Source organism: Rhipicephalus microplus, chromosome X (assembly GCF_043290135.1).
Source record: "Rhipicephalus microplus isolate Deutch F79 chromosome X, USDA_Rmic, whole genome shotgun sequence".
NCBI classification, from domain to species: domain Eukaryota; kingdom Metazoa; phylum Arthropoda; class Arachnida; order Ixodida; family Ixodidae; genus Rhipicephalus; species Rhipicephalus microplus.
In genome coordinates this window covers 346,423,704-346,495,792 of record NC_134710.1, presented here as the reverse complement: position 1 = coordinate 346,495,792, position 72,089 = coordinate 346,423,704, and positions in this window count along the sequence as shown.

Genomic DNA, 72,089 nt, shown 5'->3' with positions numbered 1-72,089 from the left:
TATTGTCAAGACCTGCGCATTTATTTTTTAGATTCAAGAGAACTGAGCATACTTCGTCAGTGGTTACGGGCAAAAGAAAAAATGAAGAAGCGACCCGAGAAACGGAACATTTTGGTATGCCCGATTGTGTAGTAGGAATGCTAGAAAAAAATCGCTGAAAGCATTTGCAATAGAAGTTGGCTGTTGCAAAGAAATATTATTATATATTATTTCAGATATAGGCGAGTTTCCAGATGATTCGTTTAAAAAGTTATTCAAAAGGTTCCATTGTTTTTTAGGGTCCCCCTGATGTTTGGTCAACTCATTTTCATAATAACGCTTTTTTGCTTCTCGGAGTAAAATTTTCAAATTGTTGCAATATTTCCTGTATCGGCGGGCAAGCGAAGTATTAAAAGGCTGTCTTTTTGTTTTTTTGTAAAGGTTATCTTTTTTACGAACACTTGTCAATAAGCCGTTTGTCATCCATGGATTGTGGGGAAATTTATACCGTTTTTTGCATTTAACAGTTGATGTACTAGATGTTACGGCCTTTAAAAATAAAGCGCAGAATTTCTGTAGCATAGCCTCTACGTCGGAGCAGGAATTATCAAGAATATCGGACTTAACAAGTGACCAGTCAGTTGTAGCTATAGCATCGATAAACTTGTCATGATTCAGCACAGATGTGTAAAAACAGCTATCGACACTGGAGCGCCTAGCAATAAATGTTATGTAAATGGGGAAGTGATCTGTAATGTATGTGTCAACCACGCCAGCCTCGCGGGCGGGAGAAAAATTGCATAAGACATGATCTAAAAGAGATTGGGAACCCTGGTGGCCACATCTTGTTGGAGCAGTGATAAGTGATTCGTAGCCGAAGCCACTGAAGCAGTTCGTGTAAGCCGAGTAGACACTGGATTCCATATCTAATAAGTTTATGTTGATGTCCCCTACCAGTACAACTTGCTTATTCTCAAAAGATAGCTTGTGAAGTAATCTATCAAGATTTGACAGAAATTCTAGAACAGGAGATGAAGGAGAGCGATACACACTGCCAATGATTAATTTTTTTCCGTTGTTTAGGGGTGACTTGCCACATTCGATCCACACAGATTCGCACAGTGGTACGGTGAAAGACAGATCAAACCTGCGCGTGTACGAAACCCCAGTGGAAACAAAAATTGCAGCCCCACCATGCGCGTCATAAGATCGGTGACAATACTCTGCTTGATACTGTGGAAAAGAATACATGTTACGGTCTGCGTCGCACAACCACGTTTCCGAAAGGCAGATAAACGAAAACTGGTGGTGCAGTAGAGAAAGAAAAGTGGTAATCGCATCATAGTTCTTTCGGATGCTGCGAGCATTAAAATGAATTAGCGAATATTTCTGTAACGTAAGCGAATGTTTGAGGTTGCTAACGGTAATCGAAGACATAAAAAAAGAAAAACTTAGTGGTCGATACAGAATATGTAAGGCGTCGTTTAAATGAAAATCGAAAGGTCAGAGGCGGTATTTATTCGAAAGACCCTGGTATATTCAGACTTGCGTGCTAGGATGCGACAGTTCTCTGTCCAGAGAAATTTCCACTGGTGCTCTTTCTTGAGAGCCAGTGCCCTAGCAAATAGCTTTTTATTCTCAGCAGTAAGGTGGTCATTCGTATAAATAGCCTGGTCAGATGATTCCGAAAAGCCAATGCTGCCGGTGCGAAGCCGAGCCTTGCGAGCTTTGCGAATGAAGTCATTTTTTTTTGTCATGACTGCAAAACCGAGCAATGATGTTGTTCACTGCTGATTTCGTGGGAACACGATGCACTGTGTCTATGTCAGCAGGTGTTACAGTACATCCTATTGCATCGCCCATGCGCTTTAGAATGGCAGTACAGTCCTCGCCTTTAGTCGTTGGTACACCTTTAATTTCTATATTGGTTTGACGAGAATATTGCTCAAGTTCAGCCAAACGGGTTTCGAGAGACTCGTTATGGGCCCTTAGCGCTTTATTTTCTGCAATGAGCGCATTCTGCTTCACACACATGTTATCGTACTGAGCACTGAGGAACTTAACGCTCTCGCATAGTTTTGCATGCTCTTCAAGGCCTTTGTCATCCAGTGTTTTCCTAGCCTCCGCCTTGAACTCTTTAACTGCAGTTTCTAATTGCTCTTTAAACGCAGATTCAAGCGCTTCAATTTTTTTTAGCAAGTTCAGCACAGGTAGGCATTGTATACAGGTCAAAAACAGCGTTGAGCAGCAGTCACGGTAATTTTTACAGCACAGAATAGTTACATAAAATTCGCACACCAACCTGGAAATACAGAGTGAGGCGATTCAGAGCGTGCACATTCCGCCGTGACTGCTGCTGCTGCAATGGATTCCAGGCAGTCCAGAGTGGTCCTTATAGCCCCGATTTGGATGTGCAGAGCAGGATGCGCAACCGCTGCTTGCGTATCCCTTGAACACTGTAGCTGGCGACACGCGGGCGTGACGGAGCGATGTTGCGAGGGGTACCAGGGCGATACTCAGCAGTAGTGTCTGCCAAGCAAGGAACTTCGGGCGCCTGGAAATACAGAGTGAGGCGATTCAGAGCGTGCACATTCCGCCGTGACTGCTGCTGCTGCAATGGATTCCAGGCAGTCCAGAGTGGTCCTTATAGCCCCGATTTGGATGTGCAGAGCAGGATGCGCAACCGCTGCTTGCGTATCCCTTGAACACTGTAGCTGGCGACACGCGGGCGTGACGGAGCGATGTTGCGAGGGGTACCAGGGCGATACTCAGCAGTAGTGTCTGCCAAGCAAGGAACTTCGGGCGCCTGGAAATACAGAGTGAGGCGATTCAGAGCGTGCACATTCCGCCGTGACTGCTGCTGCTGCAATGGATTCCAGGCAGTCCAGAGTGGTCCTTATAGCCCCGATTTGGATGTGCAGAGCAGGATGCGCAACCGCTGCTTGCGTATCCCTTGAACACTGTAGCTGGCGACACGCGGGCGTGACGGAGCGATGTTGCGAGGGGTACCAGGGCGATACTCAGCAGTAGTGTCTGCCAAGCAAGGAACTTCGGGCGCCTGGAAATACAGAGTGAGGCGATTCAGAGCGTGCACATTCCGCCGTGACTGCTGCTGCTGCAATGGATTCCAGGCAGTCCAGAGTGGTCCTTATAGCCCCGATTTGGATGTGCAGAGCAGGATGCGCAACCGCTGCTTGCGTATCCCTTGAACACTGTAGCTGGCGACACGCGGGCGTGACGGAGCGATGTTGCGAGGGGTACCAGGGCGATACTCAGCAGTAGTGTCTGCCAAGCAAGGAACTTCGGGCGCCTGGAAATACAGAGTGAGGCGATTCAGAGCGCGCACATTCCGCCGTGACTGCTGCTGCTGCAATCATTTGGTCAGATACCTAATGTGCCCAATGGGAATTTTTGTAATTTGACGTAATCCTGTGCTCAGCTTTTTCCACGCATTAAGGTCTTCCTCCACGCTACAAAAACTTCTTTACCCAACAGTGTTGTGCCTGTAGCACTGATATTTTTTATGCACTGTTGCATTTTACAGCGCTGCATACATATATAACATATTTTCAATGCGTGCTAGCTTGTACAGACAGCATTTTTGGCTAAACTATTAACAATACTAACCAGAACGTACAATTTTGAACACCCTAATTAGTTGCTCACGCAAGCAATTAACAAAACTGATCACTTTCCACACTGCACCTCATCGTAACGTTAACTATTATCAGTTTGCTTTTAAAAATCCCTAAACCTACAAAAACGACATGCGCACAACGAATAATTGTTACGGTGCAAAACACAACTGCGTAACCTATATGGTTGTTCTTTCAATGTCGGCAGTTACAGTTGCATTTGTCCAATTTGCAACAGCAGCATAAAAAAGAAAAAAAATTGGGGTGCCCTCAAGCTTTGCTTTAAGAGTTGAATGCGATGGTGATATCCCTTCACTGATGCGTACATAAACCAGCTAGTTCATACCTTTATTGTATAATGTTACTTGGGAAGTTAAAACTGTGGATTTCTACAGTACGTGTGATCAATAAATTTGAAAGTGGCTTGAGTCAGTGAAGCTTTCGCATATGGCTGCATTTTAGTATAATATGTAGAAACTTTAAACCACGAGAAATTAATGAAGAGAAATATTCTCAATTTGCTCTTGTCTCACTACATAGTTCCAACGAGCTACGCGCAGTAACTTGTGTGCCTTTTGTAATGAGTAGCAGGATTTAAACCATGAAGTCGCTATAATAATCACATGTTTGACGTCCGGTGGCATTGAACATTTGTACCGTACAGTATTACTGATTGATTTGTGGGGTTTAACGTCCAAAAACAACCATATATGATTATGAGAGACGCCGTAGTGGAGGGCTCCGGAAATTTCGACCACCTGGCGTTCTTTAACGTTCACCCAAGTCTAAGCACATGGGCCTACAACATTTCCGCCTCCATCGGAAACGCAGCCGCCACAGCCGGGATTCCAACCCGCGACCTGCGGGTCAGCAGCCGAGTACCTTAGCCACTAGACCACCGTGCCGGGGTGATTTATATTGCTGCAATGATTCATGTTCTATTGTGAAGGCCGTACACAGGACGCGTGTGTTTGTTAAGAATAAATGTTAATTTAGTACATTTCCTAGCAGAGAAAATTATTTCTCTGTGTTTGCTAGCAGAAACATGTCTCTTTGGTAAATACATGTTTGCTATACAAGGGGCATTGGTTGGATCCCCTCTCGAATGCAGAAATTTTAATACTAATTTAATTTTTATTTTGCTCAATTTTGCAGTCATGGAGAATTTTCTCTCACAAGTAATGATGCCGACAACAACGTCGATGCCAGAATTTCTGCGAAACAAGCCCTTTAACGCTATCTCTTTCAGACACTAGACCAAAAGTTGCACATGTTCAGAAAGTTTAACGAAAAGCATTATCGCTGAATTCTCTTACTACAAAAAAAATTTACCAAATGCAGTAGAACCCCTTTGTAAGGAACACGGACGTAAGAGACAACTCGTTATCAGTGACACCATAGTGCCCAACGTTGAAATTGGCATTGATCAGAAAATGAGGACTAGGCACTGTGCTTATCAGAGACACCTCAAGTAAAAAACAAAACACTATATACTACCAGAAGCATGTCTCCCATAGAAGGCTTCAGCTGTAGTACATAATTCTTACGAAGCCGAGCCCGTATCTTTCATATGAATGACTCGTCCACTAACCTTGGCTTCGATCTCCTTGAAGTTGGTGATACTGCAGAAGTACTCCCGGGAGTGAAGGCATACGCTGGGCTTAATCCACTGCCCAGGCCTGCAATGCGCCATGCTGTTAGTAGATGCCGGAGCCATCCTTCTTGATTTCTACACAGCGCAGTGTCTTAGAATCATATTGCTGGGTGCTGTTGAACCAAACAGAGAAAATACGAGGAACCATGTGGTCTCAGCACTTGTGTATGTGCCAGCAATGTGCATATTTACACTTCGAATACAAAAGTCCTGCAGCACTCTCTGAATTACCTGGAATTACATGCGCCCGTCTTTGTAAATTACGAAATGTGTAATAAACATTGGCTGCAAAACGATTTAACATGTTACAATGTCTGCTTCGAGAACGCATTGACATCTTTTCGCCAATAATAGATCTGAGTACAAGAATATTTATAATGTTACAATGTCTGCTTCGAGAACGCGTTGACATCTTTTCGCCAATAATAGATCTGAGTACAAGAATATTTATAATGTTACAATGTCTGCTTCGAGAACGCGTTGACATCTTTTCGCCAATAATAGATCTGAGTAAAAAAATATTTAGAATGTTAAGATGTCTGCTTCGAGAACGCGTTGACATCTTTTCACCAATAATAGATCTGAGTACAAGAATATTTAGAATGTTACAATGTCTGCTTCGAGAACGCGTTGACATCTTTTCGCCAATAATAGATTTGAGTAAAAGAATATTTAGAATGTTACAATGTCTGCTTCGAGAACGCGTTGACATCTTTTCGCCAATAATAGATATGAGTACAAGAATATTTAGAATGTTACAATGTCTGCTTCGAGAACGCGTTGCCATCTTTTCGGCAATAATAGATTTGAGTACAAGAATATTTAGAATGTTACAATCTCTGCTTCGAGAACGCGTTGACATCTTTCCGCCAATAGTAGATCTGAGTACAAGAATATTCAGAATGTTACAATGTCTGCTTCGAGAACGCAGCCGAAATAAAGCAATCTCCTACACATGAGGTTTGGAGAGACTGCGCACACGAAGCTATCTGCCACTTCGGCTGCTTGCCAAGTTTTGATGTCTAAAAACCACCGATGAAGAATAAAAGAAGATCCACTGGCTTTAAATGTGCACAGCTGTTAACGTTCACAGCTGTGTGAGAAAAACTGCACTTTCAAACTGGACTCAAGTCCACTATATGGGATGCCGCTGCTCAAACATGTGCTTTTCAAGGTCTTCATGCGTTCCCCAGCTGCTATTCTTTGTTACGCTACATTCAGAATCTGTACAGCAATTTAACAGCTGCCAGGAAAAGATGCAGCTTGCACTGTTTGGTTAAAAGGAGTAGAGGGTAGGCAGGCACCCAATCCGAACACTAGAAAAACATTCTACATGCAAGGCATATTTTGGTCGAGCCTATGTCTCGTGGTGTCCGCGCTCACACTACGCATGGGTAACTCTCCTCTTTCCCTCTCTCCGCTGCTTTCCAGCCACCTGCTTGCGCTCGCTTTTCCGATCTCCTCTAGGCATCCCTCCTTGCGATGTTAACACCGCCAATTTGCATGCTTGTCCCCTCCCCTTCTCTGTCCCCTGCTACACTCCCCCTACTCTCGTCTCGCAACATGTAGGCAGCATCTCTCATGTAGGCAGCATCTCTCGATGTAGGCAGCATCTCTCAGCAAGTTTCTTGATTGAGAAAACTAACTGCTCATGCTGCACAACCATTCACTGGCCACCATGTATATATAGGCACTGAATCTCGACCTCCAAGGTAGTGCTGGTGGAAGATTTGTCATGTACGTTGCTGAACAATGAAAATCAACAGCGTGTGCGTAACCTAAAAGTGGACTGCGTGTGCCCGTGTCCAATTGGAGTCTTCCGTCTCTCGCTGCACATGAGCAGCGATTGGCATGTTCAAATAGGAAACACCACGGTCCATCAGTGCGTGCTTTGCGCCTCCCCAGGTTTTTCACCTGCGCAACGCCGTGAAGAGCGCCAGCATCAATGTAGCTGCCAGCGCCTACTGCTTCGCACCAACACATGATTCCCATAGTGGGAAACAGCGTAATTTTTTTACCTCCCCCCATCCCATCTTTGTGAACAGTGATTTGACATTGCTTATGCCATGCATGTGCTATTCGAACTCACCACACATGAAATCAAAGCGTCTGAATATGTCTTTATGTACCACTACAATACATTGCGCTAAAAACAAGAATAATATTTTTACTGACCGAATCAAGCTATACTAGTTGTTACGTAGTCATAGTGGAAGAGCGTACATTGATTTATGAAGAAGTAAAAGTGCTTTTTTAGCAAGTTTGAAGCAGTCTGAAGATCAGAGCAAAAACGCCAGCCTTATTTCATAGTACTTGTAAAGCAGCATTTGCTTAATGCTACATTTAGCAAACACTAGGCTAAACAATGCAATATCCTTGTTAAGCTATATACACATATTCATGTGGTATCTTTTGTTCTAGTATATATATATATATATAGTGGGAGTAATAATTCAATGGGCCAGTTAGTCTTCGTGAAGGTATGGATATGGCACAACGGGAGCGTTGTCAACAAGGATAAATATATTTATTTCCCAACAGTTTCGGGAGGGGTCCTCCCTTCATCAGGGGATGAGTTATACTGACATGAACTTCCAAACTTCGTTGCTGCCGCGCCGCTCTCGCCTTGAAAGATGTTTGCGAGAGTGAGAGGGAACTAAAAAAGGAAAGAAAAAAAGAAAAAAAAGTAAAAAAGAACCACTGTCAACACTGAGTATGTATGTATATTGTGGGCATTTAGTATACCAATCCTCTTCATCTGTACATTATCATCATTATCATGTGTTGCTCATGCATCCTCATCGTTGTCACGTAGCATTATCATCTTGGTTCGTTTATCTCAGCTGTCGGCTGGCGGTTCCTCGGGCCTAATAAAGGTCTTCCAAACCAAGACTCCATACGTGGTGGAGCGTGCTGTTGGATCCCCCGCCATCCTCTCGACCACTCTACCCCCTGGAGCTACGTTCAGGTCGCCGCTTGGGCCAGGTGTCCGGAAATATGTCGCACCAAGAAGAGGTCGGTGCTGCAGCCGTTCCCACTCCGCCACCGCGTGCCGCGCCTTTTCACGTCATTAACAGCCTCCAGCGTGAGCCCCATCCCTTCGCTGGTATGCGCGGGGAAGATGTGGAGGAATGGCTGGACGATTTCGAACGGGTCGGCGCTGCTAACCGGTGGGATAACACCTACAAACTCGCTTACGTGTCATTCTACCTCACGGGTGTCGCGAAGACGTGGTTCCTCAACCACTTCATGGACATCCCAGACTGGTCAGCCTTCAAAGATCAGCTTCGCCATGTCTTTGGCACACCGGCTGTCCGTTCAGCTCTCGCAAAGAAAGCTCTTGCGACTCGGAAACAGCACATCGGGGAGTCGTATACATCCTACATCGAGGATGTCCTTTCACTTTGCCGACGGGTTGACACCCCAATGACAGAGTCAGACAAGGTACGCCAGCTTCTTAAGGGCATTGGACCCGTCGCATTCAATGCCCTTGCAATCCAGAATCGGGCTACCGTTGCTGACGTTGAGACAACCTGTCAGCGCCTCGAAGAACTTGAGTCGATGCGCCTACAACCGGACAGTGACGCGGCCCGTATTACGACTGATCCAAACCTACGAGAAACGATAAGGGTGATAATACGCGAAGAATTAGAATCAATGGGATTCACACTACCTTCAGTATGTACCATTCAGCCTTCTTCAACGTCATTGCGGGATGTCATAAGGGAGGAGCTTACGTCCATGACCCATATGGCCCACCTGCAGCCCACTGTCGATCGTACTCTCCCATCGTTCTCGCATGCCGTCACCGCACCATCAGGCACCGTCAGATCGACGTCGCCACCACGAACGTACGCGTCGGTTGCTGCCGCACCTCCCAGAAGCTTTCCCACGAGCTTTGCATCACCACCGCCTGAGCCATCATCTGTCCCTCTCACTGCTCTCTCTCCCGGTGCATCTAACACAAGCTACCACCCTCCTTATAGATCGACTCACCCTACGTGCTATTATTGCGGCTATCGTGGTCACATTTCACGCTTTTGCCGCAAGCGCCAGCAAGATGAGCGCCGAGGGTACGACATACGTGAACGAGACTATATCACACGAGCCTTGTACTAGGGCCGTCGTTATTCGTCACCGCCGCGTCGGTCTCCATCTCCGCCAGCATCCGGTGAACTGCGCAGTAGTCTTCGATCAACCAGACGCCGTTCACCATCGCCCTACCGTCGCTTTTCTTCTCCTCTTCAGCCTGCTTCCCTCGCTTCTGATCGGCGTCCGGAAAACTAAGCAATGCAGTTTTTGGAGGACAAACTGCATTCCTACACAGTACTCCAATTCCTCCAGCGCGCCCTTACAATATGATTGCAGTCTCAGTTGAGGGAGTAAACGTTGATGCTTTGGTGGACACTGGGGCTGGGTTTTCTATTATTCGTGCTGATTTGTGTGCCCGTCTTCGAAAAGTCACGACGCCTTATGATGGACCATTACTGGTTACAGCCCAGGGAACGATGATTCGCCCTTCCGCTCTCTGTACTGCCCGTGTGCTAATCGACGACATTCTTCATCACATACAATTCGCTGTGCTATCCCCGTGCTCCCACGAACTCATTTTAGGCTGGGACTTTCTTTCGTCTGCTTCCGCGGCTATTTGTTGTGCACAACGTGTCGTCCATCTTACTGACACAGACCACTTGCTTAGTGACGAAACCTACAGGCCACTTCGACTCATCGCTGCTGTAGACATCGAGTTACCCCCGAACGAACATCAATTAGTCACAGTTTTGTCCAACGACGTCGACTCTGGTGACATTTTGGTAACTCCATCGCCCCGTTGCCTTAATAAAGGCATAGCTCTCGCATCAGGTGTGGCTCACTTCAACGATGGATCAGCTGTCTTCGCTGCTACGAACACCACACCAGATAAAATTTTACTGCCGCGGGGCACTACTGTCGCCTGCGTTGCCGATCTGGAGCCTGTGTGCGTCGTGCCTCTTACCCCTGCCTCCTCTAAAGGCCATCCTGGAGATCATGCTGCTTCCTCGGCCTTTACAGCAGCCATCAACAAGGACTTGACAGACTCGCAGAAGCAGCAGCTGCTTGATTTGTTGCAAAAGCATGCAAACTCTTTTGACGTTCATTCATCCAGCCTGGGTCAGACAACTGCTACAGCACATCGTATTCAGACCGACGGAACATCCATTGTGCATCGTCGTCCGTACCGCGTCTCCCTAGCCTAACGAAAAATCATTGAGGAAAACGTAGACGATATGCTGCAACGGGAGATAATCCGACCCTCAACCAGTCCTTGGTCGTCTCCAGTGGTTCTGGTGCGTAAAAAAGACGGTTCCGTACGATTTTGCGTCGATTACCGAGCACTCAATAAGATCACTAGGAAGGACGTATACCCCATGCCACGTATCGACGACGCCCTCGATTCTTTACAAGGTGCTGAATTCTTTTCAAGCCTCGACTTGCGTTCCGGCTATTGGCAAATCCCCATGCACGAAGAGGACAAAGAAAAAACTGCGTTTGCAACCCCGGACGGCCTATACGAATTCAATGTTATGCCATTTGGTCTATGCAAAGCGCCCGCAACTTTTGAGCGCTTGATTGACACCGTACTGCGTGGCCTGAAATGGAAGACTTGCCTATGTTACCTCGATGACATTGTTGTATTTTCATCGACGTTTCCTCAACATCTGCAACGCTTGGACGAGGTCCTGACTTGCCTTGCGGGCGCTGGTCTTCAAATTAACACCAAGAAGTGTCATTTCGCCAGCAGATCTATCAAGGTCCTCGGTCATGTTGTGAGCAAGGACGGAATTCGTCCAGACCCTGAGAAAACTGCTTCGGTGCTTCGATTCCCTCGCCCTGACAAGCCGAAAGATTTGCGAAGTTTCCTTGGTCTCGCCTCTTACTTTCGGCGATTCATACAAAACTTTGCCTCCATAGCCCCACCACTACATAAGCTACTTGCTTCTGGTACGCCCTTTCAGTGGTCTCAGGAATGTGAACCAGCTTTCGACAAATTGAAGAGTGCCCTCACGACCGATCCTGTACTTTCTCACTTTCACGTTGGTGCACCGACCTTCCTCCATACAGACGCTAGCGGCCATGGTTTAGGAGCCGTGCTCCTCCAGCGCGACAACTCTTCGCGAGAGCGAGTCGTTGCGTACGCCAGCCGCGTCATCTCCGCAGCCGAGAGGAACTACACGATCACCGAGAAGGAGTGCCTCGCCATCGTTTGGTCAGTACAGAAATTTCGTCCCTATCTTCATGGCCGCCATTTCACCATCGTGACCGACCACCATGCTTTATGTTGGCTTTCGACACTCAAGAACTTGTCGGGACGCCTCGGCCGCTGGATTCTACGCCTACAAGAATATGATTTTGACATCGTATACAAGTGTGGCAGAAAGCATAGCGACGCCGATGCTCTCTCTCGCTGCCCACTACCAGCGGCTCCCCTCAGCGTTTCCGCAATCACTTTGCACAACACGCCCTCGGAGACCACGTCTACGGCGGTTTCCTCTCTCGCCTCTATGGACCAGCTGCCTTCGGACGACCCGCACGATTTTTCTTCTCGACAGCTGGCTGACCCATACTGTCGACGTATTATAGGCTACCTCACTGGCAGTTCCCATCCACCTAATGCGAGGCTCCATCGCCAACTCTCGCAGTTTAAGCTGGACAACTCGGTGCTGTACCGCAAAATTTACCATCCTGACGGTCAGCGCTGGGTTCCCGTTCTACCCCGATCGCTTCGGTCCGAAGTCCTCAGAGCACTTCATGACCATCCGACGGCAGGTCACCTTGGTTATCACAAAACCTACGATCGCCTTCGAAGTCGGTTTTATTGGCCAGGTATTACCACTAGTGTAGCTCGGTACGTTGGGTCCTGCACTACCTGTCAATGTAGAAAACTACCCACATCTGCTCCAGCCGGTACACTACAGCCTCTTCCGTGCCCAGCCACACCCTTCGAAGTTGTAGGCATCGATCTTTATGGCCCCCTTCCAGTCAGTGCATGCTGGAAACCGATGGATAGTAACAGCCGTTGACCATTTGACGCGCTACGCCGAGACGGCATCCGTCACTACCGGTTCAGCTTCGGAAATTGCCGATTTCATCCTCCGAGCCATTATACTGCGTCATGGTGCTCCACGTGTATTGCTCAGTGACCGTGGAAGGGCCTTCCTTTCACAACTAGTGAACGAACTTCTTCGCGCTTCTGGCACAACTCACAAGACTGCCTCTAGTTATCATCCCCAAACTAACGGCCTCACTGAGCGATTTCACCGCACTCTTTCTGACATGATCGCCGCCTACATTCAACCAGACCACAAGAACTAGGGTGTAGTCCTACCATTCGTCACTTTTGCCTACAATACGGCTATTCAGCGGACAACCGGCTACTCACCATTTTACCTAGTTTATGGACGCTCCCCTACTTCTCTCCTGGACGTCTCTTTCTTTACCTGCCATGTGAATTCATCTCCATCCTCTTCAGAGGAATACATTTTACGGCTCGCCGAGAGCCGCCAATGTGCTCGTATAAACACTGAAGCCCGACAGCAAGACAGAAAGCTGGTTTATGATGAATCCCATCGTGCTGTATCCTTTCAACCTGGAGACGAAGTGCTTCTTTTGACGCCTATTCGCACACCTGGTTTGTGCGACAAATTCCAGCCACGGTTTATCGGGCCGTACACAGTTCTTGAAGAAACTTCACCAGTGAATTATCGCGTGACGCCACTTGTAGCCCCAGCTGATCGCCGTTATCGAACTACTGAGGTCGTCCATGTCTCCCGTATGAAGCCCTTCATGCGACGTTCTTTGTCCCCTTGACTTGCCGCGGCCAGGCTGGCCGCTTTCACGTGGGGGGAATTAGTGTGGGCATTTAGTATACCAATCCTCTTCATCTGTACATTATCATCATTATCATGTGTTGCTCATGCATCCTCATCGTTGTCACGTAGCATCATCATCTTGGTTCGTTTATCTCAGCTGTCGGCTGGCGGTTCTAATAAAGGTCTTCCACCAAACCAAGACTCCATAATATATATATATATATATATATATATATATATATATATATATATATATATATATATATATATATATATATATATATATATATATATATATATATATATATATATATATATATATATATATATATATTGTGAGCATCATTACTCGTTCCATCTTTTCATCTGTACATACTCATCATCACCACTCCAGTTTAGGTTGTGGGGCACATACTCGAGACAATAAAGAAGAGTCTTGAGGGTACTGGACGCCATCTTACAAGTGGTGGAGAGTGCTGCCTGATTCCCGCATCCTCTCGCGCTCTTGCACAACCCCAGCGTCTTCTAGAACACATCCCTGGAGCTCCGTTCAGGCCGCCGCTTAAACGTCCTGGGTGCGGTAATGTCGCAAGCCGACCAGCCCAGCGCAGCAGCTGCGCCACCGCTGCCACTGCCAAGAAACCCTTCTCACCTGGTCACCAGCCCTCAAAAGGATCCTCCGCTGTTCACAGGGCTTCCGGGTGAGGACGTGGAAGACTGGCTCGAGGAGTATGACCGCGTGAGTACCATCAACAACTGGGATGAGCTTGCGAAACTCACCCACGTTGCTTTCTACTTGAGCCGCGTCGCAAAACGTGGTTTGTAAACCACGCTACCGATTTTTTGACATGGCCCGCCTTAATGTGCCAGCTCCGCCAGATTTTCGCCAACCCGTCAGTGCGCTCGGATATTGCCAAAAAAAGCTTGGTGCACGTTTTCAACGCCCCGGCGAGTCTTACACTTCTTACATTGAAGATGTTCTCGTCCTTTGCCGCCGCATCGACAACCATATGGCGGAAAACGACCGCGTGCGCCACCTGCTGAAAGGCATTGCGACGGTCGCTTTTGATGCGCTTATGGTGCAGAATCCCCAGACCGTCGCCGATGTTGTAGCTACCTGTCAGCGCCTCGAGGAGCTTCAAACCACTCGGGTGCAACCTGATATGCCTGATCTCAACTCGAGTCACGACACCACAGAGCTGCGTTCATTGATCCGCTCTATCATTCGTGAGGAACTTCATGCACAGGCTTCACCTCGCCACCTTGATATTCGAACGACGCCACCTGCTACTAGTTTACGCGACGTCGTGAGGGAGGAACTGGCCTTGATCACAGGCGCACCAGTTCCGTGCTCAGATCCCGTGCCCATGCCAAGTTATGCTCACGGTGCTGCCACGACGCCTGCGCCCAATTAAAGCCTGGCCTCGATGACTGTCACACCTGTTCCGAGTTCTTATCCTGTAGCCATGGCAACTTATGCTCAGGTTGCTGCTAGGACACCTGCACCCCACCACAGCCCAATGCAGCTAACAGTGCCCGACGTGCATGGCTCGCTCAACTCGCTCACACCGTGACCATCTTCCCAGCCTTACAACACCTGGCGCACTACACGACCGACTTGCTTTTATTGTGGCATCCGTGGTCATATTTCAAGGTATTGCCGACGCCGTCAACAAGACGAAAGACGAAGCTACGGTGACTATGAACGGGACGACTTCTACCCAACTGGACCACCCTATCACCGACAATATCAGAACAGCACACGCCGGTCGCCATCTCCGCAGAACTTTGCCTCAGTTGGCAGTTCCCGTTTCTCCCGTCGTCGCTCACCTTCACCGATGCGGCGTTCCTCTTCTCCCCTTCGACCTTCTACTTCGATTCCCAACCGCCAACTAAAAAACTAAACAGTGCAGCTTCGGGAGGGAAAGCTGCATCTTTTGAACTGCGTCAAAGTCCTCCAGACCGCCCATCAAATGTTTTATTGGTGTTTGTTGAAGGTATACAGACAAAGACACTAGTAGACACAGGCGCATCACTTTCCGCAATTCGTGCATACTTTTGTGCCCGCTTGAAAAAAGTTAGGACGCCATACGATGGCCCTCCCCTTCGTTGCGCAGATGGAGTCCCTATTCAGCCTTCAAGTGTTTGTACAGTCCGCGTTTTAATAGATGGCATCCTTCACCACATTCAGTTTCTTGTACTTCCTTTGTGCACTCATACAGTCATTTTAGGATGGGACTTCCTTTCTTCGGCATCAGCTTTCATATCGTGTCGTCAGCGAGTAATTCATATGTCAGCTATTGAGAGTTCATCTGATGTCGATCCATACAGCTTCCGTTTCGTTGCTGCCGCGGATTGTTTCATTTCGCCAGGAGATGAACGAATTCTCACGATCGCTTCGGATACTATAGTTAACGGTGACGTGTTCATTGCTCCATCAGTTCCCTCCAAACCTGCGGGGCTTACCATTGCACCCGGCCTTGTGCGGTTTAACGACGGTAAGGCATTGGTCACCGCCTTGAACCCAACTTCATCGCCATTGATGCTGCCCCAGGGCACTGCTGTGAACTGCTTCGCTGACAGCGAGCCTTTTCACTGGTTCCTCTTCACGCAGAATCACCGCTTTTGCCTGCTACAACCGATACCAAGGCAACCACTGCTGCTTTAAATGCTACCATAAGTCCTCACCTCACTGCTGAGCAAAAGAGAGACCTCTTAGACCTTCTCCAAAAGCACAGCTTTTCGTACAACGTACATTCCAAAGTTTTGTGCCGCACATCTGTTGCAGAGCACAGCATCGAAGCCGAAGGCAGCTCCATTGTGCGCCGCCACCCATACCGTCTGTCTTCGGCGGAACGGCAAATGATTGAGGAAAACGTCGCCGACATGCTCAAACGGGACATTACTCGACCTTCATCCAGCTCTTGGTCGTCTCCTGTGGTGTTGGTCCGGAAAAAGAATGGCTCTGTCCGCTTTTGTGTTGATTACATAGTGCTAAATCAGATAACGAAAAAAGATGTATATCCGTCCCACGCATAGATGATGCCCTGGACTCCTTACAAGACGCAGAATATTTCTCCAGCCTTGACCTTCGATCCGGGTGTTGGCAAATACCTATGCGCGAAGAAGACAAGGAGAAAACAGCGTTTGCAACGCCTGATGGGCTTTACGATTCAACGTCATGCCTTTTGGCTTATGCAATACTCCAGCAACATTCAAGCGCATGATAGATACTGTGTTACGCGGTCTAAAGTAGAAAACCTGCTTATGCTATTTGGACGACATCGTAATTTATTCTTCTACTTTTCCTCAGCACCTTAAGCGTTTGGACGAAGTTCTTACGTGCATTTCGAACGCTGGGCTTCAGCTCAATACAAAGAAGTGCCACTTCGCCAGCACGAGTATCAAAAAATTGAGTCACCTTGTCAACAAAGATGGCGTTCGACCCGACCCCGACAAGGTTGCTGCCGTAATTAATTTTCCACGTCTGGGCAATCAAAAACAATTGCGAAGTGTCGTGGGCCGGGCGTCTTACTTCCGCCGCTTTATCAGTCACTTTGCTGCCATCGCAGGGCCGTTACACAAGCTTCTGACGCCAAGAACGGCTTTCACTTGGACTGACGAGTACGAGTGTGCTTTCCAAGCGCTTAAACGTGCTTTGACATCAGACCCCATCCTCCGTCACTTCGATGAGAGCGCACCCACTTTCCTTCACACAGATGCCAGCGGCCACGGAATCGGTGCCGTCCTTCTCCAGCGTGACGACACTTCACGTGAGCGAGTAGTTGTGTATGCCAGCCGCGCACTAAAACCTGCAGAGCAGAACTACTCGATAACAGAGCAGGAATGTCTTGCTGTTGTTTGGGCCATCCAGAAGTTTCGACCTCATCTGTATGGATGCCACTTCACTGTCATTACCGACCACCATGCCCTATTCTGGTTGTCCTCGCTGAAGAATTTGTCTGGGCGACTGGGTCGCTGGACACTCCGTTTGCAAGAGTACACTTTTGACGTTGTGTACAGGTCTGCAAACAGCATCAGGATGCCGACGCTTTCTCTCGCTGCCCTTTGCCACTTTTATCTACAACCACGCATCCTCGATGACCCTCAGGTGATCAAGCGGCTTCCTCTGCACTCACGTTATCACCCCTGGCAGTTGCTGGGCCACTATCTTTAAACTGCAGCACTCAGTTTGCCGCGTGCCAACGTGACGACCCATACTGTAACCGCATCATCGGGTATTTGAATGACTCGCCTTCTCCACCTAATGCCAGACTATGTCGTCAGCTACGGCAGTTCAAGCTAGACAACAATTTCCTGCAGTGCTATACTTACAATGCGGATGGGCATCGGAGGGTACCAGTACTTCCCCGTTCACTGCGAAAACAAGTTCTCGAAGCACTCCACGACGATCCAACAGCTGGACACTTGGAATTTCAGAAGACCTACAACCGCGTTAGGAGCCGTTTCTTCTGGCCTGGTCTTTCTACCTTTGTGGCTAATTGTGTCGCTTCTTGTGCACTGTGTCAACGTCGGAAACGACCAACTTCTGCTCCTGCTGGATTATTACAACCCATTCCATGTCCCGATACACCTTTTGTCGTTGTCGGAATAGACCTCGTCGGGCCACTTCCCGTAACGGCAGCGGGCCACCGCTGGCTCGTCACAGCCGTCGACCACCTCACACGATACGCGGAGACCGCTCCTCTACGCACTAGCTCCGCCTCAGACGTTGCCGCCTTCTTTTTAGAAGCCATTGTGTTGCGTCATGGTGCACCTCGCACGTTGTTGAGTGACCGGGGCAAGGCCTTCATGTCGACAATTCTTGACGAAATTCTAAAAACTTGTGGCACAGTTCATAAGACCACATCCGCTTACCACCCGCAGACAAATGACCTGACAGAACGATTCCACCGGACTCTAATCGACATGATATCCATGTACATCGGACCGAACCACGATAACTGGGACAAAATCTTGCCGTTCGTAACGTTTGCACACAACACCGCTGTTCAACGAACCACCGGGTATTCACCTTTCTTCCTCGTCTATGGTCGTGCGCCGACATTCACTATTGACGCCTCTTTCTTCAATGTAACGACAAAAACGTCCATGACTACGCCAAAAAAATTCGTCTTCAGGCTCGCTGACGCACGGCAACGTGCTCAACTCAACACGGAGACCAGTAAACTAGACCGCAAGCAACGATATGACAGCTTTCGTCGAGATGTCACCTTCCGTCCTGGAGATGAAGTACTACTTTGGACGCCTGTTCGTACACCCGGATTGTGTGAAAAGTTTCAGTCACGTTTTCTTGGACCTTACGTTGTTAGTGAACGAACATCTCCTGTCAATTACCTTGTCACTCCCGTAGAGGGTTCCTCGGACCATCGTTACCATGCATCCGAGATAGTTCACGTTTCACGCCTTAAACCTTTTGTTCGCCGTACCTTTCCCGCCTAAGTCTCGGTCGGGTCGGCCGATCAAGTGCGCGGGGAAAATGAGTGTGAGCATCATTACTCGTTCCATCTTTTCATCTGTACATACTCATCATCACCACTCCAGTTTAGGTTGTGGGGCACATATCGAGACAATAAAGAAGAGTCTTGAGGGTACTGGACGCCATCTTACAATATATATATATATATATATATATATATATATATATATATATATATATATATATATATATATATATATATGCAGGCATGGTGGTTGAGTGGCCGTAGCGTTGCATATAGTCCAATAGATCGTCCGTGAGCGGTCACAACGTGGATTATTTCGACGTTTCAGCCTAGAGTCTGGCCAGACTCTAGGCCGAAACGTCGAAATAATCCACGTTGTGACCGCTCATGGAGGATCTACTAGAATATATATATATATATATATATATATATATATATATATATATATATATATATATATATATATATATATATATATATATATATATGTGTGTGTGTGTGTGTGTGTGTGTGTGTGTGTGTGTGTGTGTGTGTGTGTGTGTGTGTGTGTGTGTGTGTGTGTGTGTGTGTGTGTGTGTGTGTGTGTGTGTGTGTGTGTGTGTGTGTGTGTGTGTGTGTGTGTGTGTGTGTGTGTGTGTTGTCTCCCAGGGGCCGCATTCATCCTAGGCTGTACTCAATGTCTGGTGAAATATGCCGGTATCTTGGACGTTTTTTTGCGGTTAAAGAAGGGAGGCATTTTTTCTTGTATTCTTTCGTGACGTCACTTTAAAAACTATTACCTAAAGCTAGTTAAATGTGTAAATTATTCGTGCGTAATGCGTTAAACCTACAAAAAGTTTACTGAGCAGGTGTTTAACGAGTCAATGAGCCTAGATTTGTTATTTAAATACATATTACAAGTATTTTAAATACAGGGGGCGCCATGGGCGCTGCGGCTGCGACAGGTAAACACTGCGAGATGGTAGCCGCCTGCGATGTGTTAGGTGGTGAAAACTCCGATGAAATCGTGGCCATGGCCTAGGCCACTCCCAGGGAGGACTGGAGTGTCGTCGCTGCTTCATGTGATTGCTGGATGCTTAGTTGAACTTGGTGGTTGGAGCTAGCGCGGCCGTCCACCGCGCCGCAGCTTCATCTGAGTGTGTGTGCCATAAAGTTTCTCAGTATGATGTGCGGATTACAATTTTTGGACGTACTGCATTTTCTAGATTGCAATGCCAAGCGTGGTGTTGTCAAAGGTGAAAGTGTTCTTGCTGCCGAGTTTTCCTTGTCGCGAAGGACAAGGTCGACGATGAAATAAATGCTTTCGCACAGTTCACGTGTGACTGACCGGACGCACATGCATGAAACCCCAGTGCGTCGGCGAAGTGTTCATACGGTGGATTGTAACAACTTTATTGTAATGTTCTTACGAAGCCTGTGATCTACGAAGGCCAGAGCTACTGCATTGCCGTCAGTTTTGTAAAGTGCGAACACGTACGGCCATTCTCAAACCGTTGCTACGTGAATGCTCCCGTGCTGTCCCAGGCCGTGCGTGTGATTGAGCAAGGCAGACAAGCTGTTTTGTAGTTACATGGGCTAACGCCGTCGGCACTTGCCCTTGGGCATTGTTTATCAAGTGCTGATCGCCTAGAACATTGCGGTGGCACTTCAGTATTTTTAAAGAAAGCGGCCTGCCGGTTACCTCGTCAGGAGATGGTACACTGAGCGACATAAAAAAAGTTGCCCGAGACTACGTTGCAGTGCACCTTTCTGTCATCAAAACTTTGATAAACCATGGAAATCAACATTCTTGACACCTTTGCCGAAGAAATCAATGCAGCCAGCTGCATTCGAGTTTTTTGTGTCTTTTTGCGTGTCGCCGATTAAGAGCACTAATTCGCAAAACACTTTATCATAATAAATATAGTCAATCCTGCAAGAGTCATCGAAGATCCAATAGTAGAAGGCCTGTGGACGGGACCACCACCAGCAGCAAGTCGGGCTGATGGGGAGGCGCAAATGTTAAAACAATACATGCGTGAACAAAAAAGTACCGATAACTGCTAAGGGGCTTGAACCACCGACCTCACCAGTTGATGTGTTGCTTTAACCAACTACGCCATAGCTGCCGATCAGTTTGAGATGGCAAACAAGCCAATTTTGTATTGTTGTCACGCTAAACCTAATTTTTTTGTTCACTTTTTGTTCGGACGTAATTTTAACTGCTTTTATCGTTTTGTCTAGACGTACCGCTAGACACTCCCGACTATTCAAACAAAGCGCCTAACCGGAAAATTCATGACATCACTTCCGTGCGGCACAGCAGCCGTTTCTGTGTGTGGGTGGCTCGTGCGCCGCAGCAGTCTCTGCCATTTATTTTTTGTGTATTTAAATACCCAAATCAATTGCGCTTTTAAATTTAGTACACTGCCACAAATAGTGGTTTCAAAATATTTTGTTTTAAATATTTTCGCATAGATTCACTGCAAAATTTTGTCTTTAGCATCTCATTTGAGATTATCGCCACTGATATTGCTAATGTTGCCCACATTACTTTTGGCATCGCCATTGCCGTACGAATCAAGCTACACCGCCTGTTGAGAGGTCCGTTATATGACACGTTGTAGCTTTCTGAATTCCATCAGCTAGCCGACACCCGGAGATGGACGTCTACAAACCCACTCAGGACGACTTGATTCGTGCTGAACAAAAGCTACAAGCAAGGCTAGATCGGCTCGGCGTCGTCAGTGATTCAGGTGGGACAAAAAGCTTCGTCAACGAAGTCGTGGACAAGGTAAACGACGTCGTTGATGTGGTCGCCTCCTCCCATGATGACATGATGTCGACAGAGTCCGAAGCTGGTCCTTTTTTGTGTTACTTAGACGCCGAAAAGAAGTTGTGCACCAGGAAGCGTATCGATATCGCCGCGCTTCGACGGAGACTCAGAACCCGCCCCGGAAACAGCGACAGCGCTTCGCCTCCGATAGAAGAATACTCGGAATCGATCCGACGAATCGAACCTGTTGTTTTGGGCAAAGATGCCGATTGCAAGGCATGCAGCGAAGAACAATACTGCGCCGTGTTCGTGAGTGAATTGACTGACGTGTACATGGACGTCGAGTCGTGGACTGCATCGTCAAGCGACGCGCGTTACGCGAAGCACCCCATGTTGTTGCACCGTGCACTGCTCAAAGCAGCGCGTATCGCACTTTCTCGCCTTGTCGAGAAACAAGTGCGCGACGGCCTGGAAAAAAACGAGACGAGACTTTAGAAAGAGTTGGCGCGTTGCGCCACTCTCGCGGTGAAGATGGACGTGGACGGGGCCCGCAACTGCCTTCATGTCCAGGACTTGCTAGCCAAGCGTGAGAAGCTAGCCGTGCGCGTGAGGGCGCTGCTGGAGCGAGAAAAACGGCTTCGTCGCGTCCGCGAGAATGCGGAGCAGAGCCAGCGCCTTCTCGCCAACGTGACTGCAGAGTCTAAGTCTTGCGCGACTCGCTCGCTTCGAGAGTGCGACTGTGCAAATCTGTGGTAGCGGCGGCCATCGACGCCCAGACGCGCCAAGAAAACGCCACCGACGCAGCTGTCACTACCACCCCGCTGTGCTTAGACAACGATCCGGTGGAAACCGGCGTCTGCCGGCTCTGCTCCAAACTTGTCGCCGCCATGGCCGCGAAAGTCGACCAGCTCGATTAAATGGCGCTTCGGAGGCAGTGCGCGAATGAGCTCGTCGACAGGCTCGAAGACGACATGGTCGCCCGTTGTCAGAGCAGCACGTGCAAGTGGTTCGATGACATGCGCGCCTATATCCTTGAGAAGAAAAATAAGAACTCGTTATTGAAGCACGCGTTGCTCATTGAATTCCACGAGAACCCGCAACGCTTCGTTGCTCGAATGAAAAGCGCTATGCTGCTTAAAAAGCGCGCAACCTTACCTCTTATCACGCCAAAGGAAGACAACGCGCAGCATCCCTGAATGCTTTTGTGCTAGAAGATAAGTACCATTGACTTCTGAAAGCTTACAATATTGCCTTCACGTTATGACAAACTTATCTGCCGAAAGCTTCTTTGGTTCTAGAGAATGCTCCACCAATGTCTCAAGTTTCACTTTCAAACTTCCCGCCGAAATCTCATATATTAACGTGACCGGTTGCAATGCGGTTCTCTAGTATTTTGTTCATATTGACTTCACGATATTTTACGCAACTTAGTATGTCAAGTGACAATGCACTTCGTTTTTATTCATTAGGAAATACGTAGGCCTGAATTGACCTCGTCAAAATTCATGGTGTCATGGTGACTGGTAAAGGAAATTTGCCATGGAGGCGCCACCAGCAATTTCTTTGTGTTTTGCGCGTTTACACTTTTACATAGCGTCTTCTCGCAGTAATCGGATGTTTTTGGTTGGCTCTTCACGCCGAACTTGAAAAGGCCACTCCGGCTTGATGATTGTGATCATCCTGCATTGCTGGCACTCGCCCACTTAGGGGGATCGGCCTAGAACATCACAGCAGAACCTTTAAGTTAGTTGGTTATGTATTTATTAGCACCCAATGAAGTTTCAGTAAAACACAAAAAACAAATAGAAAATATTGTATGAAAATGCTACACGAGCTAGCAGTCAGGCAATCAGATAGTCTCGGAGCCCAAAGTAATAAAACAATAGACCAACAAGGTAATATACTTTGTTTGTTTGCACTATGTACGCACACACAGCAGAGCAAACATACTTGTGGTTATAACCTAATGTAATCGCTACAAAGGATAAAATTACTGCCACGTTTCTTTATAAACCTTCAGTTTTCAAAATGGTATCGATTCATTGATGTGTGGGGCTTAACGTCCCAAAACCACCATATCATTATGAGAGACGCCGTAGTGGATGGCGTAGTTTGAAATTTCGACCACGTGGGGTTCTTTAACGTGCACCCAAATATGAGCACACGGGCTTACAGAATGGTATCAAATGGCCGAAGGGAACGATGTTCGACATTGGTTTTATCAAGTTCGCATGGCCTTTCTGAAGGGTATCCATGAGCTTTGTTGCCGCAACAGCAGTACTGTTCACAAAAACCGTGGTTTGTGCGGCCTGCTACTTTCACGGAATTAATACCGGGCAATTATTTATAACAAATTTGTTTCAATAGGTGCAACTTCAACCTCGAATATTTTTGTCTCCTTAATTCTCACTTTCGCTACGCGTGCTTTTCTGCACGGGGTGAAGTGACTGATCTGATGTGATGCGAGAACGCTGGAACAGCTGCACGCATCGCCTGCTCGACTACCATTAGTTACAATTACCGTATCTTCTTTTCAGTGACTCTGCCGCTCTCTGGAACCAAGCAAATCATGTAGCAGTAGTTCAGCACATCACGGCTGCTATCAGAATGAGAGACGTCCGAATAAACGACGCAGAAGAACAGCATAAGGACGAAATCATTCTCGTCACCGTTGTGCTGCAGACTGCTGGAAAAAACCTACCCACCTGATGTGAGCATTGATTGATTTGTGGAGTTTAACGTCCCAAAACCACCTTATGATTATGAGAGACACCGTAGGGGAGGGCTCCAGAAATTTCGACCTCCTGGCGTTCTTTAACGTGCACCCAAGTCTGAGCACACGGGCCGACAACATTTCCGCCTACATCGGAAATCCAGCCGCCACAGCCGGGATCCGATCCCGCGACCTGCAGCCGAGTACCTTAGCCACTAGACCATCACGGCGGGGCGCCTGGTGTGAACAAAAGTCACCAATTCTTTTGTGTACATTCCCGAAAAGCCCTAACGCAGTACACAAAATCTTTTTCGCGAAAATGCTCGGCTTTATCTAACATGCGTTATCGAACTTTCCGCTCAATAGTGAGAGGCAGGTGCAGGCCATCACGCTTTGTCTCCGTAAACATGAATTCATAGAACGTAATCGCTGCGGTCTTCTCTACGAATTGCCGGGTTTTTTTTTTTTTTTTGGGGGGGGGGGGGGGGGGGTACCAGAGCGCCTCTTCACGGTGGGCGTCGTGGCGCCATGCACACGAGCTCTGTCGAAATAACCGCACGTCGGCTCGCTAAAAATGTTTCTTACCTTTCACAGTATAATACAAACAGAACCTCTACGCTTGCAAAGAAAAAAAAAGCCGCGGCTTAACAGCCTGAATTACTTGAATCGTCGAACACTTGGCACAGTCGGCTTCACACATGCCGTTTTGTACGTCACAGAAAGATTCCAGCAGATGGGGTGCATCGTTCGAATGAAGCGACCACACAGCTTTACGACAATCGTAGAAAACAAATGGCATTCAATATACGGCTATTTCGAATGCCACAGCTTTATTTGCACGCTAACTTAAATATACTTCAAAAACAAAAGCTACGACTTCCAGCAAGTTATCCGCAGCGCATGTCTTTTCTAGGCAGCCGCTATATCGCCAGTCAAAGCGCGTTTGGGCTCGCCAACCCAGCTGGCGGGCTGCTGCAGGCGAAGCTAATGGGTATATAAGAAAGAAGTGAAACAGTGTCGGTTTCTTTCTAAAAAAACAGGGACAGCGAAAAAATATTCCTTGACAATGAACTGACAGAATGCGTGCTTTTATTCTAATGTTACAAAGACAAATAGCTAAGTCATCGATAGCAACAAGCGCACAGCGTAGGCGCACATCTTCACGCAATAGTAGCTTGTGTACAACAAGCGATTAAAAAAAGAAAAAAAAAACTCGGCAAATCCCACGAACCTGGAAATCGACGTTATGCGAAGCATGTGGAGGGAAGGAGACCGTGTTCCAATTTTTTTATTGAATGACACGTCATGAAATGACGCAAGATATATGTACAAAATTTGCACGCCCAGACATATCTAGAAGAGTTGCATATGTTTGTAAACAACCAGTTGTTTGCACTTGCGCAACGATGCCAACTGGAAGATGCGTATTACAACACCAGAAGCTGCTATGAAGCGCTGATGTTCGCGAGGGTGCTGGCCCTGGACACTGCTACATAAATCAACTTAAGCGCATGGCAACTAACCACAATTGACGTTAACCCGACGTGACGGCTGCATCAAAGGAGTACGTATGCAATGTTCATAAAATTGGGTAGGCAGCACTGCAACTACTCTTGACATTTTACGAAGATAAGTGTCTATTTGAAAAGTAGTTCCGAGACCTTGCGTAGCTCTGTGGTAAAATGCTTCATTGCCACGCAGAATGCTTGGGTTTGATTCCAGCTGGGACCCTGACATTTATTATTTGAATTCGTTGTCTCGACGCTACCGATGTCGGGTACTTCTTAATGCTTGCGCGTTGAAATTGTTCATGTGTGTTCTCGTCGTTCCTGGGTAGTTACGAAGTGTCAATCACCTGTGGCACATACCGGCATACCAGCGGCATATACCCGCCCGTGGGTATGTGCCACTGTCTGGCGGGAAGTGTTTGATGACGTACGTGACACGATTGTGACATTATTCATGTCCGAAGTTGACCAGCGCGTCATGTTTGTCAAACCGTTTTACCCTCCCATGCTAATTTTGGTCCACGCCAAATACCATGAGAGCACCCAAACGTAAGCAGATAGATTGATAGATAGATAGATAGATAGATAGATAGATAGTATGATAGATAGATAGATAGATAGATAGATAGATAGATAGATAGATAGATAGATAGATAGATAGATAGATAGATAGATAGATAGATAGATAGATAGATAGATAGATAGACACGCTCAAAGTTCGCTAAGGAATGCTTCGCATTTCAGACAACGCATTTTGTACTATCTAGAAGGAACTAGTTAAATACGTATGTACACAGCATGCAGATGAACGTGTATTGCACCCGGTGGACTGGTGATCACAGTTAAACCCCATCTGAATCAAATTTCTAAACATTGATTCGCGTCCTTCTGCGGCTAGTGTAAGATAGTCAATCCCATCAGGCTTGATCGCGATCAAAAGTGCCCGTATGACAGCGTTTCAGGTTATCACTCTCGAAATGCTGAAATGGCATAACTTACGCTGCACAATACACGAACGGTCTATGGGTTGCCACTTGCCGCGCTTGATTTTTACCGGCCACACGAGTCGCCTTTTCAAATATTTCGGAAACCTGAGCAATATATAGTAGTTTAGCGAGTGGTTTGTGCACTGTGGCACACGACACCCGGACATTTTGTCTGAGAAAACACCGCGCACCTCTCTCACTCAACCAGCCGGGACGAGACTGCGGAGCCGAATGGCGGCCGCCGATCGAAATGCAGCACTCACTCCTATAAAGGGAGACTCCACCCTCCAAGGGGGCGCGAGCATCGAGGAACCGTTCAAATCCTTAGAGAGAGAAAAGACTTTATTGAACACAATGGGGCCCGCCATTTGATCTCAGTGGCTTTAGGCAGCGGATCATAGTCCCTGGACCCGAGCGGCATCCTCGGCCTGCCGGACGGTCCAGAGTTGGTCCTAAAAACAATTTTTTTGTCTGTGTGTCGAAGTACCCCAAGAAAAAAATATCGTCTTTAAAACAACTGTAGCGGCAACCGTGCTCCTCCGGGTCTGCCTCCTCTCTTCGCAGCTGCAGCAGTACCCCTACAGCGTCTAGCAAGAAACCACGGACACAGGCACACTCTCTCCTAGCACACAGGGTAGGGAAAGCCTGTGCTGCGCCTCCCTGTCGCTGGTGTAGTCGTGGAAGCAAACTAAAACACTTGACGGAAGACAGACACGATGGCCCTTGCACTACCCAGGTTATCAGGCACGGGGGAGAGCAGGAGCCTGCACAGGCTCCCTGTGTCCACGGGCTTCTCCTCCTAGTGGGTAGGGGGGAGTGATTTTTAAATAAAAAGAAGAGAAAAGTGAGCCCCGTAACTGTCGCTCCGGGGGAGGACACCTCAACAGTAGCTCACAAGGGTAGGGGTAAGGAAGGATTAAAAGGTATGGAGAGAGGGGGGAGGAGAGAGCGTGGCGCAGGGACAGTGACATGTCCAGATATCAGGAGAAGACAGGAAAGATGGACACGGTCGCACAAGTACGAGGACGGGCCACCACTCAGCGAGAGCTCTTGTCGGCGTCAGGAGATGGCATAGGGCGAGCCCAGTCGGCCAGAGGTAAGTGTGGTCGCACGCGCCGTCATACCCTGGTATCCACTGAAATGCAATCAAGTGGTTCATTTCTCTCGCTTCTGCGTGTTCTTTTAAGGTCTCACATAACAGGGAAGCGCTTAGAAAGAGTTTTATAGGACTTTGCAGCGACGCTAGAGCGGCCCGTGAATCGCTAAAATAATCATTTTTAATCATTTTCGCGCCTCTAATACCACCCTCTTAATATGGCCATTTTATACTCTCCATGCCTTGTCGGAGGGGAGAGGGGGGCACTTGCCTAGTGTGCCACCCCTGTTACGTTCTGTGTCACGAGTACTAGACTTTACCGAGGAATGATTAATAATGGTTTAGCGAACGCTTCATACAATTTATAGCACAATGGGTGTCACGCAATTGTGGTTGCAGTAGTTGCCCCATTATCGTTTGAAATAGGCTCTAAAAAGGCTGCTCTTTCAGCTTTCGCTTTAAATGTTCTCCGCGTTCTGCGCAAGCCTGGCGGTTTCTCTTTTATTTGTTCGGGAGAGCTGCTTGCAACTTTCACACATGTATAATGGAGCGCTTACTATACTACGAATCGTTTCTACTTTTTCTAAACACAGCCGCATGCGTACGGCTTTTTCCATCGTAGAGTTCACACAATATAAATCATTGCGCCACCTTTTTTGTTTCTCTAAACAGCGTATGCCTTTTTTTTCGCATTTCAGCTGAGTAGAAAATTCGGCAAAATATTGCTTACTCATGATGTGTAAATGCGCGGAAAGGGCAATGACACAGGATAGACATTACAGCAGACTAGAAACAAGCAAATGAAACACACTATATATATTCTCTCTCCGCGCGAGCAGCGTTCTTTTTGGGCAGACCCACTAGAAAGCATTTGAGAGTTCGACCCAATTCAGTGTTCGGCAGCTTCTCTACAATATATATTGTAGAGAAGCTGCCGAACACTGAAATGGGTCAAACTCTCAAGTGCTTTCTAGTGGGTCTGGCCAAAAAGAACGCTGCTCGCGCGGAGAGTCCGTGCTTGGCCGTTACTGTCGCCATTAGAGGTTTTTAGTCTGACGTTTTTACGCTCCGCTTAGCAGCTAAGCGGAGCGGGAACGCGAGTGCGCATGCGCCCTCCGCTAAGGCCTTAAGCGGGTTACCGGAGCGGGGAATACGGTCCGCTTACGAGCAGCCTAAGCGGAGCGCGCGGTGCGTCGCTGCCGTTTTTGCAAGCGGAAGGGGGACAACGCGCGCGCCCTCTCTCGTGCGTGCAGCAACTTTGCTCATTTCAAGATGTCTTCCTCCGGGGATGGCACGCTTTCCGCGAGGGCTGCAGCTTCGCCCTCACCTGCCCAGCGCAAGCCGCGAAAACACAGTTTCAACGGTGAAAAATAAAAACGCCGCCACCACCCGCATAAAATGCGCAAACAACACACAGTCCCCAACGTCCCCAACAAATGGGACGAGGACGACAAGTTGACAAACTTGGTGTTCTACCTTGCGGGCGTTGCAAGTTTGTGGTACACCAACCACGCGTCCGAGTTCGCAACCTGGTCCGATTTCAAGACTGCTATAACCAACGTTTTTGGCCGCCCTGCCGTTCGCAAGCTGCAAGCCGAGCAGCGCTTGCGCGATCGCACTCAGCAGGCCGGTGAATCATTTACCAGTTACATTGAAGATGTCCTGGACCTGTGCAAGAAATCCAACGACAGCATGTCCTTATCAGACAAGATCCGGAACGTCATGAAGGGCATTGACGATGATGCCTTCACGATGCTGCTAGCCAAAAACCCAGGCAAAGTAGCTGAGGTCATCACGCTGTGCCAGAGCTACGAGGAGTTCCGCCGGCAGCGTTCGATGACCCGTCGCTCTACACCACGAGAAGCAGGGCTCGCTGGCTTGGAGGCGAGATGTGATCAGGTGGCGCTGCTGGCAGACCTAAAGTCCTTCATCCGTGAGAAAATCGCGCGCCAGTTCTCTCTCCTTCCTTTTGCCCACCCACCGGCTGTTCAACAATCGGCAACTACTATTCTTCCACCCATCCGCTGAGCGATTGAGCAGGAAATAGCGGAGGTCATGCCAGCGTACCACCCACAACAACTTCCGGCCCCTGCGCGCCCAAGTTACGCCCAAGTGGTCGCAAGGCCGCCTCCAGTCGTTCAAGCGCCTGCACCACTCAATTACGCCGAAGCTGCCGCACGACCTCCGTTCTTTGCAGCGAGTATGCCGGCTGCGTATGTTGGCGCAAGCCTTCAGCCTCATTTTCAGCCCACCATACAGCCTTTCCAGCCACTGTTCCGGGCGAGACCCACCCCGGCAAACCGATGGCGCACACCCGACAACCGGCCCATCTGCTTTGCTTGCGGTTACGCCGGTCACGTAGCCCATTATTGCTCTCGACTACAGCCGGCTCCCATTTCTTCTCCTGTTGCTGGCCACCTTAGCCGTTCGTATAACGACGAACTGCCGTCTGTGCCACTGTCGTCTCGCCCAGGTCCGTCTGCTCTAAGGTCACCACGACGTCGGTCTCTGTCCCCCATGCGGCCAAGTTCTGCTCGTGAGCGGGAAAACTAGTCGTCGCAGTCCCAGAGGCAAGGACTGCGACGCTATCGCATTGTGAAAGCCCTCAGAGCCGCCCATCTAATGTCATTGACGTGCTTGTGGACGGTGTTCACGCATCTGCTCTTATTGACACAGGAGCTGCAGTATCCGTTATGGACGAAACATTTTGCCGCTTGCTTCGTAAAGTGACGACGCCAATTTCTGGATTGTCCCTTCGTACCGCCGGTTTGCATCGTATCCATCCTACAGCAGGGTGCACAGCTCGCGTTGTCGTTCAGGACGTTCTGTATGTCGCCCAATTCATCATCATTCCTGCATGCTCTCATGACGTCATCCTGGAATGGGATTTTCTCTCCCGCAACGATGACGTCATTTATTTTGCCGCCGCTGAAATTGAACTCTCGCCCTTCTCGCATTTGACGCCAGAAAACGGTACCTCGACACTGAGAAAGATTCTCGTGAAAGACGATACTATAGTGCCTCCAAGCTCGACGATGGGTGTATCGGTCTACTGCACCGGCCTCTCCGATACAATTGCACTCGTTTCGCCATCCGACCGTGCTTCCAGAAGGAATGGGTTGCTAGTAACTTTCGCAACCGTGAAAATCACCCAGGGCAACGCCGCTATTTTTGTGACCAACCCATCCCCGTACACTGTTACCTTGGTTTGAGGGGAATGTCTCGGCAAAGTGGCACCAGTCGACGACGCACAAGTCCTGGACGTACCCGAAGACTCGCGTTTTCCCGATTCTCGTACCATCAGTACTGTTTCTACTTCTGACCTATCATCCCCTGATGTATTTGGCCCATACACTAATGACAACCTTACGTCAGTACAGCGTTCCCAGCTTCTAGACCTGTTGCAAGAATACCGTTCCTCTTTCGATGTCGGGCGAAGTTTTCTCGGTCGCGCGTCCACTGTTACGCATCGTATCGACACTGGTGCCCATCCACCATTACGGCAACGTCCATACCGCGTGTCGCCTGCTGAACGCCGGGAAATTAACGAGCAGGTTGACGATATGCTCCGACGCGACGTCATTCGGCCCTCGGACGGTCCATGGGCGTCTCCCGTTGTTCTTGTTGTGAAGAAAGATGGTTCTGTGCGCTTCTGTGTGGACTACACATGGCTCAATAAGATCACTCGCAAGGATGTCTACCCACTGCCACGCATCGACGACGCATTTGACAGCCTTCACGGAGCCCAATTTTTTTCTTCTCTCGATCTGTGCTCGGTGTACTGGCAAGTACCCCTGGCTGTTGACGCTCGACCAAAGACTGCCTTCATCACACCCGACGGCTTGTACGAATTCAACGTCATGCCGTTTGGTCTGTGTAATGCATCTACGACATTTGAGCGCATGATGGACACCGTTCTGCGCAACTTGAAATGGCACACGTGCTTGTGTTACCTCGATGACGTTGCTGTCTTCGCTCCAGATTTCTCCACGCATCTCTAAATGTCTAAAGAAGTTTTCGCACGTGTGAGCAATGCCGGCTTGCAACTAAATCTGAAGAAGTGCCGCTTTGCAGCACGCCAACTCACCATCCTAGGGTACGTCGTGTCCAAGGATGGCATTCTTCCTGACCCAGCCAAGCTTCGGGCCATGGCCGAATTCCCAAAACCTGCGTCCGTGAAAGAACTGCGGAGTTTCGTGGGCCTGTGCTCATACTTCCGACGCTTCATACGAAACTTTGCCACGATTATATCACCGCTGACGAAGCTCCTTGGAAGTAACGGGCCTCTCAATTCGTGGTCGTCAGAGTGCGACAACGCGTTCTTGAAGCTCCGCCATTTGTTGACGTCTCCTCCCATTCTCCGCCACTACGACCCTACGGCCCCAACAGAGGTGCACACGGACGCCAGTAGTGTAGGCCTAGACGCTGTCCTGGCACAGCGCAAACCCGTGTTCCCTGATTATGTCGTGGCATATGGAAGCCGTACGCTCACGAGAGCCCAGACAAACTACACCGTCATGGAAAAAGAGTGCCTGGCGATCGTCTGGGCTCTTACAAAGTTTCGACCTTATTTGTATGGTCGCCTATTCGATGTCGTCACCGACCATCATGCACTATGCTGGCTGTCATCATTGAAGGAGCCCTCAGGCCGCCTCGCCCATTGGGGTCTTCGCTTACAAGAGTACGACATCTGCATGCTCTACCGCAACGGACGCCAGCATGCTGACGCTGACGCCCTCTCGCGCTCCCCTCTGCCTGAAGCTGACGTGCTCTGCTCAATATCCTCGGTTGCTGTTTCTGCCATTGATGTTGACATCATCGCTACCAAACAGCGAAAGGATAATTGGATCGCCCAACTGATCGACTTGCTCTCTGATCCGCCCGCAACGCCATCCACGAGTGCCTTGCGTCGTCGAGCTCACCATTTCGCCATTTGTGACGGCCTCCTACACCGACGCAATAATGACGCCGATGGCCGGCAGTGGCTACTCGTGATACCCCGCAGTCTGCGGTTGGAGATATGTGAATCCTTCCATTCTGATCCACAGTGCGCGCACTCTGGGGTATTCAAAACCTACCATCGCATCAGACAACGCTACTTCTGGCGCGGGATGTACCGCTACGTCCAGCAGTTCGTTCGCTCCTGTCTCGCTTGCCAACGCCGCAAACCGTCCGCACACATGTCACCAGCCGGTCTGCAACCGTTACCTTGCCCTGACCGTCCGTTTGGGCACATAGGTATCGATTTCTATGGACCACTCCCTCTGGCGTCCACTGGCAACCGCTGGGCCATCGTCGCCGTAGATCATTTAATGCGATACGCCGAAACCGCCGCTCTCCCTGCGGCTACTGCGCGTGATGTTGCGTCCTTCCTACTGCATCGATTCATACTGCGCCACGGTCCACCCCAGGAGCTTCTCAGCGATCGCGGCCGTGTCGTCTTGTCAGAAGTCGTCGAAGCCATTCTCACTGAGTGTCATGCTGTCCACCGCAAAACTACTGCTTACCACCCGCAGACGAATGGTCTGACCGAACGCTTTAACCGCACCCTCGGCGACATGCTGTCGATGTACGTCGCCACCAACCACACGAATTCGGATACCATACTGCCCTTTGTCACCTACGCCTACAAAACCGCCCCTTAGAGCACGACTGGTTTTTCACCTTTCTTCTTGCTGTACGGAAGGCACCCGTCACACACCATCGACACGATACTCCCGTACACACCGAATCCATCTGAGTGTACACCTATTTCCGAGACCGCCAGGCTTGCTGAAGAGTGTCACGAGCTTCCCAAGACTTTTACGACGCGTGAGCAAGAGCGGCAGAAGAGCATTCGTGATGGCTCCGCCACTTCTGAGCCCACGTTCTTTCCTGGTTCCCTTGTATGGCTCTCAATCCCGACCTCTGTAGCTGACTTTTCTTCCAAACTACTTCCGAAATATGAAAGTCCCTACCGTGTGATCGAGCGCACATCTCCGGTCAACTATCTTATCGAGCCAATTGAACAATCTTCGGAAATTCGCCGCCGCGGGCACGAGATAGTCAACGTGGAGCGCCTGAAGGCTTACTATCACCCGCTCGTAGTGACATGCTGTTAGGTTGCCAGGCGGCGGTCTCTTCGACCCCGGGGTAATTGTAGAGAAGCCGCCGAACACTGAAATGGGTCGAACTCTCAAGTGCTTTCTAGTGAGTCTGCCCAAAAAGAACGCCGCTCGCGCGGACAGTCCGTGCTTAGCCGTTACTGTCGCCATTGTGTAGACTCGCTGTGTGCCGTCTAATAAACGCCATAACAATATATATATATATATATATATATATATATATATATATATATATATATATATATATATATGTACTCCCGACTGTTCAAACAAAGCGCCTAACCGAAAATGCATGACGTCACTTCCGTGCGGCGCAGCAGTCTCTGCCTTGCATAAACTACTCGGGAGATCCACAGAACATCTACCAGTTTGGAGATCCACAAATATCACTGCCATCGTCATCAATAGCAAGTTCGTGGCGGCCTTGGTGCATGTGTAGCGCGTGTGAACATCGTTGCGTCTCCTAATTGCTCAGTATCACGCCTGTACACTCGCGATTCTCCAAGATGTTTGGTTTCGCGATGATAATTAAAAATTAATAGTCCCGGTAAGTGTATGTAAGTACATCAATCCAAGGATACGGGCAATTTTGATCCTCACAAGTGGTACCGGGTGCTCTGGAAGGATAACGCATACAGCGGCCACTATCACGCTCAAGTGATTAAGCTTTACGGTAAGTCCGCGCCTCTTGTATTCCCAATACGAAAACAAAGACGAAGAAGCAGTCGTTTTGAAGTTATTTACTGGTCATATTTTCTTAGGCACCGAGGATGATGCAAGGAATGACACAGAAAAACGACCATCCATTCCGCAGACCCGATTGAGACACCTTTAATAGCTGCAGTTCGATTGAAGTGGACAACGAGTCGTTTAAAAAGTAAGTTGCAATTGGTCACACTGCAGCTGATATGCTACTTGCAGCGTAATTATTACCGAAAGCCAAGTTTGGCTATCGTTGACATTGCGGCTGATGTGCTACTGCGGCGCAATTATCATCGGCAGCCAATTTTGCTCTGCACGTGGTACCATGTCACACATGAAGCACCAGTGCTCTGATATACTCCCCGCCCCCTTAGCGAATATATCAGAGCATCGCTGCTCCACTACTGCGCTGGTGCCGGAACGTCGTATTGAAGGAGGTAATGAAGTTGCAGTATGCTGAAGAGCTATTTTTATTTTATTCTATCGTGGTATGAGCGCAGCTTATTCACATTTTTTGTACAATTTACTGGTTTAAAATTATTTTTGCTTGTGCGGATATACGCCCTGTTTGTGCTTGCAAATCAGCAGTGAAATTTGTGTGTTGGGTTGTCCGCAGTTGTAAGAAACACGACGTCAAGCTGCTGTTAAGCAGAAGACAAAGCACGTCAGCAACTGTTTTAAGAAGCAGCAGGGAGGCCTGCTGTTTGCGGATACTGAAAAAAAAGCAGAGAAAGAGCTTCTGAAAGAAGTGAATATATATACTGAGGGCTCAAAATACAAAAGTATTAGAAAGAATAAGCCTTCTGTAAAATGCCCTTCGCAGCAAAAATTTCCAAACAGGTTTATCATATCTTCATAAGCTGTTGTAACGAACTGTTCCTAGGGTTGTATGCAGCAGCAAGTTGCCCTATTCTTATAGCGTGCAATTTTGCTGAAAAGCAGAAAGCAATGTAAGCTCATAGGTAGCAGGGATGCATGCACGTTTTTATATTCACTTGTAAATGTGCTTTTACAACTTTCACAGTGTGGTGGATATTAAAAAGAACACCACTTGGTCAAAATTTCTTGAGCCCTCCACTACGACATCTCCTATAATCATACAATGGTTTTGAGACGTGACATGCAACGTATCATTACACTTTATTTGCATATCTCAACTGCATGCTATGTTTATCATATATATTATTTGACCATGCACACCTAGGACGCTACCGTGACAATTAAGGGTGCAATATACTTTATTTCTGCACACTCTACTTTTTCATTGCAGCAAAGAACCTTGTCCTTTGCGGGTGTTGCAGCCGCAAGCATCAAAAACAGAAATGACTTGCACCTTTGTCACCACTATGTGCTGCCACGCTGGAACCACCACAGCGACCACGGACAGCCCTGAAGTAGCCCACTCAAGTGTGAGGGAGGCTGCACCGCTTATCAATTATGTGCCCACTGACAGAGAGGTATCATAAAACTCTAGTATGCTTTGTCTTGAAGATATATTGCTTTGCTTTAATGAGAAAATGTGCATTGACAAACTGATGTGTGCACATCATCTTGACTTGTTTTATAGGTGCATCGGAGCAAAGGAATTGCCATTCCCAAGAGGTTGTACAATCACCTCATGGGCTTGAAAAGACAGACCCGTTTTGTTTGTGAGGCGGCCGTTGCCAATTTTTATACAGCAGGCCTAGTCGGTAGAAGTGTAGCTGGCGCAGCCTACAATTGTTCTAAAGGGGAGGCGAAATCTCCCTTGGAGAAAGAAACATATGCTGTGTTTTCAGGTAGGTGAAATTTTGCAACCTGACCAAAATTCATGGAAGTTGGTGGCTCCATTTTTGCACGTAATCAGCCGAGGTTTCACTGCTAACTTGTGTTATAGTTAATTACTAAAGCTTCAAGTGTAGCTTTTGCCTACTGGAGCTGGGTACTTTTATGCAAGAATCCACAAACTAATTTTAGACAATATTAGAGAGGCAGACTGGTAGCACTCCTACTTATTTCCTTGTCATATTGACTCCTCTATTTAGAATGCACATATTTGTCGCTTGATAAGTGCCCGTAACTTGCTTTGTTTTTGATCATGCAGATTTCTTCAACCATTTTTTGGAGCACACCGTTCTGATTGGAGAGGTTGAGCAAATGAAGAATCTCCTCAATAAAACTTTGGCAAACAAAATTAATGACTTTATCAAATCGAAAGATTAACCAAGAAATGGCACATCAAATAAAATATTTTGTTTCATTTCTGTGTTCATATTTGTGTCCTGCTTGCTTTGATGTAACGGTGCACCTGTCAGTCGGCTAAGCACCGATTCACTTGTGGGCATATCAGAGTAGAATGCTACACTTATAGGCTGGTACACCAGTACTGGTACACTGATAGACTGATACACTCATAAACTGATACAATCATAGACTGATACACTGATAAACTGATACACTCATAGACTGATACACCTATAGGCTTATAAAACTGTCAATAACCTGATACCCTATCAGTTTTTCTATCAGAATTTTCGCTAGGGCTCCTTAATGCCTAATCTACTATGGAAGCCTCTGGGAAAGTGTTCTCGAATCCCGGCAGCATAGCTCTTTATTATGTCATGCTGTCTGATATGAGTTATTTCTGGTCATTACATATTTAATAGCGATCAACTGCGCAGAGGACAACTAAACAATTGACTGCTTGCCTTTTGTGGCAAGGCAGCGCACCGCAGCTCGCTACGTCTGTCGGTCGAGCAAGCAGTACGGTCACGCCGATGTTGACGAAATGGCTACGGGGCAGTGATTTGCGTGCTACATTATCTACAAGAGAGCTGTACGATTCCCAGAGACAAAGCACAGTACAAGAAAAACTTCGCCCGAGCAAGGCCAGAGAACAGCGGGGCGCGAGCTTGAAAGAGCACACGCCTGCGCCTACGAATCCAGAGAAAAATGCACAAAAAATCGTCTTTTTCAATTGTACCTGAGCAACACGACGCAAACGTCCCCAGATTTCTCGCACGTGCGCAAGACGAAGGCTACTCTTTCGTGGGCAACATTGAGCGTGAAGGGTCATATGATAATGTAGCTCACGATGCCATCCTCACTTCTTTCGCAGCAATGGGCATTGGTGGACGAATGTTTCAATGGATAAAAGATTATATAACTGGCAGGGGTTTCTTTGTACAAACCTATGAGGGTACAACTGCTCAACATTACACCTATTGCGGAGTACCTCTGGGAGGTGTTTTAAGCCCCACATTGTTCAATGTTGCCCTCATTGGTCTGGTGAAGGTTCTGCCAAAGTCGGTGTGCCTATCCATATACGCCGATGATATTTGCCTCTGGAGTGCTGCAGTTACTCGCCCTCAGGTGCGTGCATGAATACAGCGGGCAGCAACCCTCACAACAGCCTACCTTCAGAAACAAGGCCTAAATATATCAACTGTGAAGTGCGCGTTAATGGCGTTTACACGCAAACCAATGACGCCATACCCGGTTTACATCAATGGGAAGAGTGTCAAATATGCACGGACGCATCGTTTCCTGGGCATAATAATCGACAGAAGTCTTTCGTGGAGCCCACATTGTGCGTACTTGAAGAAGAGACTGCTATCTATTGTGCATATAATGAAATTCTTGTGCGGGAAAGCATGGGGAACTTCTGTGGCCTCCATGCTACAGCTGTACAGAGCACTATTTCTGGGTCTATTGCGCTACAGCTTGCCGGTACTGACTAACACTTGCAAATCGAATACTCATTTATTGGAGAGTTTCCAGGGTCAGGCACTGCGTATCTGCCTAGAACTGCCCCGATGCACTTCTACTTATGCCACAATCATGCTTGCCAAAGGCCATCCGGTCAGGACATATAGAGTTGTGGATTGCCTCAGAGCGCACATTCGACATGCTAGCCGTGTCCCCGACCACCACTTGGCCCTTCTACCTTCCGGAAGACCACGTGCTACGTTTTCAGACGTCATAGCCAAGCACCTAAGCAGCATTCCATCAGGATATACGCCAGCTGCGAAAATGGCATGTCCTTTGTGGTGCCTCGACCAGCCGCAAGTACGTCTAGAAATTCCGGGAATCAAAAAGAAAAGCAATCACTCCAGAGTACCATTGAAGCAAGCAACACTGCTATTATTACATGAGTTGTACTTAGACCGAACGCAGATATACACTGATGGGTCCGTCTCGTCCAGCAGCTCATCAGGTGCCGCTGTAATTCCGGCTGCAGCAATGACAATCAAGTTTAATTTGTCGCATATGACTACATCTACGGCATCAGAGCTTGCTGCTATAAGGGCTGCTTTACAATATCTTGTTCAGGAACGTCCAGGAAAAGGGGTCATATTCTGTGATTCGAAGGCAGCGCTTCAGAGTTTGCAGTCTGCCATGCGTAGGAGGAGTCATGACCAATTGGTACAAGAAATAAGACATTGCCATCATGAAGCTCTAGCACGAGGGCATGATATTATATATCAATGGCTGCCTGGACATATCGGTATTACCGGAAATAAATTAGCCGATAATGCAGCCCGCTCAGCCCATGAAGAAACCCGTGTAGTCCCGATTCCTCTATCATGGAATGATGCAGCAAGACAACTTTACCTGCTGGCTCGAGATCTCACACGCACGTTCTAATCGTCTACCAGCTTCCAAAGGTGTCAATTTTATGAACTGGATCCTTCGCTTAAGCTAAAGCTACCATCACAACTTACCCGCTCCGATGCGACACTGTTATGTCGCCTTTGGTTGGGTGTTGCATTTACAAAGGTGTACTCCTTTCGCATTGGTATGGCAGACACTCCTACATGCGACTACTGCGGAGCTGAAGAGACCATCGAACACGTCCTGTACAGCTGCGCTTGCTACGACACACAGCGATGCCAGCTCCGGATGCTTTTGAATCAACTTGACCCCGGACCATTTTGTGTGCAGAAGATACTAGGACCTTGGGCATCTGCCTCAGTTGCGCAGAAAGCAACTAAAGCACTGCTACTTTACCTAAAGTCAACAAACCTGCGCGACCACCTGTAGCTGTGTGTGCACCCCGAGTGTGCTCGTGATTTTGTGTACCTTCTCATCTTTCTGCAACCTCTTTTCTCCCCTTTAGCCCTTCCCCAGTGCAGGGTAGCAAACCAGATGTGCATCTGGTTAACCTCCCTGCCTTTCCTTGCATCTTTATCTCTCTCTCTCTCTCTCTCTCTTGTGCATCAATTTTTTGCTGGCAACGTTGTGGGAGTTGATTGAAAAGTAGTACTTTATAATTTGAAGGTCTCGTCCTTTGAAGTGCTCCGCGGCATAGAGTTTCCTAATATACACGACAGGGAACTCTGGCTCTAGAGTCTACGGCAGCAGCAACTCACGGCACTTCAGCAAGCATGGGAATGATGGGGTAGTACACACAGTTGTCTAAACTTCCTACTTCTGGCCTGCTTCTGGCTCCGTGTGTGTTCGTGTGGCTTGAAGCTGTTTTCTCACGAAACGAAAAATCAGCATATGTTCAGCGGTTGTGCTTCACCACCTTAATTTTTCAAAGCTTACCTTTCCAAATCAGGTCACGAAGTTTAAAAAGGTTCGTTCTTTTTTTCAAAAAAAAAACCGAAACCACCATTAGTGAAGCCGCAAGTACGAAGACTAGGCAAATGTGTGTACTACGCGGCCGTGTACTACTGTAGGTTTTCAAAACTTCAAGCCTCTGTAGTGTACTAGAATAAGGGGTAGTGTGTTTAGGCACCCTCTCTCACCACGTATCTCATGAAGTGGCGCACGTGGACAAAAAACCGGTTCTCAAAGCGGCGCTGCCGTAGCATGGGCTGCCAAGATAGTCAGCTCCGCGCCGCTCTGACTTCTCGGGTGCTGTTCAGTGACTTGTTGCTTGTGTTCGCGCCCGCTTAACGAAAGATTTTCTGGCAATGTTTTTGCTGGCCACGCGACAGTGAGGCGATGCCGAGTCATCGGCGGCAACGACACTGCTTTGCACCTAGGTTGGAAACAGGGTATACCTTTGGAAAAAAGGTGAGCAGCCGTCGCTTTTCGCTGCACCCAAAGACGAGGTACGAAGGAAGGTTTGGGAACAGAATTTACATCGAAAGGATGGGACCTTGAACGAAAGCTGCTCTCTAGGTGAGCTACACTTCGAATCTTCATGTGTTCTCGGAGACTACGTGCACGTTATAAACGGTGAAGAAAGTCGCGTACCGCGTAGGAAACCAGAGGTAACGCCGGACGCCATGCCGATGTTACTGCCTAACGCTCCAAGCTACTTATCGGAGAAAGCGCCTCATCCAAGACCTCCGAGAAGGCGGAAAAACTCGGCAATCGAATCTACCATCTCCAAAAAACGGCAGCACCCTTTGTTGGCGGTGAGACCACTGATTCAGGTTAATCGATGGACCTTCCTGCTGACTACGAACCCGAGGTGGCGAACACCACAGGGACTGCAGCTTCGCTGGGACGCTTACTCAAGCTTTGTTTACCTTGGATTTATATGAGCTCGATCGCACCGCATTTCGTGTCAGAAAGAGCAGTAATTTACGTGCTGTCACGACTTCACTGTTTCGTGAAGGGTATCAACCAGTCTCGAAAGGCAAAATAAAAAAAGCTGCACGCGAAAATCAGTTGGTGTTCATAAAGGTGCCACTATGATGAAGTGATCGTGAACTGACAATTCCACAGAATGGCGACGAATTTAATTGGTGTTTCTGCTCACTGCAGTATGCGCGCTCGTAAATAAAGGATTTCTTCTTACAGTCTGACAGTGGTGCCAAGTCATGTTTCCTTTTGACTGTACGGTGCAATATCCCGACCACATCAGCAGTATTTTGGCGGGTGCGTAATCCTTTAAAGACCAAAGATTGTCGAAATTACTCCCAAGTCTTCAGCTACGGCGTGCCTCTAAATCAAATGGCAGTTTTCTCACCTTAGCAACATAATTAAAATTGCATGATGCAACTATCGACAAGAACGCTGCCGCGCGCGTGACGAAGAAAGTCGAAGCTGTCGCAATGTGCAGACTACGACTCGATATAGCAGTAGTATAACAAGAAACATTTGGTTTTATAGATGCTCCTTCGATACCTCAAACTTGCTAATCTTTTTATTCATTCACCAACCGAGCTTTAAAAACTGCAGGCAGTTTCTCCAGGGATGACTGCTTCCCCGTCGTTTCTTAATACCTGCATTTGGACTGTGTGTTGCAGCTTTCACATTTTGTTTTGTTTGGGATGCAGTACAAACAAACCCATTAGAAAGCTTTTCACGGACGTGTCAGCAATTACGTATGCAAGCTCATATCACGGGATCAAATCCCGGCCGCAGCGGCTGCATTTTCGGCGGAGGCGCATATACTGAGGTGCGTGTACCTAGATTTAGGTGCACGTTAAAGCACCCCAGGTGGTCGAATTTTTGGAGCACTCCTCTACGGCATCTCTTATAATCGGATGGTGGTTTTGGGACGTTAAACCCCTGCTATTACTAATATCAAAGCACAGAAGTGCATGAAAGGCAAAGTGTGAGGCGACAGCTTATGCTAAGCTGGCGCATCTCGCGGCTGTCGATACCAACTGCGTCAGTCATGCCTCCTCTCTGAACACACTACCCCATATTGTAGTACACTATAGTACTACCCATCGTTCCCATGGTCGCTCGCTTAACGATCGCAGCGCCAGAGTCCCCTCTGGTGTGAGCTCTATGCTTCGCAGCACCACGTACGCTTCCCGTTTGCTTCGGCGCAATTTACAACAGCAAGCTTCAATTTCACCATATATATATATATATATATATATATATATATATATATATATATATATATATATATATATATATATATATATATATATAAGGGAAAGAAGTGTATACCTAAGGGCTCGTTTTTCCGTGTTTTTAACACAATAATAATGAGATATAACAGACAGTAATGCCAAGGAATGTACAGGGGAAGTTATTAACATTAATGGAACGTAAATAAGAAGAAAGAAAAGTGGATGAAAAAATTACCAACTGTAAGCAGGAATCGAACCTACGACCTTCGAATTACGCGTTCGATGCTCTCGAACGCTCTCGAGAGCATCGAACGCGTAATTCGAAGGTCGTAGGTTCGATTCCTGCTTACAGTTGGTAATTTTTTCATCCACTTTTCTTTCTTCTTATTTACGTTCCATTAATGTTAATAACTTCCCCTGTACATTCCTTGGCATTACTGTCTGTTATATCTCATTATATATATATATATATATATATATATATATATATATATATATATATATATATATATATATATATATAATTACTGCAGCACATTGCAAGGGAACCGCCAAACCAAGTCGGCTGGATGGCAAAACCTAAACTTCCGAAATCTACCAAGTGAACTGCGTTTCAGCGCCGACACGGAGAACAAAGTAAACAGTTGGTGTAGCAGACCCTCGCATCAGGAAGTCGTCCGTGCCGTGACGCGAGCGTGCATTCTTGCCATTATCGCGGTGGTAAAGGTTGTGAGATATAAGGAGGCTAACGCTCCAGCAGTTTCAGGGACCCGTCAACAGGTTTGTGTTCGGGTGCGGCATTCAAGGGACCCTAGTTCGGAGGAAGACCTCGAGAGAAGAAGACACTTGACACACGCAGTCTCTCTAGGTTCGTTCGATTGATCTGCACCAGTCAGAACTGGTTAACGGCTGTGTCCACGGTGTTCAAAAATTAGGCATGGTGAGTTCAGTGGTGCAGGCACAGCACGACACCCGAAACGAATGACGATATGACGACAAGGTGAAGGCCTTATTTCTTTTCGCTTATTTTCCACAATTCAGCATACACTGACATATGGCGAATCGCATATGTGGACAGGTTATGAGGTGCTAACCTTAGCTGCACGCGCGGCTGCACCAAGCCGGCACCGTCAGCGTAGGAGGGGAAGCAAAATTGTGAACCAGTGCTGCACCTCTTCTGCACCCTTTGAAATGAATGGCAAGGTTCAGAGGTCGTCAGTGCTGTACCGGTGAAACGAATGGCAAAGTGCAGCACCTCGTCAACTGGTTCACATGGTGCAGGCGAATCGAACGGACCTTTTTATTCATCAGATACCCCGCAGCGCCCGAAGGCGTTATAGCAGGGGCGTTACATCAATAAATGACGTACATCTCCGTTCACACACACAATACAACTTTGTTCACACATAAATAACTGAAATACATTTTCGTTCACACACATAGTAGAATTTTGTTCACACATCAATACATCTTCGTTCAGGTTACAACACGGGTTTACAGCAGTGAATAAAACACACCTTCGTTCCCACTATGTACTTGCATTTCAGTTAGCCTGTTCCACTGTTTAATCGTTCTAGGAAAAAATGAATTGGCATACATGTTCGTTTTAGCTGGGTATTCCCGAACTTTGCAACTATGATCAAAACGTTTTGAAGTGTAATGAGGGTTGTGTAGGTATATTTCTCTATTAATTCCAGTTTTATTGTAGTAAATGCAGTAAAGAAATTTCAATCTCTGCTTCTGGCGGCGGTCAGAAAGACACTCCCATCCTAGCTCAGCGTTCATTGCAGTGCAGCTCTCCCTCCTTCCGTACCGTCCCAAGACGAACCTGGCGGCACGATTTTGTATTTGTTCCTGAGCAGCAATGAAGGTTACCTCGGCGGGGTCCCACACAACAGAACCGTATTATAAGATAGGTCTGATGCAAGTAGTGTATGCCATACATTTTAAATTCACATGCGAACATCGCAGGTTTCTTTGAATGAAATTTAAGGCCTAAACCAGCTTTGGCTATGAGAGTGTCAACCTGAGGTCTCCATGAACATTCAGATGACAGTATTATACCTAGGTAATTATATGTACTCTCTTGTTTCAACTGTACATTGTTCAGATGGTACTGTGACTGAAATGGTTTCATCTTTTTGGTAAATGAAATATGTACACACTTTGTTATAATCAAATTCATTTTCCATTTGGTACACCAGCTATGAATGAGCGATAAGTCTTTCTGAAGTTCTAATACATCATTGTGATTAAAAATTTTTCTGTACACAACACAGTCATCCGCAAACAATTGTATATAAGATGAAATTCCTGCAGAGATTTCATTAACATAAATTAAAAACAATAGCGGACCCAGGACGGAGCCTTGTGGGACCCCTGATGTAACATCGGTGTATTCAGAGCATTTTCCATTCAGTACTACGGTTTGTGTTCTTTAAGAAAGGTAACATTCGATCCATTTAAAAACAGTCTTATCAATGTTCAGGGTGGTAAACTTAAACAGTAAGAGTGAATGTGACACTGTGTCAAACGCTTTCCAAAAATCCAAGAACACACCGTCAAGCTGTCCTACAGTATCTACGCGCGATATTACATCATGATAAAATTCGACTAATTGTGTCGTGCAAGACAGCCGTCTGCAAAATCCATGCTGCTCGTTGATTAGTACCTTATGCTTGTTTAAATGAGTTATTATTTCTTTGTATAAAATATGTTCGAAGATTTTGCACGGGATAGACGTAAGCGATATTGGTCTATAATTACCAACGTCTTTTTTGGACCCACCTTTGTATATCGGTACCACATGCGCAGTTATCCCGTCTTGTGGTAAGGTACCTGTCGCTAAAGATCTTTCAAAAATTGCATAAAAATACATAGAAATTTGCCCCGCACAACGCTTAAGTACACGCGGAGAAATTCCATCTGAACCACTAGATTTACTATCATCAACGTCCTTCAATAGTTTTTCAATTCCATTAACACTAAGCTCGACAGGAAGCATAGGCGAGATGCTCATAATAGTCGGATGATAATTACAGCTGTGTTTGGGTAAGACTACCGAGTCGAAAAAGTTGTTTAGGCATGCAGCCTTATCCTCGTCATTCGTAAGTACCTTGCCGTTATAATGTAACTCCTGTATTTCAAAGGAATCTGAGCCACACTGTTTTAAGTACTTCCAAAACATTTTAGCATTTGATTTCATTTTGTTGCTCAGCTCAGTCAAGTAATCATCTTTAGCTTTTTCTATCTTTAGCTTACATTCGTGGGTAATTGACTTCAGTTTTTCAAAGTGAGCAACTGATTTGCTTTTCTTGAATGCGCCTTATGCCCTCTTCTTTTTGTTGATAAGTTTTAATATATGTGCTGTTACCCATGGTTGCTTGTGCTTTTTTAGCCGTGATGAATGAACACTGGGGATATGTCTATTTGTTAACTCGGACAATATATTTTTAAATTTATCCCACATATCATGCACATTGCCCTCCTCAAAAAGACATTCGAAAACAGGGAACGAATTAAGAAGTTTTTTTAGAAAATGCATCGTAGTCACCCTTGTCATAAAAGTAGATCCTTCTACTCGTAAGTAACTTCACACACACTTTTTTCTTTCGGATACAAGCAACAACAGCAAGATAGTCACTAATTCTTGGAATCACAGTCACGTCATTTACGAAATTTCGCGAGTTACAAAACAACAAGTCTAACACAGCGTCATTGCGAGTAGGGGTGGTAACGTACTGCGTAAACCAAACGTGTCGACGATATTTTTCATCGCAAGGTTCATGCGCCCGCTTATATTTTTACAGGAACCATTACCCCAGGATAAGTCAGGCAGATTAAAATCCCCCCCCCCCTAGGAGTATTGTCTGGGCTGACGCTTGAGAAAGAATTTCATCTAATGTTTGCATTATACTAATATCTCAGCTCGGCAAGCGAAAAATCACTGTTTAGTGCGGTTCTCACGTGGTCATGCGAGCATCACCGCCTGCAACACGACGCCAGAACTACTACTTCTGCCAGAGGGGACCACTGTTGCCAGGATTACCGAAGGAGCACCGTTTTGTGTCGTCACTGGTTCATCTGCTCCGTAATTCTCAAAATGTATGCAGCGGAATATTCATCTCCTGCTCTTAAGGCCACTTTGTGTAAACATCTCAACCGAACGCAAACTGATGCCTTGCTAGCGTTATTATAGAAGCACAAAACTTGCTTTGACGTTTGTTCTAAAGGTCTCGGTCAAACAACAGTGGCCACTCATCGTATCAACACCGACAGATCCCGTGTCATTCGCCGCCACCTTCACCGTGTGTCGGCTTCTGAACGCAAGCTTATAGAAGGACAAGTCAACGACATGCTCGCGCGCAACGTCATCAGGCCATCAACAAGCGCATGGTCTTCTCCTGTCGTACTAGTAAAAAAAGGATGGCTCGGTACGGTTTTGCATTGATCACAGATCACTCAACAAAATTACTCGGAGGGACGTCTACCCAATGTCTCGCATTGACGACGCTCTTGATACTTTACAAAGGGCCGAGTATTTTTCAAGTCTCGACTTGCGCTCTGGTTAATGGCAAATTCCGATGCACGAGTCTGATAAAGAGAATACTTGGCCCACTCCTTTTCATTATTTACATAAATTATTTGCCATCTTGCCTTGCCAGCTCAGAATGCTTATTGTATGCAGACGACACAACAATTGCGAACACTGATAAATGCCTCCAATCTCTGACACAAAAACTAAATCTTAACCTTTCAGGCTTTGCTGCGTGGTGTATTCATAATAAATTACAAACAAATCCCACCAAAACGAAATTCGTTGTTTTCCACTCTCGCCAACGTGAACATAATTATATCCTGCCAATATTCCTAAATCAATTCGCAATTGAAGCAGACGATGAGGCGACGTTCTTGGGAATTAGACTGGACTGTCATTTGAACTTTCATTCGCATGTTGCATAATACCTACAAAAAAAATGGCTTACGGTACACGTGTTCTATTTAAATCCCGTGATATATTTTCCAAACCCACATTACTTTCATTGTACTACGCTTTTATTCATTCTCATATTAATTACCGTATCACATCTTGGGGCAATACCTACGGCAGTCATCTCGTCTCTCTTCAAACTATGCAAAATCACTTTATTAGAATTCTTACCCACAGTCATTATCGCAGTGATGCTAAAGCACTCCTGCATGCCAACAACATCCTAACAGTCGAGAACACTTTCAAATATAATCTAGGCATACTAGTTTTCAAGCAAATAAAAAATCAGCTCCCATTGTGTATAATCCCTCCATCTAGTCTAGAGAATACAAACTTGACAAGGTTTGCACAAAATCACAATTTTCTCTTACCTATAGTTCATACTATGGAAAACAAACAGTCCACTTCACTGGAATCCATCTCTGGAATACTATACCTTAAGGAATAAAAGCCTCAGAATCAATCAGCATATTCAAAAAAGATATGAAGACTTTCTTCTCATCCACTTCATTATCTGGATAGTTTTGGTGGCTTCGATTACTCCCGCTCCCTTTCTTGCTTGTTCACAACCTAACGTTAACGAAACATCACATAATCATCCTACATTGCTGATATCAGATGTCACTGTTCAGTTTTCTTTTCTCGTAGTTTATTTTTACTACCTTTCACCACGATAATTATCTGAAAACTTCTTAGGAGAGTTGAATTAGCTCTATTTTTTATGTTGTCTCATTTCAGTTTTTGTTGCTGGTTTCTGCTGATGGTTTCTTAAGTAGAACTCCTTTTTCGTTTTTACCTGTGCTGTATTTCATTACCTGTTTTCTGTACCACTGTTTGCTGCATCAATTATTTTTTCTATATTCACTACTGTAGGAGGTCCCGATTCAGTCTCTGACTATGGGACCTCCTCCTGTATACACAAATTATTGTAATTGATTAGATGACAAAAAATAAAACCATTTCTGATTTCTTATTCTGATTTCTGACTGCGTTTGCTACGCCAGATGGGCTCTTTGAATTCAATGTGATGCATTTTGGCTTATGCAATGCCCCAGCCACATTCTAACGAATGATAGACACGGTACTGCGGAGATTAAAATGGAAGACCTACCTTTGCTACCTGGACGACATTTTCATATTTTCATCCAGCTTCTCACAGCACCTGGAACGGCTAGACGAAGTCTGCACGTGTTTAGCTAAAGCCGGTCTCCAGCTCAACACTAAGAAATGTCGGTTTGCCAGTCACAGCATCAAGGTGTTAGGTCACATCGTCAGTAAACATGGCGTTGAGCCTGATCTCGACAAGGTTGCCGCAGTACTGCACTTTCCTACACCAACCACACCCAAAGACCTCCGCAGCGAATTCATTGGCTTGGCGTCGTATTTCCGCTGCTTTGTACGTGACTTCGCTACTATTGTGGCTCCTCTGCACAAACTTCTGACCCCGAGCGCACACTTTGTCTGGTCAGATGACCACGAAGCCGCTTTTCACAGATTCAAGTGATGTCTCACATCACGGCCAGTGCTTCGCCATTTCGACCCTGCAGCACCTACTTTGTTACACACTGACGCAAGCGGACTTGACATCGGTGCTGTCCTTCTTCAGTGGAACCACGCTTTCGAAGAAGAAGTCGTGGCCTACGCGAGCCGTACTCTTTCACCTGCTGATTGAAATTACAGCATCACAGAGCAAGAATGTCTCGCCATCGTGTGGTCCGTACAAAAGTTTCGCCCTTATTTATACGTCCGGCAGTTCACAATAGTGACTGACCATCATGCTCTGTGTTGGTTATCGTCTCTCAAAAATTTGTCGCGACGCCTTGGCCGTTGGGTACTACGATTGCAAGAGTATGACTACACCGTCACATATAGGTCGGGTCGACAACACACAAAAAGACGCCGACGCTTTGTCACGTTGCCCGCTCTTGCAAAGCGCCGAAGAGTCGCCTTCCATCTGTTCATCACCGCCCACCAAAGTGACCAAGCAAACAGTGTCTGGTTCGAAAGAGTTCGTTGCCTCGGCGGACCTTCTTTCATCCAGACACCTCGCCCCGCTCCAACATGCCGATACCTTCTGCCGCACAATCATCGATCGGCTAACTGACTTTTCGCGTGCTCCAAACTGCTGCCTAAGACGACAGCTTGCCCGTTTCAAGCTTCAAGATGGAACATTATGTCGGCAAACTTACCATACTTTCGGTAACCAATGGGTTCCCGTCATTCCTCGCTCCCTTCGTCTGGAAGTTTTACAAGTGTTTTATGACGACGCGACAGCTGGCCATTTAGGGTTTAACAAGACCTACGACCGCCTCAAGACTTGCTGCTTTTGGCCTGGCCTCTCCACTTCCGTCGCCAAGTACGTCGCTTCCTGCGCGTCATGCCAGCACCGAAAACGTACCACGTCTCTTCCCGCGGGACCATTGCAACCACTGCCGTGCCCGTCCACTCCCTTTGAATTTGTGGACATAGACTTATACGGACCTCTTCCGCTTACGCCAGCCAGTCACCAGTGGATTTTTACTGCTTTGGACCACCTTACTCACTATGCGGAGACGGCAGCTCTTCCGTCTGATGCTACCTCTGAAGTCGCCGATTTTTTCCTACGCGCCATTATTTTACGACATGGTGACCCGCGTGTGCTTCTTAGTGACCGTGCCAAGACATTTCTTTCACATGTCTTTGCTGAAGTCCTCCAGGCCTCTAACATCATCCATAAGACCACATCAGCGTATCACCCAGAAACTAATGGTCTGACTGAGCGTTTTCACCGAACTTTGTCCAACATGACCTCCATGTACGTTCAAGCGGATCACAAAAACTGGGACACTATACTTCCTTTCGTCACGTTCGCAGATGATACTGTCATACAGCATACGACGAATTACAGCCCCTTTTTTCTCGTGTATGGTCATTAACCGACTTTTGTTTTGGACACGACCTTTTTGTCCACATCTTCCGCTCCATTTTCATCTCTCCCGGCAGAATTCGCCGCTCGCGTCACCCGCTGCTGCGAAATCGCCCGCGCCAACACTGCTACCAATCAGGACAAGAGAAAAATAGACATTGATGCAAAGCGTCGAGTTGCTTTGTTCCGCCCAGTCGACGAAGTCTTTTTGTGGACACCTGTTCGTGCACCTGGGCTCTGCGAAAAATTGCTTTACCGATATCTCGGTCCATACACCGTCCTGGAACGAACATCCGATGTCAACTATTGCTTTGCTCCTGTCAACGCGGCTCCTAATTGTCGTTACTGCCACACCGATATCACCCACGTCTCTCGACTGAAACCATATATTCGGCATCCCAACCCTTTCTATCTTGCTGCCCTCTTTCGTGAAGGGGGGAAAATAGTGTGAGCGCTGACTATGTACTTAATCTCCATCTGTATGGCAAAACCATTGTAGTGATCATCATCGTATATCACGCTGGCTAAGCCTCTTAGGCTCGTGCACCTGGATTAAAAAGATATCCTGGCCGTACCGAACGTGGTCTCATAATATATATATATATAGTAAGGGAAAGAAGTGTATACCTAAGGACTCGCTTTTCCGTGTTCTAACACAATAATATTGAGATCTAACATGCAGTAATGCCAAAGAATGTACAGGGGCAGTTATTGGAACCAATGGAATGTAAATAATAAGAAAGAAAAGTGGATGAAAAATAATCAGCCGTGAGCAGGTATCGAACCTACGACCTTCGAATAACGCGTTCGATGCCCTAACCAATGAGCTACCACAGCGGCCTTCCCTCTATGTGAATTTATGTGAATTTATGTGTGAAATATGTGAATTTAGAAGTAGGACTGTCAGTCAGCGCCATCTATAAGCCAAGCGACGAGTGTGAAAACACTCTTTTATGCGCATGTTTGGCGTCACGTAGCAGGTGAACTTATTATGAGCGGGCAGCTGAATAATAGTCCATCGTATACAACCTAATGACACCAAGTCTGCCAGTACGAGACCCTCGTTTAATGAAAATAAGGGAAAGAAGTGTATACCTAAGGGCTCGCTTTTCCGTGTTCTAACACAACATTAATGAGATCTAACAGAGAGTAATGCCAAGGAAGGTACAGGGGAAGTTATTAGAACCAATGGATTGTAAATAAGAAGAAAGAAATGTGGATGAAAAAATAACCAGCCGTGAGCACGAATTGAACCTACGACCTACGAATAACGCGTTCGATGCTCTAACCACTGAGCTACCACAGCCGCCTTCCCTCCATCCACTTTTTGGGTTTATATGTGAATTTAGAAGTAGGAGTGTAAGTCAGCGCCATCTATAAGACAAGCGACGAGTGTGAAAAAACTCTTTTATGGGCATGTTTGGCGTCACGTAGCACGTGAACTTATTATGAGCAGGCAGCTGATTAATAGTTCCTCGTATACAACCTAATGACACCAAGTCTGCCAGTACGAGACCCTCGTTTAATGGAAATAAGGGAAAGAAGTGTATACCTAAGGGCTCGCTTTTCCGTGTTCTAACGCAATAATAATGAGATCTAACAGACAGTAATGCCAAGGAATGTACAGGGGAAGTTATTAGAACCTTCCCCTGTCTTACCTTTCCCTGTACATTCCTTGGCATTATTGTCAGCTTTTTTTTTGCCGTGACAAAAAAAATCTTTCCATTCATGGGCTAATAAATTTCACAGATGCCCCTAAATTACCTGCAATTGCAGTACGAGCACGCGACGACGTGATCCGTAAAAAAAGGCTCTTGCATAGCCTTCTAGCCCGTGCCTGAAACAAGCGATGGTGCCGTTGCCGGATAGAAAGGAGACGTGGTGCGAAAGCGCTTTGTCCCAGTGTCACACGTAACTCATCAACCCATCATCATCCTACGTCTGTGCTGGCACTTCCTCCCCCTTCCAGGGTTGTGTGAGAGTGACGTTTTGTTTCGGGCAGACGGCCATGCCCTGCCAAGGGGGCCACCGCTCGGCGCCAGGCGCCAAACAAACGCGGTCTGCCTCCCAGCGTACAAGCCAGGGAGAGCCGACAAAAGGAATACCCTTCGGCGAAGCAACTTCGGCTGCGACGTACAAAGTAAACGTACGCTGGCAAGATAGGCTATCGCAGCGCGTGGAGGGGGGGGGGGCGCTGCGTTCATGGCCCGTCTCCTGACCACTAGTGCCCAGCGAGACTCGACACAGGAGCTACCCTCCGGCACGGTGGCTCTTGACACCACACTCATAGCGGACGTAGCCAAACACGTGGCAGTGGGACATCCCTTGGGCATGGAAACTTCAGTCACCACAACCCAAGTGCCCGTGCCCTCACACTGTCGCACAGCTGAGAGCCTGCATCCAGGAAACAGGCAGTAATGAACTACCATGCAGTTAGGACTGTAGTGGGACAGGTCAAGTGCTACACAGTTTGCAGGTAATTCTGGGGTAAGTCTAAAAACTAACTCGCGGAGTTCAATTGAAACTAAAGCTATCTCGGGGTCAACTTCTTAGAGACGGCCCAAAGCAGAAGCAGCCCCTGCATAGAAGGCAGAAAGCGTTCGCGCCCGAGGTACCGAATTCGAAAATGCCCCAGGCGAGAACAGCCTCAGCCGCGTGCTCAGAAAATACCACGCAAAGCTTCTAGTAAGGAGCATATCTGAATCGAGAGCTACCCACGTCCATCTATCGTGTAATGCGGTGGTCACAACGCTCAGGTCAGGAATACCCAGTCCTCCTTTCTCTCTACGCTACTTCAGCACGGGGCGCCACACAAACAGAGAGGCACGACTCCAAGGAAACCAGAAAATTTTCTTTTCCAGGAGAACCTTGGTATGGGGCTTAACTGGCATAACCGAATCTATACGTACGTAAGGAAACTAAACAAACGTGTTCGAATTATCGTGACCCTAGCTGTAAGCGGACAAGACAAAGCACCGAGTCCCCCAATCCTGTCGGTAAGCTTTTGCCTTGCTAACCACCAGTTTTCGGTAGTCAGGCCATCTGGTTCGAAATAGAAACGTAATATACGTAAGCGCTCCTTTATGGGGAGGCCATGCACAGGACGTGGACTGGAGGGAGCGCAGTTCAGATCCATGACTGCGATCTTCGACTCTGTGCTCTTGACTTATTTATTCGGGCGCCACACGCCAAGCAGTAACTTTCCATAACATCCAAGACAGTGCAAACAGTTGCCTCGTCCGGAACGACAATAGAGAGGTCAACTGCATTGGTGAACATGGGAAATATACCGATGCTGCTGTCTTTAGAAAGCCTCTGCAAGAGCGGCTTGAATGCGAGCACGTAGAGAGCGGGGGAAAGTGTTTTGCCCTATCTGACTCCACGGCACACACCTAATGACTCCGAGACGCGATCTTGTATGACAACAGCAGAACTAAAATGAAAGTAGAGAGCCCTGACCGTGCTAATGAACTTAGAACTGAAGCCCACCTGCTTTAAAACCTAAAAATGTACTTATGACTGACAATACCAAAAGCCTTCTCTTCATCAAAAGAACAAATGATTCCACTAAGGTTGCGTGGATTAGACCATTCTATAAGGTCCCTGATAGCAAAACCATGAAGTTGGCACGATCTGCCTTGCACACAACATGCCTGGTACGGACCCAAAACAGTACTAAGCACTGGAGTGAGCCGAAAAGACAGGCCTTTAGCTATGAGCTTGTAGTCACAGTTTAAAAGGGTGATGGGCCGCCAGGCTCTCAAGTCAGTGCATCTCGTCTCATCCTTGCACAGGAGAGTGATCCGCCCCTCCCTTTGAGTTGCTGACAGATCTCTCTCACGGAGAAGCCTGTTTGACAAAGTGGTAAAAGACCCCCCCCCCCCAAAAAAAAACCTTCCAAAACTTGACATAAAACTTGACTGTCAAATCATCTGAACCTGGGCTACGATTACGGTTCATAGTATTAAGGACTGCAAACACCTCCTCTTCGACGAGAGGAGTGTAACAAATATCAAAGTCCTCGTAAGTCTTGGTGAAAGGAAATGAGTACGGAGTGGGAAGTGGTTCGGCGTAAAAGTTCTTGTAGAACTGCCTTGCCACCTCTAATACTTCGTCCTGCGTTTCCACTAAACTGCTTGTGTTTGGATCGACCAAAGAGGTTATTGCTGAGCTCTTCCTAGCTATGTGTTTGCGAAGGACATTTCTGCTAGCCTCCAATTCCCACTGCTCTGCGCGCGCATTGGCCCGCAAGCGGTCCCAGCGTCGCTGGAGCAGGACTCTATATTCTTTGCGCAGTGAAAAAAGAGCCGCGGTTACCCCCAGGCCGCCGGACAAAGGCTTTGAGAGCAGGAGAATTGCTTCAGAGACCGCTTTGATCCTGAGGCGCTCCTCTCACGCCCGCCTATTGTCCTAATCTCGGAAGCGTTCTGCGACTACGGCTTTCCCCGTGTGTCATTCGCTACCGCCTCAGTTCTGATCGCGAAAGAGTGAACCTATGAGAAACCTTGCTATGTATTTTGTGGCGTCCTTATCTTTAAGGAGCCGCGGATTTAAACGCCATGGTCTCTTGCCCCATGGCACTAAACTGTAGTCGGCGAATCTCAAGCAACGAGGCTATGGTCACTCAAGACGGAAGAACACAGCCAGCTAGAGTGCATGCTAGGAGCAAGCATGGGTGAGACATGAAAGCGATCCATCCTCGACCAGCTCCCCCTCCCCGTCCAAGTCATTCCTGACTGTAGGGGGCGAAGGCACCACCAAGCATCGGCAAGTCCGAGCTCGTTAATAAGCTCCTGCAACTTTAGGTCGCCGTTTCGATCTCTAAACTTCAGAGTTCCTCTGAGGGAAACACGATTCGCTTGTTCTAAAACACAGTTGAAGTCACCTACTAAAATGACGCAGGAAGGGCCAACAAGATAGGAAGCTAAGGAGTTAAAAAATCTTTCTGCGGTCAGCACTGCGCCGGAGCATAAACATTCACAATTCCAACACCAGAGACAAGACCCACCGACAGAACACGGCCATCCGAATCCCTCGCATAGCGTAGCACAGAACCAGTGAATCGTGACATTAAAATGACAGCAACTCCCCGGCAACATGCACCGCCATAATTCCAGTAGGATTTGGTGCCAAACGTTCTGTTGAAGTTCTTAGCCTGTCCCACTCTAGACACAAAGATTTCTTGCAAAACGAAAATGTCTATTTTGCGAGACCAAGCTAAATGGATAACCTCGACTTGTTTCGCTGTTCTTGTGTTACCTCGACAATTAAAGGTAGCAATAGTGAGAGAAGAAGTCATGATGAAATATAGGGAGAGAACACAGGCACTAGAATGGACAAGAGGCGAAAAGGAAAACACAGAGAGGGAACGAAACAGCTAGTACTCGAAGGTATCAGCTGCTGATAAGCTACCTAAAATAAACCTACGAACGATAGTCTCTCTCGGAGAGGGAGTGCTCGTTAATGGACGAGTAGTCCTCGTTCATGGACGAGCAAGAGTGAAAGCCAGTGCCTTCCGAGGGATTCAGAGTCTGAATGTCTAACGAAACGGAATGTCTTATGGGTCACGTGATGGACGAGACTGAATGTCTTACAAGCCTGAATGTCCAACCGAGACTGAATGTCCAACAAGCCTGAACGTCTAACCGAGACTGAATGTCCATCGAGACGGAATGTCCCAGAAGCCTGAATGTCCAACCGAGACGGAATGTCCATCGAGATCATGGGCAGTTTCGTCCGTCGGCCCAGAGACCATGCACCTGCAAAAAAAGCGCAGAGCATAGTGTGCCAAATCCCATGCGCCGAGTGCACCACTTCGTGTGTTGAAGAAACCGCGAACTTCCATGAAGGAATGCCGCTGTACAAGAATGACCTCCGTCAATGCAACAGCGTCCAGAGTACTTTTGCTGCCCTTATGATATTGTAATGTCACTTTTGTTGTGTTGATTCTTTCTTTTTACAATATTGTACGTTGTGTCGGCTTTCAACTCATTCCCCCCTATTTAATGCCCATTTGGGCCCTTAGGGTACCTAAATAAATAAATAAATAAATAAATAAAATAGCATAACACTGCGAGCAGTTCGACTACCATACCAGTCACGACAGTGCGGTCTCACTCGCTGGATTCCGTGCCGAACGGTTGTGCCCTCACGATCTTGGACGTCAGCGTAGCTCTGGCCGACTGAGCTCGCCCTACGTCATCTCCTGACACCGACCTCCGACGACAGCGTACCTCTGACCGACTGGACTTGCTCTTAGCCATCTCCTGACGCCGAGAGGAGCTCTCGCATGTGGGGCCACGTCCTCGGACTCCTGTGACCGTGTTTCCATCTTTCCTATCTCTCCTACCCCATCGATATGTCCTCGCTCACTGGCTTAGCGCATCTCTCTTTCTCTCTCTCTTTTCTTTTATTCCTATCCTCTTAATTCCTCCTCACCCCCATCCCTTGTGAGCTACTGTTTAGGTGTCGCTCCCTGAACCAGACAGTTACGGGGCTCACTTTTCTTTTCTTTTCCTTCTTATAACATAAACACGTTCCCCCGACGATGTGGTGCCGAGCTCTTTGGCTTGTTTTCTACACTTCCTGCATTTCGTTGGATGCAGAAAGAGCGTGAAAACAGGTACGAGAAACTTGACCTTGGGAAACGACAGTGCCGCCAAACTTTTTGAAGTGTGGACTGCATGAACATTATCATGGGTGACGGAACATCGAAAGTTCTTCGACACTTCAAAACTGACTATAAATGAGAAGGCGTTTCAAAAAAAGAAAAAAAAACAAAAACAGGGGCGTTGACATGACCGTTGCAAAAGTTTGTCACGCCATCATGTCGCCTCGTTATGGTATCGTCGCTTTACACTGTCTCCGTGATCGGCCAACCAATCACGGATGCAGTGCAAAAGAAAGTGAAGTGCACAAGGTTGATTTAATTTACTTAAGACCCTACAGGTAGTCCAAAACCACGTTACCTGAAAAAAACTTTAAAGGGGGGGGGGGGTTAAATTAAAGTTATTGATTGAAAAAAACAACAACGTGTATTTCCCATCGAGCTGTCTAAGGCGAGAGCACAATGAAGGACCTTGCAAACTGTTAATGTTAATGGTGGCGTAATAGAGAAACATGTCCAGTTATTGATCTCGCCACCGATCAGTCATGTTAGTCATACTATGGTGCCGATTATAAACCAATTGAAGGAGACGCTAGACTCACACCAATCACCTAGTATTTTTTAGTACCGCGCCCAAACTCACGGGCACAAACCACTTTGTGTGAACTATTAAAGGCTTTCAACTATCCGATAAAACATAATAGGGCAAAAGGAGAACTTAAAAAATAAAACTCACTCACAACATGAAAGAGGTCTCAAACATATTAGCATGAGCTAGCCACTTATTGCGCACACAGCTGCTACCTTTTAGTGGTATTTATACGATTATTTAGCCTATGATCTTCTATTGTGCGTCTACATGGGTCTTTCCACGCGTAAATAAATTAAGCCCCCTTCGCTCATGGTAAAGTGCGTCCAGAAAGCGTTCCTCAGGTGGCCGACTATGTGTGCACCATTGCGGTGATATACCAACTAGACGTAAACAAACCAGATCTCCCTTTCGCACCACATAAGCACACTCTAAGCGCGGTGAGTCAATAAAATATTACGTTGCAGGGACATAGTATTCGATATTGCAATAATATCGCAATGTTGGCTAATAACCGCAAAAATATCAGGCGCGTAGCAGACGTCTGTCGCTTTGCCGTGGCTTCCATCGCGGGAGAAGCACTCAATAGATGTATGGATTCATATGACTGTACTCTTTAGATCGGGTGGAGACTAACACCACCTACACTCTAAAAGAAAGGGGAGTGAGAATGGAGAAACGGGCTCCATTCCTTCTTTGGCACAGCGACTTCCTCCAATTCGGTCACTTTACCCGTCGCGCCCTCTCGCGGCAAGGACCAAACGAGCAACGTTCCTCCTTCGGCGTTCAGGTTTCTCCTCAATCACGGGGGTCTTGCTCGCGCGCATGCGCACGCCAAGCCTATAGCCGGCCGCGGCCAGTCGCGAGCGATTGCTTTTACCTAAGATTGTTGTAAGCAATGCAGGAGTGACATGTTCTTTTGTTTTATTAGTTTAGAGTAAAATCCTCTCTTTTTTTATCGTTAGGCACTCGCACGATGTTCCGCTCACTTCCATGTGTGTCTCGTGTTGCTTCATACTTCCGATTTGTCACGAATACAAGGAGCTCTGCTTCCCAAGCAGTCTTGCTTTATCGATTACCTCAGAGTGTAAAAAAAATAATGAATTTTTTCGGTGTCGACATACTTGGTAAGTCCACAAATTTTTAGTTTCGCTCGGCACCAACAGCCCTGATGAATTCAACGAGACGCGTAAAGAAGCATCATACTTAATTTTTCAACATTCTAGGAAACCTGATACCACTCTACAGTCCATGCGTGAAAGTACGATCATATACAATTGATAGAGTTATACGTGTCACTACCGCCGTATGGATGTTCTTTGCAGTTTGCCCCCATTCGAATACGGCCGCCGTGGCCGGAAGTCGAACCTGCGTCCTCCAGCATAGTCACACGAAACCCAATAAGGCTATGCTACACGGCAGGTGAAAGCACAAAGGGAAACAGGCTGCGAAGTTTCACCAAGCGTTTATTCGCCAGACTAGGTTACAACCATCAGAAACTTTTTAAAAATCATCATAACTAAACTTTTGTGAAAAGTGAACCAATGATTTCTGTAGGTTAAACCAAATTCTCAATCGCATTCGTTTGGAATTGCCCATGCCACCACTGAGAAGTAGGAAGGAATTATGCACGCGTGCAGTATGTCTTTCTCGTCCATGATTCTCCTTTGTCGTGAGAAACTCAACACAAAATGCACTTTTAGTAACAGCTGTGCACAGCAAGTAAGTACTAACGCTCACTCACCTTTGTGAAAAGAGTATTCCGAATCCAGAGTAATAACGACCACCGCCACAGCGCTAACAACAAAATTGTGACACGCACTATGATTGGAAGTTGACACGTGAGGCGAATCGTGAGGGGCATCTGAAGCAAAAAAGTATGCAGGCACAACATTCTATAAAGTTATAGTAAACTTGCCCACTGCAGCGATAGTTCCTTCACTCAAGTATTAGAGCTGCCGCGACGCGAACAGCCACTGTCATAGCTCACGAAAAAATATCGCCGGTTGCGAGGTCATCGCTTATTTCTCTCGCAAGACCCCGCGTTGCAACGTACGTATACACTGCTAGGACGGTCGTTACATCATCAAAACATTGTCATTGAAGGCCTAGTGATGTGCTGTATCTATGGCTAACGGTCACACTTGTGGTACGCACGTAAAAAGAATATAAGCAAACGTTAAGACGAAACAACTAAACCAGGTCGACGTGACCCCAGAACACCTACCACGACGGAGACAAAGTTTGGTCTGCATGCTGCGCCCTCTCCAAGTAACAAGAAAAAAAAACGTGACCTCCGAAATGGCTAACGCGCGGCAAGTGTTTGCACTCTCGGAGACTTCAAGAAAAAAAGTAACTGAGGCAGTGGTTGACAGATGGCGCAGCGTTCGAAATGCCGTGGGCATTCTATCCCCTTCAGGCGCGAATTAAATCTGACGTAGCGAAAAAAAAATTTTGTTCAGATTATGAATACATAACGCTATTAAAGAAGGAATCCACAAGAAATTCAGAAAAAAATTCATTGGTTCAATTTTTCAATGGCGTCCACATATGTGGACATTGCGCCTCAAAGCAGTCATATTGTCACGTGACCGTTACCCAAGCGCGCGCACGAAGACGCAGGGAAAGGAAGACGACGAAGGTGCGCCATGGCTTGTGCGTGGGTTTTTCGCCATACTGCCTGTTGTATAGGCTCTAGTAAATACATATTTTACATCTCGCTTTCCTTGTTGCAATACCCATGAACGGTGGAGAAGAAGAAAACAAACGCTTTTATTTCGGAGGCTCGCAAATAATCATTGCAGGAACACTGCTTAGGAAGTCTTTTCCGCAAAAATAATCAGAAAGAGTCTATTTGGTATGAAACAAATAAAAACAGTCGTTCTGAGATGTCAGACAAAGGAAAATGTTGCATTTCCTGCAGCGGACACGGCTTTTGGATGTGCATTCCTCTCTCCGGCAGCGTTGTGCGTTAGCCATGTTTACTTGCTGCGGCCAATGATTAATCCCATCATAGCGAACAGTGCTGACTGGTAGTGGTGAAGCATTGGGTACCTTCTTTTTCACTGTTCGGGAGTTGTCATTGCTCGGACGTCCACGCTTCTTTTGTGGCTTATTGCTGTTCAGCAGGCAATTCGCGACGTCTGTTTGGAACGCCATCATGTCCAGTGTCTCTTTTCTTAGTAGCCCTGCTTTATTGGCATCCCTTAAGTATTCAAGCCAACTGTTGGAGAGCGCAAAAGATGCAAAATGGGAAATCACTCTCACAGGCCACTTTTTCGTTCGCGTCCGCATTGGGTAGAGGGACATGATGAAGTCTAGTTTGTCTACTCCACCCATGTATTTGTTGTAGTCCAGGACTACCTCTGGACAGTCAATGTCAACGTGGACCTTTTGGGATTCGCTCCATCTTCTCACGGTGCCAATATTTCCAACTCCAAGGTGGGTAGAAGCCATGTTGACGGTCCCGTTGTCTTGCCAACGAACAAGGACAACTTCGTCGTTCTGGGAAACCCGCTCATCATAGCTTCCCCGTCCTTCTTTCTTCATTTCCTTGTCTGTTTTCATGACGCATCCTGCCAAGCGGTTTCCCCTAATTGTGCCACTAGCCAAAATGCCGATCTTTTTTAACTCAAGAAAGAGCTTCACGGACGTAAAATAATTGTCCATGTAGCACTTGATGTTCTGTGCCTTCGGGAGGCTTTCAACAAGGCGCATTACGACGGAGCCACCAAGGCCAAGATGTGCATGTTCTTTGCTCACTCCCGTTCCCTTCCCTTGGTAAAACTCAAAGTCATGTGCAAGACCGTCAAAACTGCAGCGTACAAAAACCTTCACGCCTTCTGGGTTCGGTTTTCCTTTCACAAATTGCTTTGCAGCAATGCGTCCTGTGAACGGCACCATCTGTTCATCGATGCTATTCTGTTCCAAGGGAACAAGCTGTAAGCAGCGGCTTCTGACAGCTTCTAGCAACGGCCTAACTTTCCAAAATTTGTCTTGGCTGTTCGGGTCCCGTTCTTCATTAGCGTCGCTTATGTGGAGAGCGCCTCTGATTTTGAAGAATCGCTTCACGCCCATCGAATCGGCTATTGCGGGAATCCTCGTTGCAGTTTGCCAATACATTCTGACGCGTGGGTATTTCAGAACACCCATCAGCATGAGCATTCCAAAAAATATTTTGATCTCTTCTTTTGTAGTGGCTAATACGGCACCGTCTCTTTGCAGGACATACCTGTTTGTGAATTCAGCAAGGTCTTCAAATATCTGTTCGGTGAAATACTTGCTAAAATACACAAGTGGCTGCTGGCATGTCGAGGCTACTTCAGGATTGTAGTGGCAGTCAACATCACTTGGAGCAAAATCTTTCTTCACCCATTTGAACTCAGCCTTCGTAGATGCCGCAGGTGCGTTCGAGCTGACCGTGGCGTCTGGTCGTGCAGGCAGTGCAGCTGTGGTCGTGGATGCGGTCACCTGACCATTGGCAGGCTGAAACAAACAGCGTAAATTAGGGTCAAAGTACCTTTAGACAGTTTGGTGCCATATGTTTCCCGAGAACACAAAATAATGTCTCACAATCTCGAGCAAACTTACTATGTTTTCTTCATTTTCTGCTTCCAATTCGTCATCTGAAAAGTCGCCATCTGAGATATCTCCATTTGATATTCTCATGAGGATTTCTTCTGCTGTCGCATCATCAACTTTCTGACGTTTTGAAGCATGATCTTCAAGTCCTGGAGACAAAAAATCACACATAACCATCATATCTGCGCACACGGTGCGAAATGGCTGCCCTGCAACAAAGGCAGCACTAAGGCGCAATGTCCACGATCGTGGACGCGGTATTTTACGCACCCTTTTTGACGTTATAAATAGTTTCTAGTTGCAAAAGTCTTGTTTATTGGCATGAGGTATCTCTTAGCTCTTACTGACAAGTGCATAATTTCATGCCACCTCGAATGAAACATAGCAAGGGCTTGAAAAGTGAGAGCCACTTACGTGCGCCGCCGTAAAACGTGGAGGCGTCCATCTTTGAGAGTTGTTTTTGTAGTTATTTTGTGTCAGCTGCGGCAGATGGCGCCACGGGTCGCTGCAGCAACATGTAGTGATAGAGAGAGCACTGGTTGCGCGCGAGATTCAAAGTAAATTTCGAGATATTGAGCTGTGAAGTTGGCGTCCACAAATGTGGACGCTGCGCCTGAAGGGGCTATGCATGGCTTGGGGGTACCCGCCTTCGTAAAAACCTGATAAGCTACAGTAATTATTCCGCTCAATATTGTGGAACCGTTGATAAACTTACGTTTGTCTAAGCTTCAGGTACAATATATATTACGTGTGCGCATGTTGTGGTATTGATACAAAACGTAAAAAAGTGTAAGAAAACCTACTGGTAACCTGTGCCACTATCGTCAGTCGAAATTCATCGCTATATAAGCTGGTGCGCTCTCATAGTAGGGTGTGAGTAAACACGTCGACGTAGGGTGCGAGTAAACACGTGCTGTGTGGGCGGGATGGCTAGGAGAAGGGCGCCGCGCAGCCTGGCTCGGACCAGGAGGCCTGCTCGTCACTCATGGAGTGCTCCCAGTGCTGGGAGATAGTGCACCCAGCGTGCCTGGCCGAGCGCAACCCACATTTGGTGGGACTGCAGGGCAATGTCAGCGACGACCTGCCTAATAGCCAGTGCTGGCAGATGAGTGATCTGATCGTACGTATTGCTCTCATTCCGCCGCATTCATAAAGCCGGGATTCATAGCGCGTTCAGCCGCACTCGGCAAGTAGCATTGCCTTTTCTTTTAATATTCGTGGTTCAGGTTTGCACCGCAAGACACTTTCAACTCCAAATGCATCAGTCGGTTATTTGTTATTTTGTATTTTATGTAACATTATCTGCGCACCTGTCGATGCCCATTTTAACAGGAGTTTCACCTCCTAACTATTTTTTCCTCTGTGGCCTTGTTCTAACATGCGCAGAACGGTGCTTAAGACACCTTTGCCGCAGTACACTAGTGTCCTGCAGAAAAATGTAGTGATTTGGAATGAGCTGTTAGCGCTAGTCACGGGACACAGCACATTTTGTTCAGTTACTGATGTGTGTATGCTCGGCATAATATATGGGTACTGGTACGGCCGCTGACGTCTGAAAAGTTGCTGTCAATCATTTGGCGCAGCGAATGATATTTCTGCTGACCTTAAAAAATATTTTGTTTGGCAGTCTGTTTTAAAAAATCTCCGAAATTTCATGGTCACCAGCTTAGCAGAGCCACATTTTAATTTGCAGAGTCAGTCGAAGGGTTCGACAGGCACGGCAAATGCTAATGTGGTCTTCATCATTTTTTGCTATGGGGAGTAGTTCAGAATGCTACCTTTAGTTAAATGGCAGTGCTCATGTTTTCTCTGCACAATTCTGGTGGGTTGAATGTTTTGTACATATATACTTCTAAAGGAAAGCCTTTTTTTACGCTGCTTCAAATTTGTTGTTTCATGATAAGCCCCACCGCGGTGGTCTAGGGGCTAAGGTACTCAGCTGCGGACCCCCAGGTCGCGGGATCAAATCTCTGCTGCGGCGGTTCCGTTTTCGGTGGAGGCGGAAATGTTGTAGGCCTGTGTGCTGAGATTTGCGTGTATGTTAAAAGACCCAGAGGTGGTCAAACTTTCCGGAGCCCTCCACTATGGCGTCTCTCATAATCATATCGTGGTTTTGGGACGTTAAACCCCACAATTCAATCAAATCAATGACCTTTCATGAAGAATTTTTTTATTCCCCATAACTTGCTCCAAATTTTGATTTTAGTGTGCGGCTCCAGAAATTGCTTTGAATATTATTTTGGCCGTTGCACCCCTGCGAGTGCTATTTCTCTAGCAGCCACGGCACACTCGTGGTAGAATGTCGAAAGGTCCACAGGACGGGAAGTCAGAGTGCGAGTACATGCCGGGTCTGGAATCGGCAACACCCGTTCCAGGCAACCCTGTGCTCAACTTGACGTTGAGACTGTACGAGGCGTCAGGCGAGCTTTTCACAAGTGAACTTGATCCATGTGATGCTCTACCAAAGAAGAAGGCAAGTAATTTTTTTAGGCGCAAGCCCTGTACCCTAAGTGGCGCTGAGGCAGACGCCACAACTTCTGAGTTTCCCAGTGAACTGAGACATGTGAAGTCTTGTCATTCAAGTTGAAATAGTTCGACAAATGCCATTTTAAGCATTGCAGTAACAAAATACTTGACCACAGTTTACTTGACAAAATACTTGACCATGAGTTCCCATTCCCAACTGAAGCTGTAGCTTGATAATGAAATGACCTACTTTAGAAAATAGTGCTTGGCTATTGTGTTTGCTCGTTATTTTTAGAGTTAGTCACCTGGCTGTGCAGTCACTGTGCACAGTTTTAACTTACTTTTACATTACTTAGTCTGTGCTGCAGAATTCTCCCACAGGCGTCTTCTCTTGCAATTCATATTTATATTTACAGTGATGGGAGTGCTGCTATGATTGCTCTAAACTGTTCCAAAATAGAAATGCTGCTCTGTGCTGCTTCAAAGTGCCATGTTTGTTAGTACAAAGATTTAGTGCTGGGTACGCAAGCGAGGAATTTTGAGGCCCCTATACGGCCACGCACCATACTATTGTCCACATATTTAGTCACTGAAATGGTGCTTTTTGGCCACCAATTGGCCCTTGCACCATTAAGCCCTACACATCATCACAGGTGTGGCGGTGAGTACAAAGGAACTCGATAGCGTGCGCATGCTACAGGCAGGCAGGGGTACCCGGCATTAAAACGTGTGTGTGAGCGCACGCGGGCGCCCGTGTGGATGCAGATGTTGCTATCGAGTTTGAAATGCGAAGCATTTCTTAGCGACCTTCGGTGACTTTGAGCGTATCTATCTAGCCACTTACATTTGGATGTTCTTGTGGTCACCCCCTTAGCTTTGCGTGAACCAAAATCAACATGAAAGGGAAATATGGTTTGACGAATATGACATGCTCGTCAAGACATGAATAATGTCACGATCCCGTCGTGTACATCGTCAAACACTCCTCGCAAGACAGTGGCACATACCCATTGGCGGGTATGGGCCACTCATATACGGGTATGTGCCACAAGTGATTCACACTTGGTATCTACCCAGTATATACGCCGCGATGGCGTAGTGGTTAGAGCATCCGCCTCGCATGCAAGAGGTCTGTGGTTCAAATCCCGGTGCCGCGCAGTTCCCATTCGGATTTTAAAAAAACGCGTGTTGATGGAACTGCATTAAGAGGCCTGGGGTGCGGCCTCGCCGGTAACCACCACCGGGAACGCACTCCCTCACCAGAGAAGTATTGGCCACCCTGGTGCAGTATCCGGCCACTACCTCCCACACGCATACGCCAAATAACTCACGGCCTTCAGTCCCCAGTAGCTGCGAAGCAACTGACCATGGCGGCGGTCAGATCTGCAACGCAGCAGAGGGTGCTAGGAATCTCTGGATCCGGACAGGCCGCCTTTAAAACCTGAACTTGGCAACGTTTAATGCTAGAACCTTATCTAGTGAGAAAAGTCTAGCTGTACTATTCAAGGAGCTAGAGGTTGTTAAATGGGATATAATAAGATTCAGTTAGATTAGGAGGACAGATCAGGCCTATACGGTGCTACAGAATGAGCACGTCCTTTGCTATCGGGGCTTGGCAGACAGAATACAACTGGGAGTGGGGTTCCTAATTCACAGAAACATAGCTGGCAACATAGAGGAATACTATAGCATTAATGAAAGGGCGGTAGGTATTGTAATTAAACTGATTAAAAGATACAAGATGAAGGTAGTACAGGCTTACGCACCTACTTCCCGCCATTATGCCGCTTCAGTTGAAAGCTTCTATGAAGACTTGGAATCGGCAATGAGCAAGGTAAAAACACAGTATGCTATAGTGATGGGCGACTTTAATGCAAGGGTAGGGAACAAGCAGGCTGGAGACCAGGCAGTAGGGGATTATGGCATCGGTACTAGAAACGCCAGAGGAGAGCTAGTAGTAGAATTCGCAGAACGCAATAATTTACGGATTTTGAATACCTTCTACCGAAAACGAGGAAACCGCTAGTGGACATGAAGGAGCCCTAATGGCGAAAATAAGAACGAAATAGACTTTATGATGAGTGCACACACAGGAATCGTGCAGTATGTGGAAGTGGTTGGCAAGGTACGATGCAGTGACCATAGAATGGTACGGCCTCGAATTCGCCTAGACTTGAAGAAGGAACGACAGAAACTGATACGCAAGAAGCCAATCAATGAGCTAGCACTGAGAGAGAAAGTAAAGGAATTCAGAGTGTCACTACAGAACAGGTACTCGGCTCTTAGTGAGGAAACCAACCTTAGCGTAGAAACAATGAATGATAATCTGACGAGTATCATTACGTAGTGTGCAGCGGAAGGTGGAGGCAGGGCAGTTAGACAGGACACTGGCAAGCTTTCCCAGGAAACGAAGAACCTAATTAAGAAGCGTCAAATTATGAAGGTGTCAAGTACAACAGACAAAATAGAACTGGCAGAGCTTTCGAAGTTTATTGATGCGATGTATGCGATGTAAGAAGGTATAACATGGAAAGAATTAAACACACTCTGAGAAACGGAGGAAGCGTCAAAGCAGTGAAGAGGAAACTTGGGATAGGCAAAAGTCGGATGTATGCACTAAAGGACAAATAAGGCAAAATAACTACCAATATGGATAGGATAGTTAAAATAGCGAAGGAGTTTTACAGAGACCTGTACAGTAGCCGAGACAACCACGACCTTAATACTATAAGAACTAGCAGTAACCCAGATGACACCCCACCAGTAATGATAGAAGAAGTCATAAAAGCTTTGGAGAGCATGCAAAGAGGCAAAGCTGCTGGTGAGGATCAGGTAACAACAGATCTGCTGAAAGATTGAGAACAGATTTTGTTAGAAGAACTAGCCACCCTGTTTACGAGGTGTCTCCTGACGGGAAGAGTACCAGAGTCTTGGAAGAACGCTAACATCATCTTAATACATAAGAAAGGAGATGACAAGGACTTGAAGAATTACAGGCTGATCTGCTTGCTCTCTGTAGTATACAAGCTATTTACAAAGGTAATTGCTAACAGAGTAAAGAAAACATTAGAATTCAATCAACCAAAAGAACAAGCAGGATTTCGAACAGGCTACTCAACAATTGACCGCATTCATACTATCAATCAGGTAATAGAGAAATGCTCAGAGTATAACCAACCACTATACATAGCCTTCATAGATTACTAGAAGGCGTTTGATTCAGTAGAAATATCAGCCGTCATGCAGACACTGTGGAATCAGGGTGTAGATGAAGTATATATAAACATTCTGGAAGAAATATACAGGGGATCAACTGCTACCATAGTGCTTCATAAAGAAAGCAACAGAATATCAATCAAGAAGGGTGTAAGGCAGGGGGACACAGTCTCCCCAATGCTATTTACCGCGTGCTTACAGGAAGTTTTCAGAAGCCTAGAATGGGAACAGTTAGGGACAAAAGTTAATGGAGAATACCTTAGTAACCTGCGCTTCGCCGATGACATTGCATTGCTGAGTAACTCAGGGGACGAATTGCAACTCATGATTACGGAGTTAGACAAGGAGAGCAGAAAGGTGGGTCTCAAAATTAATCTGCAGAAAACGAAAGTAATGTAGAACAACCTTGGAAAGGAGCAGCGCTTCGAGATAGGTAATAGTACACTTGAAGTTGTAAAAGACTATGTCTACTTAGGGCAGGTAATAACTACGGAGCCGAATCACGAGATTGAAGTAACTAGAAGAATAAGAATGGGGTGGAGCACATTCGGCAAGCACTCTCAAATTATGATAGGTGGATTGCCACTATCCCTCAAGAGGAAGGTATATAACAGCTGTATTCGCCGGTACTTAGCTACGGAGCAGAAACTTGGAGACTTACAAAGAGGGCTCAGCTTAAATTGCGGACGACGCAGCGAGCAATGGAAAGAGAAATGGTAGGTCTAACCTTGAGAGACAAGAAGAGAGCAGAGTGGTTTAGGGGACAAACGGGGGTTAAGGATATCATAGTTGAAATAAAGAAGAAGAAATGGACATGGGCCGGGCATGTAGCGCGTAGAGAGGATAGCCGCTGGTCATTAAGGGTAACTAACAGGATTCCCAGAGAAGGGAAGCGAGTTAGGGGGAGACAGAAGGTTAGGTGGGCAGATGAGATTAAAAAGTTTTCGGGTATAAATTGGCAGCAGCAAGCACAGGACCGGGTTAACTGGTGGAACATGGCAGAGGCCTTTGTCCTGCAGTGGACGTAGTCATGCTGATGATGATGATGAAACACGTCGAAGTGTGGGCCGTTGCTGTGAATGGTTGATTGTGCACTTGTTGCGTACTTGTCAGCGTTTATGTTAGTGTACTTCTTGCGTACTATATGTGTAGTATGTGACCATGTGGGCATGTGTAGCTATATGGATTGCATCAGCACATATTAGGCTTCCGGTTTCAGTGAGTAATCCTGAATGGGCTGAGGCGTAAACAATCCGCAAGGGAGCCGTGAAAGTGGGTATGACAACGTACGTCGCGGCAGGCAACTTTCTTTAGTTTTGTTTAGTCCCTCAAGATAGCGCCAGCTACCGCCTACTTCATGGCTATGACGCTCTCACACCTCCGGCTACTTATATAACGTTGAACATCTATATATCAAAGCTGAACTACGGATTCGGAATGGTTTCGCTGCGATCGAGTGTACGGTTTGGAGGCACATCTCGTGACCTGCGGACCCGTAAACGCATGGATAACGTCGCTACACTATGTCAATCTGCGAAAAATAAATACAGCAAGCCTAGCATGCAGTCTTCAGGTGAGGACTCTGCAGTATCCGTGTCTTTCGAAGTGAACGTGGCTTCGCTGACCGAACGAAACGTACTTGCTCCGTCGTTCTCTTTCGCGATCTGTTCATCGCCACAGGTTCGTCTGCTTGTTTTTATAATCATTTCGTTCAATATCAAGCTCAGCGGGACCATTTTTTGTAACTTTCAGTGCCGTGTACTCTTCATCAGTCGAGAATCATTGCATTTGCTAAGCCTACTCGTTTCGCCGGGAACAGCCATGTTGATTTTTACAAGGAGGAACGTGTTTGTCCGTGGATGAGGGAGCAACGTTTCTCTGTTTAAAGACGAACATTGGGGACATCGCCGTTCCTCCCTAAATGGAGAGAACGTCACTCCATTTTTTAAAGAGTGTAGCCGTCATACTTTGTGAACCAACAACTCGATTTATCTTTTTTTTCCCTTGAAATGGTGAAGCTGAGGACTAGTACTTTGAAGCGAAAAATTTAATTTTCACTCGTGCTTTGATTTAGCCACTGATCAGATAACCTCCTTCCATTTATTTCTACCCGCTTAAAGTCTATTTTGCTCTCGCTGTCCCTAAACCCCAGTGCTTTAAAATACTATTCACCAATATCCTGAACTATTGGGTGAAGCCCTTTCAAGAACATCATCAGGTGTTCGGCAGTTTTCTCCTCTTCTCCACACGCACTGCATACCATATCTATTCCTTCATATTTGGCCCGATTAGTATTGGTGCGCAATACTCCCGTCCTGGCCTCACACAGTAGAGAACAACCCCGAGTATTATCATAGATATTTTCCTTGGAAATTTCCTGCTTAAGAGTCCGATAAATCTCTAGTGCGGACTTTTTAATCATGCCGATTCTCTACATGTTGGTCTTCGTTTCCTTCACTTTCTTCTTAACCGATAGTTCTATTTAGACTGGCCCCCTGCTCTTTTCTAAGTATTTACCCGCTAACTTTCTGGTTCGTTTCTTCCATTTTGTATCGACATTCTTCTTGTACAAGTAGCTGAAAACATTTCTACCCAACTCTCCTCCCCCTTTCTCTCAATCGCTTCTCAAATTTAATCTTGCTGGAAGCTTCCCTACTCTCGAATGATGTCCATCCCATATCACTTGGTACTCCCTGATTTGGTGTATTTCCGTGAGCTCCTAAAGGAAGCCCACCTAATCAACGTTGATGAATCTCTAATTTTGCTTAAACCTCTGATATCATGCACAAGACCACTTTACCAATAATCAGACCAGCAACCATGACCTATTTCCAGATTCCTCTAGCATAATACCTATTGTAATTCCACAGTGCCCTATTTTTCATCACTGCTGCATTCCTGTTACTTTTAGTCGTCACGTACATTTGGTTTTCTTTAGGTACTCGGTCCCATTGTTTATCCATACGCCCAGATATTTGTATTTATCTGTTATCTCTAACGCGACCAACTCTAGCCTAAGCTCACTACCTTCATTATCAATAAAAACCATGACTGCTGATTTTTTTATTACTGAATCTGAAATCTCACCTATCTCCCTCATTACCGCATATGTCCTTCAATCTCTGCAAATCTTCCCTGTTGTCGGTCATTAACACTATATCATCTGCGTACATCAATGCTGGTATTGCCTGTTCAATGAGTTTTCTTTGTTTGACGAAAGAGAGGTTGAAGCCAAGTCCACTTCCCTCTAATTTGGCCTGTAATCCTTGTAGGTACATCATGAATAACAAGGGTGACAGAGGACACCCCTGTCTAAGCCTCCGTTTTACCTCTGTGGGCTTGCATACCTGTATTTCCCACTTTATAACAAAGATAGTTACTTTATAGATATCTTTTAAAAGATTAGTGACTCGATCTTCCACACCTAGTGTGTCCAGTATTTCCCACAAGTCCTCTTGAACCACGTTATCGTACCCTCCCTTGATATCCAAAAATGCTAGCCACAGGGGCCTGTGTTCCTTTTCTGCTATTACGATGCACTGCGTCAGTAAGAACAGATTGTCTTCCGACCTCCTGTGTTTCCGAAACCCATTCTGCAGTTCTCCCAGCACCCTCTCATCCTCTATTCATGCTTGCAGTCTTTCCATTATAATCTGCATCGCCAGCCTGTACACCACTGATGTCACTGTTATCGGACGGTACTTGTTTATGTCAGCTTTGTCCCCCTTTCTTTTATAGATCATGCTCATCCTGCTAGGTTTTAATCCATTGGAGACTTCGCCATTGAATATTGTTTAGCTCGCTGCCCTCTCAAAGTCTGCTTAGACTTGGGACTCAATGTCTTTATTAGCATAAATGGGATGCCATCCAGGCCTGTTGATGTACTGCTAGAAACACTCTTTTAGCTTTTACCGACTCTTGTTTTGAGAATGGAGCCTCTGCGCCACTTGATCCATTATTGTGTATTAAGGTGTATTGAGTGGGCACGGCGAAACGGCTGCGACCATGCCGCTAACCAAGAAGGTTGTTCTCGCTGTGCAGGTTTTCCTGTTAGCCCTTTATTGACGAACGTTGCCCACAGGCAACATAGCGGAAAATATTTTTTTTTTGATCACTTTCGGCTTCGCGAGCTTCTTTTTCCCTCCAAAGTCTCCCCATGTTACTGCCACATGGATGTGTGGCGCCCTCTGATTTGTAACTAAGAAACCGACGAAGAGAAAAAAGAAGTTTGGCGTGCAAATCTCTGCAGAGCGCTCTACGACGCGACTTCAGCGTTCGAACATCTATTTCCGGGTAAGCATTCGTTGTTCTCTCTCTGGCTTTTTGCAATGACTTAGAAAAATGCCTCACTTTCCTCGTTGTCAAATTATATAAACGTCGCTGCTAATTTGGGCCCGTACGGGCGCATGAGGTGTTTGTTGCCTACAGGCAACACGAGGCACAATGCTGTGTTTCTCATCCCGCTAAGGTTGCGCTGTGCAATTATGTCTGGTAGCGCGCTCCTCTGCCTGCACTGCTTCCATTATCGCTGCACCACCTC